This window comes from Panicum virgatum, chromosome 2K (assembly GCF_016808335.1).
Source record: "Panicum virgatum strain AP13 chromosome 2K, P.virgatum_v5, whole genome shotgun sequence".
NCBI classification, from domain to species: domain Eukaryota; kingdom Viridiplantae; phylum Streptophyta; class Magnoliopsida; order Poales; family Poaceae; genus Panicum; species Panicum virgatum.
This window is the reverse complement of record NC_053137.1, coordinates 5139038-5207776: the sequence shown is the minus strand read 5'-3', so window position 1 is coordinate 5207776 and position 68739 is coordinate 5139038. Positions and strand designations below refer to the sequence as shown.

The 68739-nt window shown below is 50.3% G+C and overlaps 4 protein-coding genes and 1 non-coding gene across 10 annotated transcripts in view; 3 read left to right on the top strand and 2 right to left on the bottom strand.

Annotated features, from left to right (window-relative positions):
- Positions 1 to 9886, top strand: part of LOC120662607 (ubiquitin C-terminal hydrolase 12-like) — a 13045-nt gene extending 3159 nt beyond the window's left edge. For both annotated transcript variants that reach the window (XM_039941721.1, XM_039941726.1), the window contains exons 9-32: positions 517 to 615; positions 2762 to 2871; positions 3054 to 3128; positions 3265 to 3343; positions 3423 to 3569; positions 3643 to 3723; positions 3828 to 3947; positions 4311 to 4433; positions 5056 to 5133; positions 5472 to 5560; positions 5656 to 5764; positions 5922 to 5990; positions 6077 to 6187; positions 6538 to 6593; positions 6679 to 6856; positions 6943 to 7044; positions 7117 to 7188; positions 7290 to 7355; positions 7507 to 7572; positions 7659 to 7742; positions 8606 to 8722; positions 9042 to 9116; positions 9203 to 9286; positions 9386 to 9886. In XM_039941721.1, coding sequence (XP_039797655.1) covers positions 517 to 615; positions 2762 to 2871; positions 3054 to 3128; positions 3265 to 3343; positions 3423 to 3569; positions 3643 to 3723; positions 3828 to 3947; positions 4311 to 4433; positions 5056 to 5133; positions 5472 to 5560; positions 5656 to 5764; positions 5922 to 5990; positions 6077 to 6187; positions 6538 to 6593; positions 6679 to 6856; positions 6943 to 7044; positions 7117 to 7188; positions 7290 to 7355; positions 7507 to 7572; positions 7659 to 7742; positions 8606 to 8722; positions 9042 to 9116; positions 9203 to 9286; positions 9386 to 9427 — 2232 coding nt within the window. In that variant the 3' untranslated portion in view covers positions 9428 to 9886. The remainder of the gene's footprint in view (positions 1 to 516; positions 616 to 2761; positions 2872 to 3053; positions 3129 to 3264; positions 3344 to 3422; positions 3570 to 3642; positions 3724 to 3827; positions 3948 to 4310; positions 4434 to 5055; positions 5134 to 5471; positions 5561 to 5655; positions 5765 to 5921; positions 5991 to 6076; positions 6188 to 6537; positions 6594 to 6678; positions 6857 to 6942; positions 7045 to 7116; positions 7189 to 7289; positions 7356 to 7506; positions 7573 to 7658; positions 7743 to 8605; positions 8723 to 9041; positions 9117 to 9202; positions 9287 to 9385) is intronic.
- Positions 9887 to 16364: 6478 nt separating this feature from the next.
- On the bottom strand, positions 16365 to 52028 carry LOC120662578 (valine--tRNA ligase, chloroplastic/mitochondrial 2-like). 4 transcript variants are annotated; one of them, XM_039941699.1, is made up of 27 exons: positions 51724 to 52027; positions 51556 to 51640; positions 50638 to 50764; positions 49752 to 49835; positions 49577 to 49671; positions 49087 to 49178; positions 48386 to 48439; positions 45668 to 45720; positions 45416 to 45483; positions 45082 to 45157; positions 44876 to 44959; positions 44082 to 44230; positions 29221 to 29338; positions 29014 to 29130; positions 28647 to 28867; positions 27957 to 28046; positions 27750 to 27861; positions 26987 to 27097; positions 19870 to 20007; positions 19725 to 19775; positions 19539 to 19651; positions 18223 to 18370; positions 18029 to 18133; positions 17835 to 17936; positions 17154 to 17226; positions 16902 to 17068; positions 16365 to 16819 (listed from the first exon to the last, which is right to left on the bottom strand). In XM_039941699.1, the coding sequence occupies exons 1-27, from the start codon at positions 51863 to 51865 to the stop codon at positions 16697 to 16699; spliced, it is 2898 nt and encodes a 965-aa protein (XP_039797633.1). In that variant the 5' UTR covers positions 51866 to 52027; the 3' UTR covers positions 16365 to 16696. The 4 variants fall into 4 exon arrangements, with proteins under 4 accessions (XP_039797633.1, XP_039797651.1, XP_039797643.1 ...); XM_039941717.1 differs by having other exon boundaries at positions 49752 to 49843; positions 51724 to 52025; XM_039941709.1 differs by having other exon boundaries at positions 49752 to 49821; positions 51724 to 51859.
- A 1216-nt stretch (positions 52029 to 53244) lies between these two features.
- TRNAG-UCC lies at positions 53245 to 53316 on the bottom strand. Its single transcript has one exon. It is a non-coding gene; the product is annotated as a tRNA-Gly (tRNA).
- A 186-nt stretch (positions 53317 to 53502) lies between these two features.
- LOC120662568 (D-lactate dehydrogenase [cytochrome], mitochondrial-like) lies at positions 53503 to 65865 on the top strand. Its single transcript, XM_039941692.1, has 18 exons — positions 53503 to 53814; positions 53918 to 54011; positions 54160 to 54260; positions 54737 to 54785; positions 55288 to 55380; positions 55730 to 55844; positions 61970 to 62030; positions 62210 to 62246; positions 62335 to 62396; positions 62559 to 62655; positions 62919 to 62993; positions 63274 to 63382; positions 63968 to 64077; positions 64291 to 64353; positions 64691 to 64770; positions 64998 to 65128; positions 65272 to 65315; positions 65480 to 65865. Exons 1-18 carry the CDS (start codon positions 53591 to 53593, stop codon positions 65597 to 65599), a joined length of 1665 nt encoding a protein of 554 aa, XP_039797626.1. The 5' UTR covers positions 53503 to 53590; the 3' UTR covers positions 65600 to 65865.
- A 1530-nt stretch (positions 65866 to 67395) lies between these two features.
- LOC120662553 (probable carboxylesterase 15) overlaps positions 67396 to 68739 on the top strand; it is a 1404-nt gene continuing 60 nt past the window's right edge. The window contains exons 1-2 of one of the 2 annotated variants that reach the window (XM_039941680.1): positions 67396 to 68442; positions 68557 to 68739. The exon at positions 68557 to 68739 is cut by the window's right edge and continues 60 nt beyond it. In XM_039941680.1, the coding sequence (XP_039797614.1) occupies positions 67475 to 68442; positions 68557 to 68614 (1026 nt within the window). In that variant the 5' untranslated portion in view covers positions 67396 to 67474 and the 3' untranslated portion in view covers positions 68615 to 68739. The other variant, XM_039941686.1, reaches the window with a different exon arrangement.

Below are 68739 nucleotides of genomic sequence, written 5' to 3'. Positions count from 1 at the left end.
TCATTAAGAGAGAGGGGGGGGGGGAGCTCTGTATAATGTTTCTAGCCAGTCATGACCTGACATATAACATATCTTGGGATTCGATTTCCATCACTTTCATTCACTTGTTTCTTGGTCTTGTTGGGTTGAGATGTTTATCACGTTAATTGATTTCTGTGACCCTCTTATGCACACTGGTTTCATAAGAATCCCTGAAATTCTCAGCATAAAAAAAACTTGACCAACCTAGGAGGAACTAGGTGGCATTGTAAATAAGAAGAATTAGACACCAGGTTCGAAGAGGACCTTAAACCTGGGTGGTTTCTATGTACGCCCACACCTCCCACTGAGCTAGGTGATCACTGCCTAAAGTAATCCGCCCTTATTTATTTATTTGTTTTTATAAGCTTAATCAAACTGAGTGGCATATACATTTAACTAACTGGTTCTGCGAATATCTGACAAGGCAACTAAAAAAGCCTGATTTATCATTTATTTGTATATGGGTTTTTAGAAGAAACTCTTCTCTTGTTTCAGGATGCAAAGAAAGGAGTTCTTTTCATTGACTTCCCTCCTGTTTTACAACTTCAGCTAAAACGTTTTGAATATGATTTCATGCGTGATACAATGGTGAAGGTTTGTATCAGTGCCTAATTAGTTTTTCTTATTTATCAATTTATTTGCTTTTCGGTATTTCAGAAGTTTAAAGCTTTTCAGTTGAACGTGATTATATATGGCAATATGTATTCTTAGCTTAAGCAGAATCTTGAAGCACCAAACATGAACTGAAAAACTTCATGTGTTTCCTTTTGTGCGTTCTATTCAGGCCTAATTTATGTGTTCTGATTTTTTTCGGACAGAGGACATTTTTTGGCGGTTTTTTATTATTAATATTGCTTCCAAGCTACATACTGGATGAAACTATTTCGAATTATTTTGGTAAAAAATAGGCTGCCATATACATGTAACAATGATATCTTCTACGGTGATCGATAAAAATTCTGCTAGTCAATTTTAGCTGTAAAAATGTGCCGATTAAATACTAATGAATGCATCAGGCTGTTACATTGTGATGACATTGACAAGTGATGCACTTCAAACTGAAGCTGCGATAATATAACTTATTCTAATGTCATTTCCCTTTTAAAAAATGGACTCTGAATTTATGTTCATGATATGTACTATTCAGAAAGTGCATTTTTCACATTTCAAATACATAAAAAACCCTTCTCTTAAAAGCAAGTTTGAGTAGGCTACAAATTAATACCCAGCAAGAGCCCCCCAAAAGGGAAACAACAACAACAACAACAACAACATAGCCTTTTTTTCCCAAGCAAGTTGGGGTAGGTTAGAGATGAAACCCGAAAGAAATAAGTTCAAGGTTCAGGCACATTGATAGCTAGTCTCCAAGCGCTCCTATCCAAAGCTATCTCTTTAGAGATATTCCAATCCTTAAGGTCTCTCTTAACCGACTCATCCCACGTCAGTTTAGGTCTACCTCTACCCCTCTTTACATTATCGACCCGCTCAAGAACCCCATTACGCACCGGCGCCTCAGGAGGCCTTTGTTGGACATGTCCAAACCATCTCAACCGATGCTGGGTAAGTTTCTCCTCAATTGGTGCCACCCCGACCCTATCCCGAATAACTTCGTTCCGGACTCTATCCCTCCTTGTGTGCCCGCAAAACCACCGCAACATCCGCATCTCTGCTACACTCAGTTGCTGGACATGTCGCCTTTTTGTAGGCCAACATTCAGCACCGTATAACATCGCCGGACGAATTGCTGTCTTATAGAATTTGCCTTTTAGCTTTTGTGGCACCCTCTTGTCACAAAGGATGCCAGAAGCTTGCCGCCATTTCAACCAGCCAGCTGAAATTCTATGCCTAACATCTTCATCAATGTCGCCATCCTTTTGTAGCACCGATCCTAAATACCGAAAAGTATCCTTCTGGACCACCACTTGCCCATCTAGACTAACGTCTCCCCCCTCATGCCTAGTCGCGTTGAAATCGCACATCATGTACTCGGTCTTGGTCCTACTAAGTCTGAACCCTTTCGACTCTAACGTGCGTCTCCACAGCTCTAACTTCCTATTAACCCCGGCCCTACTTTCGTCAACTAGCACCACATCATCAGCAAAGAGCATACACCAAGGGATCTCACCTTGTATATCCCTTGTGACCTCATCCATCACTAAAGCAAATAAATAAGGGCTCAATGCTGACCCCTGGTGTAGGCCTATGTTAATAGGAAAGTCAGTGGTGTTGCCATCACATGTCCGGACAAACGTCGTCGTATCCTTGTACATATCCTTAATGAGGGTAATGTACTTAGTTGGGACTTTGTGCTTCTCCAAGGCCCACCACATGACATTTCTCGGTACTTTGTCATATGCCCCCCAAAAGGGGAAAAAGATAGAAAATTTCTTGAAATCCATAGATGCAGAATATGGTAGGTCATGTAAGTTGAGGAAATATGCACTAACATATGATGATATGCACTCAGTGCCAAACAAGTTTATGATTGTATACTTTGTAATATCCTACGCTTATCACATGTGATTATACATATTCCTTTTTTTGTTCTTCGGCATGTGAACATATTACTTATCTTGTTTTTTTGTTTATATGTTCAAATGCATTAACAAAAATGTGTTTATATGCGCTGAAATTCCTAAAGGCTCTAACTTTATTGTGAGTTGTGACTGGGTGACATTTATCCGTTCATAATTTAATTTGTAGCCTTTTAAGGATGGTTACCATCTGTTGTGAATCACAGATTAACGATCGGTACGAGTTCCCACTTCAGTTGGATCTTGATAGAGATAATGGAAAATATTTATCACCTGATGCTGACAGGAATGTGCGGAATCTTTACACCCTTCACAGGTCAGGGAGATATCTTTATATCTTTCAAATGATTTTCTGTCTACTTGCATGCATTAATATTTCAAATCCAGTAGTTGGAAATGCTAGATTGTCTAGTTAAACTTAAAGGGTGTTTTCATGATGATGCATTTCTGTTATTATTTTTTATATCAATGCAGCTCATCAAAGTTATTCTCTTGCAGTGTTCTTGTCCATAGTGGTGGTGTTCATGGTGGACATTATTATGCTTTCATACGACCTACTCTTTCTGATCAATGGTAGGTCCACTTTCCGTTTTCTTACAAAGGAACATTCGGCTATGATCCTACTCTTATGATCGATCATCTTGCACATACTTCTTTGACGACTAGTTGTTTGTTCATTCTAAGTACTCACTGAGCTAAAATTTTCTAGGTTCAAGTTTGATGATGAGCGTGTAACAAAGGAAGATGCAAAGAAGGCACTGGAAGAACAATATGGCGGTGAGGAGGAGGTATGTTGCAATTTATGAGGTTACAATTCTTTTATTCAGCATCTTGGTAGACATTGAGCTGATCAATTTCGTTTTGCAGCTACCTCAGACAAATCCTGGCTTAAACAACACTCCTTTCAAGTTTACCAAATATTCAAATGCATATATGCTTGTGTACATCCGTGAAAGTGACAAGGACAAAATTATTTGTAATGTGGATGAGAAAGACATAGCAGAGCATCTTCGTGTAAGCCCTACCCTAAGATTTGAGTTTCAGGGTTTCTTCTTTTGTAGGCTCTAATACGTCCATCTGCTCTCAGATTAGATTGGAAAAAGACCGTGAAGAGAAGGAGCGCAGGAAAAAAGAGAAAGCTGAGGCACACCTCTATACCATCATCAAGGTGTTTTAGGCAACCTTCTTTGCATATGACATGATTTATCCAAGCCTCAGCATCTTTTTGTCTTTTCGGCTTAGTTATCTTACACAGATTCCTATTATATATAGGTTGCGAGGGATGATGACTTGAAAGCTCAGATAGGGAAAGACATATATTTTGATCTTGTTGATCATGATAAAGTTCCAAGCTTCCGTATCCAAAAGCAGATGACCTTTACTCAATTCAAGGTACTGACATGATCTGATGGTGTATCTTGGCATATTCCTATCAAAGGAGTCAATTTGCTGGTTGTTACTGAAGAACTCAAGTAGGCTACTAGTGATTCCACACGTTACTTTTAGACCAACTGAGGTCCATAGTTCAAGATTTAAGTAGTGCACAGAGGCTTGAAATGGTGCAATAATTGTTTGTTTTTGTTGTCCCCTTTTACAGCTTAAGTAATTATTTGATGGTTGGTTAAGGCCTATAGCTGATCTAATGAATCTATGTGTGATTCATGTGCACTGCTGCTAGAATGACCTATTCTTTTCCTTGCTTAAAATAAAATTTCATAGTTGATATACTGATAATGTTTATGAAATGCTTTACAGGAGGAGGTAGCGAAGGAATTTGGTATTCCTACACAGTTTCAACGATTTTGGCTGTGGGCCAAGCGGCAAAACCATACTTACCGGCCCAACCGGCCATTGTCTCCTCAAGACGAAGCGCACACTGTAAGATGATTTTATTACACATTTAATTGGACTAAAGGATGCCTAGGCATAGTTATTTCTTTAATTGTGCATATATATTGTGCTGCACTCTGTCAAGCAATTTGACTAACAGAATAGACTTGTAGATACATATCATCTCCAGTTCGTTACCCTGTTGTTTTTAGACCAGTTGTGTAATGTTTGGAAAAGTGCATAACCCATACTAATTTGGAACATGGATTATGCATATGTTTGTCTTCGTAGATGTATGCTTCTTTTGAATGTTAAGTTTCTGATTTTCTAAGTTTGATTACTGTTTAATAGATATCATGCTTTCAGCTCACTTGCGCTAATATCTTGTTGAGTCACTTATGGTTGAAAAACTTCACTTGACTAACGCTAATGTATCATCAGTCATTGAAATTTTATTTTTGTTCGACTGCCTAACACACATCAGTATATGTAGTGGGAGAGTTGTTTTCAGATATATTTTTACCACTCAGACTGTAACTTTGAGAATTCGCATTCAAATGAAGATACTTTTAATTCTTTTCTACCCATTGTAGAATCCTTATGTTTGAGTTGTATACTAGTTTTTCATGTACGTGAGCATGCCAGTTCTAAAGGAGAGCATTTTATATAGGTTGGGCAGTTGAAGGAACAGGTGAACAAGGCCCACAACGCTGAACTGAAATTGTTCTTGGAAGTTGAACTTGGACTGGTAATAGCTTCTTCGCTGTGAGCTTTTATTTATTCCTTGGGCAAGTTTGATCATAATGGAGTAGTGTTTCCTTGCTAGTCATAAGTTAGGCATGCCAAACTTGTTTCCAGCTTAGCCTCATCACACATAATAGGCAGACTTTTGGAAAGAGCAAGGATGAATGACACTAATTTTAGCCGTTTCACTGTTGGCAAGTTAAGCAGAGAGTAATGTGGCTCACTTAAGCATTGTTATATATGAACCAACCTGGCCTGCAATTTTAAGCTTTTATTTCAGCAACCTGTTCATATGGTCTAAAACTGATAAAATATGTTATCATTTTTTTGCGGGTGAAATAGGACCTTAAGCCTCTTCCTCTTCCAGAGAAGACAAGAGAAGATATATTTCTTTTCTTCAAACTCTATGACCCTGAAAAGGAAGAGCTGCGGTACTTTCCATACTTTCCAACTCAGTACTGTCTGTGTCATATACTACTTGATTTTTTGGTTGGATATTTACTCTTCTGCTGAATGGATTGTTCAGGTATGTTGGTAGGCTCTTTGTAAAGGCTTCAGGAAGACCACTGGACATTCTGCCAAAGTTAAGGATGTTAGCTGGGTTTTCACAAGATGATGATATTGAACTTTATGAGGTTAGTCTCTTAAGATAGCCTACACTGCTGATGTTTATGTAGTATGCACATCATTCTGGTTCATTATCTTACTGTTTATTTCCTGATGATATTTATGTAGTTTGCTTATATAACATTTCGTTATCTTATTATACCTTCTTTCTTTCATCAACATTAGGAAATTAAGTTTGAGCCCAATGTGATGTGTGAATACATTGATAACAGGCTTTTGTTTCGATCTTGTCAGGTAATGCCCAGTGCCAGTTTGTTTGTAACTTAATTTTGTACTTGTTCCTGATATGCTTTCTTACCTCGACTCTTTTGTGTTCACAGCTTGAAGATGGGGACATAATTTGTTTTCAAAAATCTCCAAAGCCAGATAGTGCTGACCGATATAGATTCCCTGATGTCCCATCCTTTTTGGTGTATATACGTAACCGACAGGTAATGTAGAGCGTCCCATGTGCTAGAATTATACTGAGTATCATGCTATTTGAGTCCCCAGCATTGTACATGAAAGATCTAAAAGAAAACGTTGCACTAAGGAATTTGATTTTTCTATTTTCTTTACACTAGGCAAGTTGTTGATTAATTGCACTACAGAAAAGAAAAGAACACTTTGCACAACATCACTGATTGTTATATATGGTCTCTCCTATGCTCTTCTTGCCATATTTGTATTCTGTTTTCTCTATTATCTGATCATGAGGATGCAAGTTGCATCTTGACATCATCATCATTCATTGTAGATTGTACTACCTTTTTCGTGTTATAAATTCTGCTGTAATATTTAGGTGGTCCACTTCCGTTCACTGGAGAAGCCCAAGGAGGATGATTTTTGTCTAGAGATGTAAGAATGTGGGATGTTGTGATTAGCAAACTGTGATATTCTGTATGCTACTAAATGTTTTTCTTTTCTTTTTTTGCATGTACAGGTCAAAGATTTTCACGTATGATGAAGTTGTGGAGAAAGTGGCTCAAAAACTTGGAGTGGATGACCCATCTAAAATTCGGCTTACATCACATAATTGTTATTCACAACAACCTAAGCCTCAACCAATAAAGTACAGAGGCGTTGAACGTCTACTGGACATGTTGATTCACTATAACCAGGTCACTGCACTGTTTTTTTATCTATGCTACAATTGACCTCTATGCAAGTAAACTGGGGAATGACATTGTTGATTTTCATGTATCAGACTTCTGATATTTTGTACTATGAGGTATTGGACATACCACTTCCAGAATTACAAGCGCTGAAGACATTGAAAGTTACTTATCATCATGCCACAAAAGATGAGGTTATTTTCCTGGACTCTTTAGTAAGGGCAGTTGCGTTGTATGTTTACTAGTCCTAAAGCAAATTTTATCAGGTGTCAGTTCACAGTATAAGATTGCCAAAGAACAGCACTGTTGGCGATGTGCTAAATGATATCAAATCAAAGGTATGTATTATTATCCCTTATTTTGTTGTCTGTATTCGCCACACTCTGGTTATGGGGTCCTTTTTATTGTTTGGTTGACGTTTTGTCCTGTATCCAATCAGGTTGAGTTGTCTCATCCTAATGCTGAGCTAAGATTACTTGAGGTCTTCTATCACAAGATATACAAGGTGCTACCCATGTTGGTTTAATAGCTTCTTACTTGCAATTAATTCTGTCACAGTATGCTTTATATGTGTACATTGCTAATTACACATGTATCAAATACTACCAAATTTCAGAGGTTATTACTGTTATTTATCTAACTTGGGATTCCTGCAGGTTTTTGCACCAAGTGAAAAAATAGAAAACATTAATGATCAGTACTGGACATTGCGTGCAGAGGAGGTATGTTCATGCTTCATAACTATATTGGTGTTGACTGGTTCATATTTCTCTCCTATTTATCTGGCTATTTTACCTTCTCTTTTTAGGTTCCAGAGGAGGAGAAAAACCTTGGTCCCTTTGACCGCTTGATTCATGTATATCATTTTACAAAAGATACTCAAAACCAAACGGTAATGATGGAAATTTGACTAAATATTCATCTAAATGCCGCGATCCAAACATTTTTTTTTTCATTGTGCGCTTCTAAAAAAATACATCTTAAGGTCCAGAATCTACGGTGCAATTCGTTTGGTTATAGCAAGTTACAAGTAGTACCGGGCATTCAAAGAAATGATTTTAGTCACGATGTTTTTATAAATTTGTAATCTGCTGTAAAGTTTGTCAGATTGTTCGTGTTATATTTAACAGATTCTGCCTTTTTATTCTTTGATAACATTATCTTTTTTTTTAAGATATTATTGTCAATTCTAGGAGAATTGGTGGGTGTCTGTACCCCTCCACAACCCATATTGAATTTGACTACCTGTTTCTTATTTAAAATGCCACCTTATTCTCCTAGTCCTAGGTTGGTCGAGCTTTTTTAATGGTCACTGCTCTTACTCTAATGCTTACTTTCTTTGTTTAAGATTAGTATTATTATTTGATATATTTTTTTATCTCATTCACATATCCCAGTTGCTGTTATGTATGCCTTGTTATGCTTATGTCTGATATTATAATGTAGGGGTACAAATTGGTGATCCTCAGGTGCACCTCCAACCCTCTTTAGTTCAAAATTTTGTACTACTCCAAAGTGGGATCCTATTTTGGAAAAGTAGTACAAAATTTTGAACTAAAGAGGGTTGGAGGTGCACCTAAGGGTCACCTCTTTGCACCCCTATTATAATGCTCATTCTCGTTTAAATTCCTGAAAATTTGTTTAGGATTTATGATATGGATGGGATGGATGGCAGTGCTGCTATTTAGTAATTGTAATAGCATGTTTGGTTGTATAGTTAAAAGATATGCTGAATATTTATCTTATTGTCAACAGCAAGTTCAGAACTTCGGAGAGCCATTTTTTATGGTTATTCGTGAGGACGAATCCCTATCTTCTATAAAGGAACGTATACAGAAAAAGCTTAAGGTTCCAGATGAGGATTTCTCAAAGGTAATGCCACTCTCACTGTCTAACTAGTGCCTAACATCCCCCCCCCCCTCTGAAAAGCTTCTTTTTAGTAATCATGAAAACATTCAGTAGAACCTCCTGCTACATTTCTAAGAAACAGTGCCAAGAATAGGGTAGTGTGTCTTGTGGCTTGCATTTATTAGTTCCTGGAAAAACCATCTGGTTCAGAGATGTTTAATTCATGAACAGTCAGACACTTCAAGTGCCAACTTGAATTTAACAGAGGTTTGATTGATTACAGTGTTTATTTACCTGTTATTCTGTTAACATTCTGTAGTAACCAATGTTCATTATTTGGTAGTGGAAATTTGCATACATTTCACTTGGCCGTCCAGACTATTTTGAAGATTCAGATATTGTGGCTACAAAATTTCAGGTATATTTGCTGAAGCAATTGTTGCCTGTAGCTTTTATTTATCTTTGCTAATATCTGAACTTTTTTCGCCTGACTTCCCTATCCAGAGAAACATGTATGGAGCTTGGGAGCAGTATCTTGGACTGGAACATCCAGACACAGCTCCTAGGAAGGCACACACGGTTAATCAGGTACTGTTAGCACATTGTTCCCAATGCTTCTCGTTGTGCTACTGACTTCATATCAATTTTCTTGGGGTCTGTAATGTTTATCATATGTTCATTTTGCAGAATCGGCATTCATTTGAGAGACCTGTAAAAATTTATAACTAGGCAAGTTAGGAATTTGAATGATGAGCCACTACCCAATACCAAGCAAGGGCTGAAATTTCTGGCTTGAAATAAAGTGTGCCATAGTCGGGGGCGTGTTGCTCAGGTTTTCAGAGCTGTTGAGCTAGTTTCAGAGGAGGCTTTTTCAGTATGATCGGGGCAGCATCTCCTCGTCTTTCCCCACTTTGCCCTGGATATATAAAGTTGTGCAGAGATGACCCCACCGAAACATTGTCTTTCAGTAGATAAGCTGGTATTTCCCGTTAGGTGACTTTATACAGTCGAATAGCCGACGTTTTTAGTCGATCACTTTGTTCAACAGTTGTTGGTACTAGGAGGCCTGGAGCTGTTAAGGGTACTAGTCCTGTATATTATTGACGCGGAGTGTAAAAGCCTCTGTCGTTGACAATCACACGATGTTTGTATTCTCAATGATATATTTCTGCGTCATTTTTGCACGTTTGTATTTGTATGTGCTTGTTGACGATTTGGGACAGCGACAGAGATTCCGGCTCCTTACACATGCCTGGTGTGATGGTGCCTTCGGTCCTGCTCTTCTCGGATGCTACCATGTGCATGCTGCTGGATCCGTCGGGTTAATTGGCGAGCACATGTAGGGCCCATAGAAAACTCGAGGACATGTGGCGAGTGGCGTATGGCAGAAACCGTCTTGAGGATGCTTTTGGCTTTGAAGTGAGGGGCAAAAAGCAGAGGAATGCAAAAGTTGATGCCAGCCTGCAAAGCTAAATTTTTAAGCATTTTACCAAGGCCGCTGTTACACGGCGCCGCGGTGCTATCTGAAGGTGTAAGCTCCGTACGTCATGAGTTTTTTTAAACCCCCAAGGTACATCCAAGGTTTTTCTTACCGATTAGTCGGTCCAAACCGCCGGCCACCGGTTTCGATAAACCGGACCGATTTGACTGGTTATCGGTAAAAACCAATCAAATTCAAATTCAAATTGGACTGTTCAAACGGTTTGGACCGGTTAGCCGGCCGGTTTGGAGTGGTAACCGGTCGGTTTTAGTGGTAACCGGCCAAGTTTAATTTTTTTTTCTTTTTTGGTTTAAATTCAAATGCCCGTAAAGTATACTAAATGAATGTTTGTATAACATGTTTTAGCCTAAATGAACCCTCCAACCCTCTTTTGTACTACTTTTAAATTAATACAATGTATAACATGTTTTATATTGTATTTGTATATTTTTGTATGCATATTTTTTTTGTTTAACTTCAAATGCTCGCAAAGTATACTAAATGAACAAATATTTGAAAAAAATTGTCACTATTAGATTCGTCGCAACTTGAAGTATTTTAGGAATTTTTCATTTTTTTTGAATTCAAATTTGGTCCGGTTTGAAACCGACCCAAACCGGAACCGGTAACCGCGGTTTCCGGACCGGTTCCGGTCGTTTTTTTAACCCTGGGCGCATCTCGATGTGGCCGTTTCAGAGTCGCGGGGGGGGGGGGGGGGGTGGGGGCGTCCTCAGCTCCAGCCGGTGGCCATGTTCGCCGGTGCTGCTCCCCTGTTTGCGCCGTCCTGGACTCCACCTGCTCAAGCCAGCCAGCCACCGACCTGGCTGGGAGGTGGGACCAGGCCGCGTGGCGCAGTCCTTCAGCACCATGGGGCTGACGCCGCCGGTCAGCACCGAGTGGATCGCCGACTCGGGTGCCTCCTTCCACACCACCCAGATGCCGGTATCCTCTCTTCTGTCCGACTCCCACATCCCTTTTGTCCTTCTTCCATCATGATTGGCGATGGGTCTTGTCTTCCTGTCACCGCCGTGGGTTCTGCTCCTGGTTCTTTCCATCTTCTCAATGTTCTTGTTGCTCCTCATATGATTCATAATCTTCTTTCCATTCGCTAGTTTACTGCTGACAATTCTTGTTCCATCGAATTTGACTTCTCTGATCTTACTGTGAAGGATTCGGCTTTCCGGCGTCCGCTCCTCCGATGTGACAGCTCGGGCCCCTTTACACCCTTCGTCTTCCTGCTTCCGCTGCTCCGCATTCGACTTCTTCTTCGTCTGCTGCCTTTGCCGCGACGCCGTCTTCCACCACCTGGCACCGCCGGCTTGGTCACCCCGGCGGCGACGTTTTGGCTCAGCTCAGTCGTAGTACCGATATTCCTTGTACTAGGGCTCCTGCTGAGCACCTCTATCACGCGTGCCAGTTAGGTCGTCATGTTAGACTTACTTTTTCTTCTTCTTCTTCGCATGCGACGTATGCCTTTGATCTTATTCACTGTGACCTGTGGATCTCTCCTGTACTCAGTTTTTTGGCTATAAATACTATCTGGTGGTGGTTGATGATTTCTCTCATTACTCTTGGACTTTTCCTTTGCGCGCCAAGTCTGAGACCTTTCCCACCCTCCTCCACTTCTTTGCCTGGGTGTCCACTCAGTTCGGCCTCACCATTAAGACCGTCTAGTGTGACAACGGGCGTGAGTTCGACAACTCCACCACCCGTTCTTTCTTCCTTGCTCGGGGTGTTCCGCTGCGTATGTCTTGTCCGTATATCTCTCCCCAGAACGGCAAGACTGAGCGGATGATTCGCACGACGAATGACGTCATGCGTACCCTTCTGATTCAGGCCTCTCTGCCTCCCCGCTTCTAGGCTGAGAGTCTCCACACCGCCACCTACTTGCTTAACCACCTTCCGTCCAATGCTTCCCCTTTTCCCACTCAACACCACGCTCTTTTCGGTACCCTTTGTCGCTACAACCACCTTCGGGTCTTCGGGTGTGCATGTTACCCTAACATCTCCGCCACTGCTTCTCACAAGCTGGCACCCCGCTCGACTCATTGTGTGTTTCTTGGTTACTCCCCTGACCAGAAGGGGTACCGCTGCTTTTACCTCACCTCTCGTCGGGTCCTCATCTCCCGACACGTTGTGTTTGACAAGTCGGATTTCTCCTACTCCACCTCCTCTACACCTTCCTCTGACCCCGAGTTGGAGTCACTGTTTTCGCCTGACCCGGTGGTTCAGCCACCTTTGTCTGTCTGTCATTTCAATGCAGGTTTTTCTGGTACACCGGCACCGCTTCCGGTGATTCCTGCTGCGCCACGCGCGGCCCTGGGACCTCCGGTCGTACCATGCGCGGCGCCGGTGTCTCCTGCTGCGTCACACGTGGTCCCGGTGCCTCCTACGGCGCCTGCGGGCTATGCCCAGCCGGTGCAGGTGTACCGGCGTCGTTCGGTGCCAGCACCGGCGCCAACCTGCGGCCTCCGACTCCGGCACCGGAGTCTCCACCGCCACCTACACCGGAGCCGGCGCCGCAGCCGCCTCTGCCGACTTGCTCTCGAGTAGAGCCGGCTGTGTACCACCCGCCAGTCATCCATCGGGACTCTTGCCATATTCATCCCATGGTGACTCGTGAAAGGATCGATAGACCAAGAGGGGGGGGGTGAATTGGGCCTTTTTCAATTTCTAAAACACAATAAAGCAACCTTAACCTATGCAATGTTAGTAAGGCACCAATTCACCAACCGGATAACTAAGCTACCTACACAAGCTATGAGAGATAAAACGAGAAGTAAAGCCTAGCAAGGTAGAGCTAAGTTATGATCTCTAAGTCAAGCACATGAATAAATTGCATGAAAGAAAATGTTTGAATAAAGAGAGTGGACAAGAGACGACCGGATTTTTTCCCGTTGTATCGATGTGTTGGCACACACCCCTAATCCACGTTGTGACACTCACAAAGAGTCTTGTCACCTCCCAAGTCACCGAGACGAGGGCGCTCACTAAGAGTCTCCGTTCACCATCCCGGCGTGGTGGAGATCAAGCCACGTACAATCTTCTTCTCCGGGCTCCCACAATCCTTGGCAAGCTCCGCGAGAAACACCTCGATCACCAAGATCGCCTAGGTGATGGCAATCACCAAGAGTAACAAGCTAGGGCCTTCACTTGAGCAAGAACCGATCACCAAGAACGGATGCACACAAGCTTCTCTCTACTCAAGTCCTTAATCTTGCTTCTTGATTGATTGGATGAACAAGTATGTGAAAGATGAAGCTCAAGGTGGCTCTTGACTATAGTATGAGTGTATGGATGTTGCCTGGTGCCAAGAGTGTGCAAAATGACCCATTGGAGGGGTATATATATGCAGCTCACACGAATAGAGCCGTTGGAGAAAAGCTGCCAGAAAACTGCGTAGCGCCGGTTAATCCGACGTACCTCCAATAGTCAGCGTCGGTTTAACCGATGAATGTAAACTGCCCATTCTGAAAACTAGCCGTTACAACTTGGGCAGATTAACCGACGTATCATCGGTTTAACCGGTGAGTGTAGTTGTCCACTGATCAACTGAAAAACCAAGTCTCTGGACAACTGCACCGATGTTAACTCAAACCTATCGTCGGTTTAACCGGTGAGTACAACTTCTGAAATCCTTGGAAAAACCATCTCACTGGTCAATTGCACCGACGTCTCAATTCAAACAGCGTTGGTTTAACCGGTGTATAGAACCTTGAAACACCCGGGAAAACCAACTCTGGACTAATGCACCGATGTTAAGTTCAAACACGTCGGTTTAACCGGTGTATTGACTTGTCCAGACTGCTGACTTCGTTTAACCGACGTATAGAAAAGGGAGAGCGTCGGTTAAATCGGTGTTAAAGACTTTTTCTGATTTTGCCTTTTCTGATTTGAGTCTTGAATGAAATCCAAATATTCTTGAGATATAAGTTGAAAACCACTTATTTGAACTTCTAGGATGAGTGACCATAGTGTGCATCCATTTTTGATTTATCATGTCCATGCTCAAGTTACTTGACCTTAACCCCTCTTAATAGTGCGACCTCTACAAAACTATAAAACATATACTAATCTAAGTGTCCTTCTCAACCTTGTGACCCTTAGTACTAGAAAGATCCTTAGTCTTGTAATAATCTTGAGTTGAATACCGAGATCACCTTTTTGAATAATGAAATTGAGGGGCCTCTTTTGACATATGACCAAATGAGCGATAATGATCTATTAAGCTGCACATACTCATTAGTCACAATAGTGGTTGTCATTAATCACCGAAACATACCTTGAGGGCCTAGATGCTTACAACTCGGCAGATGGCTTCTCAGCCCGCGACTCTCTCCGTCACCGAGGGAGAGCCGTGGATCTCTCCGGTACCCTCCTCTGTCCGCGACGCCTTGACAGATTCTCACTGGCGTCGCGCGATGGAAGAGGAGTACGTGGCTCTTCTTGCCAACCAAACGTGGGACCTCGTGCCGCGTCCGTCTGGTTGCAATGTGGTCACTGGCAAGTGGATCTGAACGCATAAGCGTCGGGATGATGGCACACTGGATCGCTATAAGGCTCGCTGGGTTCTCCGGGGTTTCACCCAGCGGCCTAGTGTGAACTACGATGAGACCTTCAGCCCAGTGGTGAAGCCTGCTACTGTGCGCACGGTCCTCTCGCTCGCTCTCTCTCGCTCTTGGTCTGTGCACCAGCTGGATGTGAAGAATGTGTTTCTCCATGGCACTCTGTTAGAGACAGTCTACTGCAGTCAGCCAGCGAGATTTGTGGACTCTAGTCGTCCGGACATGGTCTGCCGCCTCAACACTCTCTATGGTCTGAAGCAGGCTCCTCGGGCTTGGTATTCTCGGTTTGCCACGTTCTTGCTGACATTGGGGTTCACCGAGGCCAAGTTTGACACTTCTCTGTTCATCTACCGCCGTGGGGATGAGGCTGCCTACCTGCTACTTTATGTTGATGACATTGTGCTCACAGCCTCCAGTCAGCAGTTGCTTCAGCGCATCATCTCCTATCTGCAGCAGGAGTTTGCTATGAAGGATCTTGATCAGCTCCATCACTTCCTGGGTGTCACTGTTGAGCCTAGTCCGTCTGGCCTTCTCCTTCACTAGCGGCAGTATGCTCTTGATATTCTATAGCGGGCTGAGATGACTGATTGCAAGCCATGCTCCACTCCTGTCGACACTCCGGCGAAGCTGTCTGCTGATCTGGATGATACCGTGGCTGATCCTACTGCCTACCAGAGTCTTGCCGGTGCCTTGCAGTACCTCACTTTCACCAGGCCGGACCTCACATATGCCGTTCAGCAGGTTTGCCTTCATATGCATGATCCCCGAGAGTCACATCTTGCTGCGCTGAAGCGTCTACTCCACTACGTCCGTGGCACTGTTAACTTCGGCCTAGTTCTTCACCGCTCTCCCGCTGCTGAGCTGGTTGTCTACACCGATGCTTCAGTGCCAAGGCGGAGTACCGTGCTGTCGCTAACGGCGTGGCGGAGGCGTCCTGGCTACGACAGGTCTTGGCGGAGCTCCATAGTCTGCTCGCCAAGAGCACGCTCGTCTACTGCAACAACGTCAACGCCGTGTACCTCTCCACTAACCCCGTTCAGCATCAGCGGACGAAACATGTGGAGATCGACTTGCACTTCGTTTGTGACTGGGTCGCTATCGGTGATGTTCGGGTCCTCCATGTCCCGACCACCTCCCAGTTTGCTGACATCTTCACCAAGGATCTCCCCTCCTCGACTTTCTCGGAGTTTCGCTCCAGCCTCAACATAGCAGGTGGTTAATTGTGACTGCGGGGAGGTGTTTGATCTGTGTATTTTTTTTTGTCCAGTCTTGAACTCCTCTGCGCAGGTAGTTCAGACTGCACGCGGGGAGGGGGGTGTTGGTGTATGTGTGAGTGGCCCATATAGCCCAGGTGTTAAGACCCATGTACAACTACTATATACCCACCCTTTTAAAATTTGGAGGAATACACGCTACTCATTCTCCCCTACAGTCAAGCCCAAGCAAGCAAAAAAAAAATGCAGCAAGAATATTCAAAAAGGAGAAAAAAAATCGTATGCTGCAAGTTTTCTGGGGCAGAACACATGGGAATTGTTAAGTATTTCCGTGAGCTGCTGCTGGACCTAGTAGCTGCAGAATCCGGCCATGACTGCACTTGTTGGTAATATGTGAGATCCTTTAACCGCAACTACTACTCCTTCCATTCAGTTTTGATTCATATATTTTCATATGACACAATGACCAAGGGCATCACAAGTGTGCTTATCAATCTAATAAATGCAACAAACTTTTTTGTTGGTACTCCAATGGTTTAATTGGAAACTCCTTGTAACTAGTGTTATTTATTGCCACAACCCATGCCAATAGGAAATATAGCTATCATTTTTTAACATTTAAGTTTTTGAAATATAGTTATCAAAAGTGAATGGAGGGAGTATTAAACAACCAGTTTTTCCCCAGCCTCATCGATCAAAATAGCATTCCGGAAGCATCTGCTACTGTCAATTTCTGTATTTACGTTGAGACAGTTGATTGCAGAAATGCAAGCCGATTCTTAGTGAGAGAGATCTTCTCCTCAGCCTCGGACGCTTTTTCACGAACTCCACGAACAATATCTTCAGGAGCCTTTTCTACAAACTACAGCATGGAAGAAGTACATTAACATGCAAGGTGTTTTTTGAATAATATCAGTGAAACAAGCAGAAATGAGCAAACGTACACTTTGGGAGTTGAGGCGGGCCATGAGAGCATCATACTCTGACTGCATCTTAGAGAGGCGCTTGGACAGCCGCTTAACCTCCTCGGACACATCAACCATGTCAGCCAAAGGTAGATAGGCTTCCAGACCGTCATCAGCAACAATGTGAACAGACTGGTTTGCATCACCTGGTAAACGTGGATACAGATTGTTGTTGGAAAACTGCATAAAGAAGGGCTATGATTGAACTTAGAACAGGTACAAGGGGCATACCTGGTGCTGATTCAGTAAAATGCACATTCTGAACATCAAGCTTTGAAAGTAAAGCCAGGACCTGCTTCTCCTTCTGCAGGCATAAACATATATGTCATGGTGAAAAAAAGAAGGGGACGCTAGAAAGAATGGTAAAGTGTTTCCTCAACTGAAAAGCAAAGAGCTAAATTACAATCCTTGGCACTGCAGCAGCAGAGTTGACCCAGTTACTGTCTCGAAAGAACCTTTATGGTTGAGCCACTTCTCGTTCATCAAGTGGTTTTAATTATAAGAATAAGCAATTATACTAGTGAACTAACACTTTGGCTTCTCAAAGTTTGTTGAAGAAAATGCAATGATATGTTTAGCCAATGTTTGCTGTGACGAGGCATATCGCTACAACACATTTGTAAAAACCACGTGTGCAACAAAAAACAATAATTCAGAATGTTATCGTTTAATCATAAATTCCAATACCAGTTACAGCCTTGCAGGGTTTCCACAGTCAAGATGCAGGTAAGCTGTGAAAAGCGCAACAGCTTGCCTAAACTCAGAACTACACATTTTTATTTTTCTATAGCAACTTTGAGTTGAGTACGGAGATAGATTGAACAGCTAAGGCTCCTCTGCTATCAAAAAAATTATATATGTCTGCTTGGAACTGCTTGAAAAATTGCAAAATAAATAGACCTGCAAACTTACCGATACATATTCCAGGACATCTGCAGTAGCAACAACAGAAGCTGATATCCGTTTTGCTGGCTCAACAGTGTATTCTGCTCTAACATTTCTGATTCCTCTTATCTGTCATTACAATGTCAAATCAAATAAATAGTTACAATTTACTGTAGCATATCTTGGACTGATATTATAAAACTCGAAGTGTAAAATTTTACCAATGATTGCAGATTTTGAAACCTTTTGATGGACCTCAAATCCTTAGGAAGGTCAGTGGTAGGCCAGGGAGTAACCATAAGTGCTTGCTTTCTGTATGGAAATGCCTGAAATAAGAACAACGATATTCTATTGATGATACTGATGAGAGCTTCATAGATTTATTGAAGTAACACTTGACAGTTATGCTTCATACCTGCCATAATTCTTCAGTAACGAACGGCATGAAGGGATGCAGTAACTTCAGTATGTTTTCAAACACATACAGCAGAACACTTTGTGCTCTAGCAGCTGCTAACTTGTCAGCTGAGTGGTAGAGACGTGTTTTGCTTGCCTCAATATACCTGAACGAGAATTAATTGATGAATTCTAAGTATCAAAATGAACATTACTTCTCTTCGATACACCTGAACAAATTAATTGATGAATTCTTTGTATGAACAAATGAAGCCACTTCCATTTGTTATATTTGAAATCCAAGATTTATCAAAAAAACACAATAATTCAGTAATACTTCCTCCGTTCCAAAACATAAGAGATTTTAGTTTTGTCCCAAGTCAAACTTCTCTAGATAAAGGCACTATCGAGACATGTTTCTTGGTGGATTTAATAGAACTCAATTGATATTGTACATATCTATAAACTTGGTAAAACTAAAACCTCTTACATTTTGGAACGGAAGTAGTATGTACTTAGTACAATAGCATGGGAGATCTTATGTACTTCCATAGTTCCATGTTAATAGTCAAAAGCTAAAACTTCTGTCCAATCCTATAGAGCAGGGACATGACATTCATAAAGCACTGTGTCAAAAGGATTCTACATACACAAAAAAAGACTAAACAGACAGATGAATTATCCATAGGAAAAACAATTCCATAGACGGGCAGAGGCCTTTGCATCAAACCACATATAAGTTTAGTTCAAGGATTGCTATTAGCGAAGAAAGTCCTCAGCTCCTGGTTAATAGCTAGTAAAAATTGACCATTTGAATGTGAGACAAAAGTTAGTAACTTTTAGTTTTTTTTATCTCATTAGATTTACATCAAGCAACTCAGAGAAAAGTTAGTAAAATTAGTTTTGTTTCGATCTCATTAGACATGTTACGGCTCTCTATATTCCTACGAGTCTCACCATATTCAGATGAGACTCTTTATATTCCTATATGACTCTCTATAAAGACATGGCCATCTCTACAGATTATTACTTATCTTTCCAAATTCCCAAGGTTAGTAACAAGACTTGCATTTTTCTCGACAATAAGCAGGGATGGAACTAGAGAACTTAGTGAAGTACATGAGCATCAATGAGAACAATAGGAAGCTCTCCTCAATTTTACAGGGTGAAATAGGACATATTTAGCATTGCTGATATCTCTCCACCCTGCCCCCTATCCCCTCTGACCTCATCATTGTCAATGGGCTAATAACTACTCCATCATCAGGCTGAGGCATAAATGTCGAATGGTTCTAAAGTAAAGTTTGGACACGTTAGGGTTCTCCATTATCTTACCAATCAGCAAAATCCCCCCAAAAGAAATCATATATTTCTCTAGCAGCATCTCCAAAGAAAAACCTGTCATAGCTTGTGCTGACCCTATCAATTAGTCCATGTAGTCCTGTAACCTGGATTATAGTTTATTCTTTTCATCAACAAACTGCACAAAAGACAGATAATTTAACATAACACTGGACTTACCACCCAGCATTCTGGCAATGGCAGTTCCTGAAGTGATGCTTCTGTGTCATACTGGATAAGAGATGAAAAAAATATTAGCAACAGTTTAAAACATAGAATAAATTTAGTGAATGCATCATGTGCAACTTGAAGTTCAGTTAGGAACCTTATTTGCTAACAAAGCATCCCATGCCGAGACATCACTTCTATCAGGCAAATTCTGCAACAAAAATTTGCCTGCATTCCACAGCTTGTTTGTGAAAGCCTTATTTGATGTCAACCTTTCTGTAGAGAGATTGAGGTCCTGAAGCAAAAAAAGTGTTTTAACGACAGAGAAGCAAACAAATTTAACCACACAGTACATAATGTAGGAGGGAATAATTAGATGTATTCCTCCAAACCCTAGAAGGGTGGGATATATAGTTCCTATACATGGGCCTCTAGATAGATCTCTATACATGGGCTCAATATACACCAACACCCCCCCCCCACAGTCTGAACTACCGGCGCAGCGGTGTTCAAGACTGGACAACAAAAAAGCCAACACCCCCCGCAGTCTGAACTACCGTCGCAGCGGTGTTCAAGACTGGACAAAAAGAAAGTACAAAGGGCAAATACCCCTCCGCAGCCACAACTAGCCACTGGCTACGTTGAGGCTGGAGCGAAACTCCTAGAACGTCGAGGAGGGAAGACCCTTGGTGAAGATGTCGGCAAACTGGGAGGTGGTCGGGACATGGAGAACCCGAACATCGCCGACGGCGAACCTGTCGCGCACGAAGTGCAAGTCGATCCCCACATACTTCGTCCGCTGATGCTGGACGGGGTTAGTGGAGAGATACACGGCGCTGACGTTGTCGCAGTAGACGAGCGTGCTCTTGGCGAGCGGGCTGTATAGCTCCGCCAAGAGCTGTCAGAGCCAGGACGTCTCCGCCACGCCGTTAGCGACCGCACGGTACTCCGCCTCAGCACTAGAGCGGGAGACAACCGGCTGCCGCTTGGACGACCAGGAGACAAGGTTGCCGCCCAGGAAGACGGCATAGCCGGAAGTGGAGCGGCGAGTGTCCGGGCAGCCAGTCCAGTCAGCGGCGAGTGTCCGGGCAGCCAGTCCAGAGGTGGGAGAGCGGTGAAGAACCAAGCCGAAGCCAACAGTGCCACGGACATAGCGGAGGAGACGCTTCAGTGCATGTGAGACTCCCGGGGATCATGCATGTGAAGACAGACCTGCTGAACGGCATAGGTGAGATCCGGCCGGGTGAAGGTGAGGTACTGCAAGGCACCGGCAAGGCTCCGGTAGACAGTAGGATCAGCCACGGGATCACCCAGATCAGCAGACAGCTTCGCCCGAGTATCGACAGGAGTGGAGCATGGCTTGCAATCAGTCATCCCAGCCCGCTCCAGAATGTCGAGTGCATACTGCTGCTGGTTAAGGAACAGACCAGACGGATGAGTCTCAATAGTAACACACAAGAAGTGGTGGAGCTGACCAAGATCGTTTATAGCAAACTCCTGCTGCAGAGAGGAGATAATGCGCTCAAGCAGCTGCTGACTGGAAGCGGTGAGCACAATATCATCAACATAGAGCAGCAGGTAGGCAGTCTCATCCCCACGACGGTAGATGAACAGAGAAGTGTCAGCCTTGACCTCGGTGAATCCCAAAGTCAGCAAGAACGTGTCGAACCGAGAGTACCAAGCCCGAGGAGTCTGCTTCAGACCATAGAGGGACTTGTTGAGCCGGCAGACCATATCCAGACGACTCGAGTCCACAAATCCCGCTGGCTGACTGCAGTAGACTGTCTTTGACAGAGTGCTATGGAGAAAGGCATTCTTCACATCCAGCTGGTGCACATGCCAGGAGCGAGAGAGTGCGAGCGAGAGGACCGTGCACACAGTAGCAGGCTTCACCACTGGACTGAAGGTCTCATCATAGTCCACACCAGGCCGCTGGGTGAAACCCCGAAGAACCCAGCGAGCCTTGTAGCGCTCCAGTGTGCCATCAGCCCGACGCTTATGCGTCCAGATCTGTTAAAAACTATATAGAGGCCCAGACATAACGGAGCACAACGGATTAAGATATTGGGCCTAACTCAACCCAAAAGACTAGTCTGATAGGTGAGGATTGCTTGGTCTTATATGTTGTACTCCCCCTACATTAATTTCCAATGTGGGACTAAACCCAACAATATCGCCCGGTCACACATTGGGCCCAAATCTTCTATTAGAAGGCATCATCACGGGCCTTAAGTATTTTTTTAGATCCGAACGGATATGCCAATTTTTTTTAAACTCTCCAAATGTGGATCCGAACGAGCTCCCCCGTCACAAGAGTAATTTCATCTCCAATGTCACAAAGATGTGACTATTGAACGGAGATAACGGACTCACCCGTCAACGTGTGAAAGAGATTGTTAGCCCATGGACTCTGATACCACTTGTTAGAAACTATATGGAGGCCCAGACATAACGGAGCACAACGGATTAAGATAATGGGCCTAACTCAACCCAAAAGACTAGTCTGATAGGTGAGGATTGCTTGGTCTTATATGTTGTACTCCCCCTACATTAATTTCCAATGTGGGACTAAACCCAACAAGATCCACTTGCCAGTGACCACATTGCAACCAGACGGACGCGGCGCGAGATCCCACGTCTGGTTGGTAAGGAGAGCCGCGTACTCCTCTTCCATCGCGCGACGCCAGTGAGGATCCGCCAGGGCGTCGCGGACAGAGGAGGGTACCGGAGAGACCCGCGGCTCTCCCTCGGTGGCAGAGTCGCGGCCTGAGACGCTATCCGCCGAGTCACCATGGGATGAATATGTCGAAGATTCCGATGGATGACTGGCGGGTGGTACACCGCCGGCTCGGCTCGAGAGCGAGTCGGGGATGGCGGTGGCGGCGGCTCTGGTGTAGAGGACGACGCCGGTACACCTGCACCGGCTGAGCGTATCGCGCAGGTGCAGGGGAAAGCACCGGGGCCGCGTGTGGCGCAGCAGAAGACACCGGGTCCCGCGCAGCACGACCGGAGGTCCGGGGGCTGCGCATGGCGCGACCGCGGGCACCGGGGCTGCACTAAGCGCAGCAGGGATCATCGGAAGCGGTACCGGTGTACCAAGAAAACCTGCAGGGAAAGAACAGACAGGTAAAGATGGCTGAACCACTGGGTCAGTCGAAAACAGAGAGTCCAGCTCGGGGTCAGGAGGTGTGGAGGAGGTGGAGTAGGGGAAATCCGACTCGTCAAACACGACGTGTCGGGAGATCAGGACGCGGTGAGAAGTGAGGTCATCGGTACCCCTTGTGGTCAGTGGAGCAACCAAGAAACACACGAGTCGAGTGGGGCGCCAGCTTGTGAGAAGCAGTGGCGGAGATGTAAGGGTAAGATGCACACCCGAAGACCCGAAGGTGGTCGTAGCGACGAGGGGTACCGAAAAGAGCATGGTGTGGAGTGGGAGCAGGAGAAGCAGTGGACGGAATACAATTAAGCAAGTAGGTGGCGGTGTGGAGTCTCTCAGCCCAGAAGCACGGGGCAGAGAGGCCTGGATCAGAAGGGTGCGCACGACGTCGTTCGTCGTGCGAATCATCTGCTCAGCCTTGCCGTTCTGAGGAGAGGTATACGGACAAGACATACGCAGCTGAACACCCCGAGAGAGGAAGAAGGAACGGGAGGTAGAGTTATCGAACTCACGCCCGTTGTCACACTGGATGGCCTTAATGGTGAGGCCGAACGGAGTGGACACCTAGGCAAAGAAGTGGAGAGTGGGGAAGGTCTCAGACTTGGCGCGCAAAGGAAAAGTCCAAGAGTAATGAGAGAAATCATCAACCACCACCAGATAATATTTATAACCAAACATGCTGAGTACAGGAGATGTCCACAGGTCACAGTGAACACGATCAAAGGCATACGCAGCATGCGAAGAAGAAGAAAAAGAAAATCTGACATGACGACCTAACTGGCACGCATGACAAAGGTGCTCAGCAGGAGTCCTAGTACATGGAACATCGGTACTACGACTGAGCTGAGCCAAAACGTCGCGGCCGGGGTGACCAAGCCGGCGGTGTCAGGTGGTGGAAAACGGCATCACGGCAAAAGCAGCAGACGAAGAAGAAGTCGAAGGCGGAGCAGCGGAAGCAGGAAGACGAATGGTGTAAAGAGGCCCCGAGCTGTCACATCGGAGGAGCGGATACCGGGAAGCCGAATCCTTCACAGTAACACCGGAAGAGTCAAATTCGATGGAACATGAATTGTCAGCAGTAAACTGGCGAATGGAAAGAAGGTTGTGATCCATCTGAGGAGCAACAAAAACATTAGAAAGACAAAAAGAGCTAGGAGCAGAACCCACGGCGGTGACAGGAAGGCAAGACCCATCACCAACCATGATGGAAGAAGGACAAGAGGGGTGTGGGGGTCGGACAAAAGAGAGGATACCAGCATCTGGGGTGGTGTGGAAGGAGGCACCCAACTCGGCGATCCACTCGGTGCTGACCGGCGGCGTTAGTCCCATGGTGCTGAAGAACTGCGCCAGAGCGGCCTGGTCCTACCCCCCAGGCCAGGTCGGCTGCTGGCTAGGCTGAGCGGGCGGGGTGCAGGACAGCGCGAAGAGGGGAGCAGCACCGGTGAACATGGCCGCCGGCTGGAGCTGATGACGCCCCCCCCCCCCGACCCTGAAACGGCCACATTGAGATGCGCCCTGACCATGGGTTGCTGAAGGATGGCCAGGGCAGGGGCAGGAGCCGGAGCCGGAGTCGGCGCGCCCCGACGGCCTCCACCAGTACCGGTACCCCAGAAGCAGGGCCACCAATACCACCACCACCCCGTCCCCCCCCCCCCCCCGACGACGTCCACGCCCCCTCCCCCACCTCCGGTCTGCCCGGCGGGAGCAGCACCAAGGAGGGAGGTGGCAGGAGCGGCTGAGGAAGCCGGTGGAGCAGGAACGAGTGCGTTGGGGGTGGACGAAGACGATCCAGGCGCGAGACCCCTGGTGATCTCCTCGAGGGCGAGGTCGTCCCGGACCTGCAGGAAGGAGGGGAAGGGCCTCTGGCGGGTGATCCATGTCTTCAGGTGGTCATAGGTGCTGCTCAGGCCCCGCAGGACATTGAGCACCAAGACCCGATCGGACACCGGACACCCAAGGTCGTGAAGAGCATCAACCATGCTCTTCATCCGCCGGCAGAACTCACCAATGGAGAGGTCTCCCTGCTCGAAGGTGCGGAAGGTGGCGTCGAGCTGAAGAGCGCGGCCGAGGAACTGCCCCTCGAGCGCCATCCAGGCCTGTCGCGTGGTGCCGCTGTGGGTCCTGACGAGGTCAGGAAGATCTAGGGAGATAGGTCCCAAAGATCTAGGACATGGCAACGCTGTGGAGGCGCAGCCACACCACGTCCCGCGCCTCGATCGGTGTGTCGACGAGGACGTGGTCGTCGAGGGCTCGCACTCCCAAGCGAGCGCAGCCACGCGGACCCGTTCTTGAGCCGCCGAAGCCTTCGACTTGGCGGCGAGGAGGGCTGCGGCGAGAGCGGCGTCGGCGGCGAACGGCGCATCCGCGGGAGGCATCCCGAGTCCAGACCATGCGGGCGCGAGCGCGGCCGGCGCGGGAGGGCCTTCAGGAAGGGCGGCGTCGACGGCGGGCTGCTTGCCCGCTGCGACGGCGGTGCGGTGGGTGCCTGCAGCTCGGGCGCCGGTGGGCCCGCGCCCCCCCCCAGCGCCCGCAGCAGAGGTGGCGGGTGGGTTAGCCGGGGCCAGGCGGCCGGAGCAGAGACCGGGCCCGTGGCCCCCACGCCCACGGCCCTTGCGCCCCCCGCGCCCGCAGCAGCGGCGGCCGGAGCAGGCGGCGCGACCAGGGCGGGACCACCAGCGGGCGCAGGCTCGAGGACGGCCAAGGCGGTGGCGGGTCTAGGGCCCCACGCGGTGGATCTGGTGCCCGAAGCAAAGGAGATCCAGCCGGCGGCGGCGCCCGAAGCAGAGGAAGAGAGGGGAGGGGAGGAGGAGAGGGAAGGAAGGGGAGGAAGGGGCGGCTCCGGCGGCCGGCCATCTCGAAGGCGGCGGCGGCGGCTGAGGGTGGAGAGAGAAACCTAGGCTAATTGTCGGTACCCTGTAGCAGGGATACCCACTACTACTGCAGCAAGGCAGGACTCGCGTAGTCATCCGTAACTACGCGATAAAGGGCGGAGAAGCCGGGCCCCACGGGTCAGGCTCTTACCTCACCGGGCCAACGGACCCGGACCCGCTCCCCGCTCTAGGACAGGTTCGGTGACGCCACGTGTTCCTGAGGAGGGGAAGCTCCGAGCCAACAGTCGAGGCCTCAGACCCCACATAGGGGTCCGGGACCTCCCGCGTCCATCCGGATTTCCCACGCGCGTAGAACCAACATACCGCCGGGGGGGTCCGGAGCCGCCACGTGTCCCGCAGGCGCGGGCGTGCTGGAAGACTCGCCCACCCACCGCATTCAATGCGGGTGGTTGTGGCGTGCTCCGCCGCCGCGGCACGCGGGGCAGCCTTTGTCAGGCCTCACTGTAGACCGCATATTACCGAGGTACACAGTGCAGCCGCATGCGCCGCATCCGCACAGAGCCCGTCTGCCGCATTAAATGGATACGACGGCACGTCAATTTTCCATCATGCTGCCTACGCCGCAAGCTACACGGCCCGTTCAGCTACGCTGCAGGCGACGCCGCAAGCTACGACTGGCGCCGTTTCGACAAGACAGCGCATGGGTATGCTGGACGGAGGATTCCTAGGAGCAGGTAAGGAAATCCAGGAATGAGATCTCCTTTCGCCTGCAACGCCATAATGTATGAACAATACGTTATTTTATACTACATCGATTGGGCCCACCTGTCGGAGACCCAACGGCCATGTACGCGCCTCCTTTGAGATATAAAAGGGAGGCACTCGCTGCACAGAAAAAGGCTCTCAAGCTCTCTCAGATCCTCAGACTCTCGAGACAAAGGCAATACAACACACAGTGGACGTAGGGTATTACGCTCCAGCGGCCCGAACCACTCTAAACCTGCTGTGTTCATCGTGTTCTTCCAGCGAGATTGAACTAGTCCTAGCTAACCCCCGAGTACTCACCCTCTGGGCTTAGGCGGATGCATTACGCCACCCGACTGTGGGTTTCCACACCACGACACTAATGATACCATGTAGGAGGGAATAATTAGATGTATTACTCCAAACTCTAGAAGGGTGGGATATATAGTTCTTATACATGGATTTCTAGATGGGGCCTCTATACATGGGCTCAATATACACCAACACATAACAATTTTTTTAAAAAAAAAACTGTCACAAACCTGGCCTGCAGTGCCCAAAGATAGTGTAAATCTCAAAGCATCAGTCCCGTAATCTTTGATGGTATCTAGGGGGTCAATGACATTTCCCAATGTCTTCGACATTTTCCGTCCCTGAAAAGTAGCTTGTAATTTAGCATCCCAGATTAACATTCTATAGACTTAGGACCATATCACAGATTCACAATGGTCTACACAATTGGTCTAACTGGTGACAACACGATCATCAGGACAAATGAGATGTTGCTGCCACAGCATGTAACAGAATCTCTTTCAGGGCCTGAAATCTGGAGGGATGAAGATATAGCAAATGCCCAACTGCTAGGGAGCATCTACAGCTTTTTAGCAGACAAAAGATGAGGCCCACATCAAAGTGTATCCCTTGTACAGTTAGGTTTCAGTTCAAGGTAAAAAAATCTATTCTTCAACCAAGTTATGTTAGTCTTTTAGGGGGGTCTTATGTAAAAAAATCTATTCTTCAACCAAGTTATGTTAGTCTTTTAGGGGGGTCTTATGCAAGCCATGTTCACAAAAGTTGTACCCTTTTGATGGATCCTGAAAGGTAGCCATCATGTGGCAAACAGGCAATGGTAATCCTAGTACAACAATAATGATGTCAGTTACAACATACTTCCAAAAAATAGGTGTGCCTCTTTCATAATCTTACGGATAGTGAGATAACGTTGCAGTACAAGAAATGATTAGCTTGATTATTGGACCACAATACAAAAAACCATAAACAAATTATCATTGTACCTCATCTCACCTCAGAATCCCGGATAAGACCATGAAGATAGACATAAGAAAATGGCACTGATCCTGTAAACTCAATTCCCATCATGACCATTCGTGCAACCCAGAAGAACAAAATGTCATGGCTGTGAAGGAAAGTGCATCAATGCAAAGAACAGAAACTCAGCTGCAACACAAATATTACTCCACTGCAAGAAGAAAAGGTAAATTGAACTGTTACCCTGTCTCCAGAACAGTTGAAGGATAAAAATGCTTATAATCATCCTTGGAAAGATCAGGCCAACCAAGCGTGCTGAAAGGCCAGAGAGCACTGCACGACAATAACAGTAATTGAAGAAAAAAACAGACTATAGTACCTTTTATTTTGACAGGTAAAAAAAAAGGGTGACCCGTACTATGTTATTCATATTATAGTATACTAGAATAAAAAAAGAAGAAGCAGGGTGAACCACAAAAATACAAGCAAAGCAAAATATTAGTGAAAAAATGGCGAAACACACTATAGAAGCTGAACAGGAAAAAGAAAATCAAGCCAGGAAGGCACAGAGGATCTAAAATCTTTGGCTTTTAGTACTTTATGGATGAAGTATTTGTAAAAAAGGGCTAGGTGCAAGGGGTTTTTTCCCCCCCCTCTGATAAAGGCTAGGTGCAAGGTTGGTCAAAGCCTAGTCCTCAACCTACAAGGGGGAGCTAGGTGATGATAGGCCTAGGCACCAACCAACTTAGCAGCTATGCGGGTGATGATCCAATTAGTTCAAAATATGAAGTTCACAAAATCTTAACTGAAACTGATTCCCCCCCCCCCCCCCCCCCCCCCCCCCCCTCCTTAACTTTCCCAATAGAAGTAAGAATTCTTGCAGAACTGAACGCAGAAAAATAATTGGACCAAGTTCTGCATAGGAAGACATACCTTGAGAACCACGTATCAAGAACATCAGGATCTTGATATATTTCTACTGATTTTCCATATTTTTCCTGAGCTTTTGTTAGTGCCTCCTCTTCAGTTCTAGCAACAATATAGTCTTCTTCACATTTCTTTCCAACAATGTACCAAACTGGTATACGATGACCCCACCATAATTGTCTACTTATACACCAATCCTTTATGTTTGTTAGCCAATGATTATATATCTGTGACAGAAGCACACACAAACAAAAAAGAAAAGGAAAAGTCAATAGTTTCTGTAAAAATGTATTCAACAGCCCTGCTTTTGCCAGTTGATAACAGTAGAGCAGATAACTATCTCTCCAAAGGGTAGAAGTGAATTCATCAGTACCTTCTCAAATCTATCCGGAAGAATGGTTAATTGCCTGTTTTCAACAGCACGAAGGGCCTTCTCAGCCAATGGCTCCATTGTGACAAACCATTGCTTACTAATCAACGGCTCAATCACCTAGGATCAAACAGAAGTAGGTTCATCAAACCCTATGGAAGACATTGATAACAAAAGAAATAACATTATGAACAGGAAAAAAGATCACACTTCACCACCCCGTTGAGATCTAGGAACTCGAAGCGTATAAGGTTCTTTCTTTACTGCCAACTTAGTCTCAACAAGGTCAGACCATAACTTCTCTCGTGCCTCAAATCGGTCCATACCACTGAAAAGGAGAATAAAGGAAGTTAATACCAGAAACATGTTGCAAGAAAAGCCAGAGAAAGGATTTCTGCACAAATGTATCACTTCCTTCTACACATGCATTAGTTGGGCGGATCTAGGGGGTGGGCCCTGGCCCACCCTAAGATTTGGCCCAAATACTCTCATCCTCTAGTTTTTTTGCTGGGAATAAGCCTTGTACGATGGTCTTTGTGGTTGGCAGCAGCACATGGTCCTTGCATGGTCCAGCTGCAGCATGGTCTTTGTTTTTCAGCATCTAGGACAGTAGGCATCTCTAGGACAGTAGCATCTCTAGAGGACAGCATCTTAGACCACCTTTTAGACTAGCATCTTAGACTAGTGTACAGCATCTTTGGCTGCCTGCCCTGGCTGCCTATAAGTGTGTAACCTCCTCTCCCGTGGAGAGCATGGCTGTGTGTTTGTGAATGAGAAAAAACCCCAGAAAATTGCCCCATTCTCCACTGTCATCCTCTCAGCTCAATTAGAGTAAAAATTGAGCTTCTAACAATTGGTATCAGAGTCGTACTTTCCTGTAGGTTGGATATCTCTTGCTCCTCCCCTTCCCAAGCGCTTGTAGCAGCCCAGCCACCACCACCAGCAGCTAGCGCAGCAGCAGCACCGGCTGCTTCCCCCTTCCCTTCCTCTTCTCCACGCAGCAGCCCCTTGGAGGCGCGCCATGTCCGACGCACCGTCTCAGCGCTCAGTCGCCTCGAGCGCACGGCGTCAGCGAGACGCCGAGCTCGCCGCGGCAGAGGAACGCAGGCGAGCGACGGCTCAAGCCGCTGCAGCAGCGGCGAGGGCGGCTAGGCTGGCTGCAGCAGAGCTGGCAGCGGCCAGGGCGGAGGTGGAAGCAGAGGAGGCGGAAGATGCAGCGCGTGCGGCGGAGGTTGAAGTTGAGACCTTGCGCGGCAGCCTCAGCGGCTCGCCGGCTCCATCGCCGGCGACACCACCGCCGACAGGGACCTTGAGGAGTTGGCGAGGGAGAGGGCACGGGAGCGGACCGCGCGGTGGGCAGCAGCCCACCCCCACGGCGGCGGCGACCTGGTGGCCCGCGCGCCCGGCGGCGGCGGCGGCGCGCAGGCTGGCGGCCGCGCCCCTGGCGGCGGCGCGCAGGCCGACGGCCCGGCGCGCTGGGTGGCGGCGGCGCTCCTGGTTGGGGCGCGTGCGGCGGCGCCCCCGGCTACCACGGCCTCCAGGCGGTGGTCAGGTATGTCGGTCCCGGCGGTGGGTGGCCCACCCTCACCAAGACCAACTACGTCGAGTGGGCCGCGGTCATGGAGGTGAAGCTCCAGGTGCGGCATATGTGGGAGGCAGTACGGTACAGTGACGTCGACTACGATGAGGATCGACGGGCGCTGGATGCTCTTATCGCAGCAGCCCCGCCCGAGATGCAGTTCACGCTTTCCAAGAAGCGAACTGCCAAGGAGGCCTGGGACTCCATCGCTGCGGCACGTATCGGCAGCGACCGCGCCCGCAAGACCACTCTGCAGGCACTTCGCAAGGAGTGGAAGAACCTGGCCTTCAAGCCAGGTGAGGATGTTGATGACATCGCCCTCCGTCTCAACACTCTGCTGCAGAAGATGGTGCAGTTCGGCGACGACACCTACGACGAGGAAAGAGCTGTCGAGAAGCCCTTCCACTGCGTCCCCGAGAGGTACAGGCAGACCGCTCGCTCGATCGAGTCTGCTGGACCTCTCCACCATGACGATCGAGGAGGCGATAGGTCGCCTCAAGGTCGTCGACAGCGACGAGCCACAACCTCCCTCGGGAGGCATCTCCATCGGTGGGAAGCTCCACCTCACTCAGGAGCAGTGGGAGGCCCGGCGCGGTGACAGGAGGACGGGGGAGCCCTCTTCCTCGACTGGTGGCCGCAAGCGCGGCAAGCCGCGAAAGGGGCGCGGAGGTGCCCAAGCCGGGGCACGAGGGCGCGCCGAGGGTGGCGCCCGCGGAGATGCTCAGGGCGGCGCCGCCGATAGGCCCAAGGGTGGACAGCAAGTCCGCTCTGGCCCTGGCGAAGAACCCCGTTTTCCATGAACGGAGCAAGCACATCCGGGTGAGGTACCACTTCATCCGAGGCTGCTTGGAGGACGGGAGCATCAAGGCGAGCAACATCAACACCAAGGACCAACTTGCGGACCTGCTCACCAAGCCCCTTGGGAGGATCAAGTTCCTTGAGCTTTGCTCCAGAACCGGGATGGTCCAACCCTCCCACAAGACGACGCACAAGACTTAGGGGGAGAATGCTGGGAATAAGCCTTGTACGCTGGTCTTTGTGGTTGGCAGCAGCACATGGTCCTTGCATGGTCCAGCTGCAGCATGGTCTTTGTTTTTCAGCAATCTAGGACAGTAGGCATCTCTAGGACAGTAGCATCTCTAGAGGACAGCATCTTAGACCACCTTTTAGACTAGCATCTTAGACTAGTGTACAGCATCTTTGGCTACCTGCCCTGACTGCCTATAAGTGTGTAACCTCCTCTCTCGTGGAGAGCATGGCTGTGTGTTTGTGAATGAGAAAAAACCCCAGAAAATTGCCCCATTCTCCACTGTCATCCTCTCAGCTCAATGAGACTAAAAATTGAGCTTCTAACATTTTTCGTATATGTTCTTACTATTACTAATATGAAAAATAGCTAGTAATTATTTTTTTTATATACAACAATTGGTAGTTGAATTGAGAAGGTGAAATGTGAGAAATTACACTAAAATTGATTCATTCACTAAAATATTTTTTAAAAAAAATCTTCGATTGGACCACCCTAACAATAAACTCTAAAGTCACCACTGCCAGCTATTTACAACTTGTGTACAAGATCAAGGCCAGAAATAGGGTGCAATGTGCATCACTCTCTCTCAAACTTTCTAGAACACTTAAGCTCAGGAGGTTATGTTAAACAGGTCCTTATTTCGGTGCCATTAAATAAAAGGCATATTAAAAACACACCATGGCAGAGAATATATGTGTTTATGAGTAGCTAAAATTCGGAATATTCATAAATGACGCAACATGGAACAGAAAGAACAAGTTGTGCAGGGAAAAAAATGCAAATTAATAAACAGATCGCATAAGAGTTTGAAAAGAAAAATAAACTTGACCTGCGGGGGGGAAGACCGCCCCCACGACATTTTCTAAGAGAAGACCTCTCATGCACGCCAAGAAAATCCCCGAACCCCTGCCCCACCATTACACAGTGTTAGCAAGGCAATTAGGGTTATGAGTAGTTGGCCCATTGGGCCTTGGGTGGCCGGCGCCCAGCCTTCCTAGCTGGGGTCGCCCCCCCCCCCGGTTGGTAGACGGCGGCGGGATCCCCCTGATGGTGGTGTTTCTATAAACCATCTAGAGTATCCCGCCTATATATGTACACCCTGTGCACCTCTATCAATCAATCCATTCATTCCCCGCAATATACATTGCTTACATGGTATCAAGAGTTAGGGTTTCTTCCCTGCTCCTTCCGCTGCCATAGCGCGCCGATTCGGTTGCGCCCCAACCCTGTGCGCCGGTGATCTGCCGCCACATCCACCATGGTTGGGACCCCCCCTTCCTCCCCGCGCGTCGTAGACCCCGCCGCCGCCCAGAAGGAGCGCGAGGCCGCTCTAGCCAGGGCCGAGGCCGCGGAAAAGGAGGCCACCGCCGCCGCGCTGGAGCACGACGCCCTCGCCCGCGCGGCCAAGGAACGGGCCCTTGCCGCCAAGGGCGACCCCGGCAGCGATCGCGACGAGGAGGCGGACGCCCCCTCCGTCGACTCCGACGGGAACGCACTTCATCATGCCGTCCTGCCCATGAAGCCGTCGCTCTCGTCAATCTGCACGTTCAAGCCATCAGCGTACAGAACATCTGGAGCCTCGTCCATGTCCTCCTCGACATCAACGCTAGGAACTACACCCGGTGGCGCGATCAGATCCTCCTCGTCATCGGCAAGTACTCGCTGGAGAGCCACGTCCTCGCCGACCTTCCCGCACCCGACTTACAAGACTGGACACGCATGGACTGCGTTGTCAAGTCCTGGATCGCCGGCACGATCTCCACCGACCTCGCCGAGATGGTGATCGACCGCGTCGCCACCGCCCGTACCGTCTGGTGCGCCCTGGAGGACCAGTTTCTCGGCAATCGGGAGACCCGCGCCCTCCACCTCGACGTCCAGTTCCGCAATCTCGTCCAAGGTGATCTCTCCATCACGGACTTTTGCAGGCGCCTCAAGAGCATGGCGCAGCAGCTTGCGGATCTTGGGGAACCCGTCTCGGATCGCATGCTGACCCTCAATCTTCTCCGAGGGCTCAACGAGCGCTTCCGCGACGCTGGCCGCCACATTCGCCGCGGCCAACCCTTCCCCAAGTTCAAGAACGCCGTCGACGAGCTGATCCTGGAGGAGCTCACCATGGCGCAGCAAGCGCCAACTCCCCCCACGGCCCTCCTCGCCGCTGGGAAGGGCGCCCCATCCGAGGCGCCGCCGCCGTCCTCGTCAGGCACTCACCCCCAGGCCTCCCGCAACGGGGGCTCCAACTCCGGGGGCGGGAATTCCGGCGGGCGCTCAAGGACCGTCGCCGGCGGGGCGGCAAGCCTCGCTCCGGCGAGCAGTCGTCGTCCTCCGGCAGCTGGCCGTCCGGGGGCGGCAAGCCGGCCTCCGTGCCCAGCACAGGCGGTGCTGGTGCCGCCACCAGGCCGTCCTTCCTTCACCCGTGGGCCGGGGCCATTCAGATGTGGCCCGGCCCGTGGCCCTCGACGCCGCTCCCCGTCGCCCCGACACCGCCGCAGCAGCAGCAAGCGCTGCTGGTCCAGCAGGCCCAGGCGCAAGCCCTGCTGGCCCAGCAGGCGCAGGCCCACGCCCTCCAGACCGCCCAGGTGCAGGCTGCCCAGGCGCAGGCGGCGCAGGGCCAGATGGCCTACTTTCCTTGGTCGCCCGGCGTACAGGCTCCGACAGTCTCACCAGCCGGATGGGATCAGCAGTCGCTCGCCTCCGCCTTCAGCACCGTCTCCCTGAACCAGCCCCCCACCACTGACAGGTTCTTCGACTCAGGTGCTACCTCTCACATGACCTCCGATTCTTCCAATCTCACTCATAATTTAATCTCGCGGTATCCCTCATCCATTGTTGTCGGTAACGGTTCATTACTTCCGGTTACCTCTACTGGCACAGCCACCCTTCCAGGTCCCTTTTCACTTAATAATGTTCTAGTTTCACCTAGTCTTATTAAGAACCTGATTTCTGTGTGCCAGTTTACTTCTGACAATAATTGTTCTGTTGAATTTGACCCCGCTGGCTGTTTTGTGAAGGATCTGGAGTCTCGAAGAGTTCTCGTCAGGTGCAATAGTGCTGGCCCACTATACCCTCTGCGCCTCCCTCCCGCCGCCGCTTTCATTGTGGGCGCCCCATCGCCGTGGCACCGTTGTCTTGGTCACCCCGGTCATGAAGTCATGACCAAGTTATCTTCTGTCATACCTTCATGTAATAAAGAACTTAGCACATTTTTATGTCATGCGTGTCAGCTTGGTCGCCATGTTCGGTTACCGTTCACTTCATCCACTTCGCGTGCGACAAATCAATTCGACCTTATTCATTGTGACCTCTGGACATCACCAGTTTCTAGTGTCTCAGGTTACAAATATTATTTAGTCATTCTCGACGATTGCTCGCACTACTTGTGGACTTTCCCCTTGCGCCTAAAGTCTGACACGTTCAGTACCTTGGCTAACTTCTTTGCTCATGTGACCACACAGTACGGCGCCACCATCAAGGCAGTTCAGTGCGACAATGGCCGCGAGTTCGACAACTCCAGCGCCCGCACGTTCTTCCTAACCCATGGCGCCCATCTTCGGATGTCGTGCCCCTACACTTCCTCCCAGAATGGTAAAGCTGAGCGCATCATTCGTTCTACTAACGATATTATCCGCTCACTCTTGTTTCAAGCTAGCATGCCGCCATCTTACTGGGTTGAGGCTCTTGGCGTGGCCACGTATCTGCTCAACATCCTCCCGACCAAAGCCCTAGGGTTCGTTACACCGCACTTCGCCCTTCACGGGGTCCTGCCTACATACGACCACCTTCGGGTCTTTGGTTGTGCATGCTACCCGAACCTCGCTGCCACAGCCGCGCATAAGCTTGCACCGCGCTCCACACTCTGTCTTTCTCGGCTACTCTGCTCATCACAAGGGATACCGCTGCCTTGATCGCTCCACGAATTGGGTCATCATCTCTCGTCATGTGTCCTTTGACGAGGCCTCGTTTCCCTTTGCTGAGCCATCCCGACCTCTCAGCGAGGCAGACTTCGAGTTCCTGGATGATTTTACTACTAACGTGCCGGGCCCCATTGGACCGTCACCTCTTGTTTCCTCTACAAGATCTCCCCTCGGTGCCACCTTGTTGCCACACGCGGCCCGTGGCGCAGCCGCGTTGCCACACGCGGCCTCCGGTGTCCCCGCGCTGCCATGCGCGGCCCCCGGCGTCCTGACGGCATCACCAGCAGGCGCCCCGGCTCTCCCTCGACGGGCCGGGCCGCCTCCTGGCTTCCCACCCCGACCGGTGGGAACACCGGCGCCAGCTGCCGGCCCCAGCCATCCTCCTCCGTCGCCCGTTGCTCTGGCTGGCTCACCGCCGGCCCCTTCGCCGTCCAGTCAGCCCCGGACGGCCGCTCCGTCCCCCGGCCAACAGCCACAGCCTACTGGCCCGGCTGCTCTTCACCGACCACTCTCCGCCTTCCAGCACGTCTACGTTCGGCAACAGCAGCCCTCTGCTGGTCCTCCTCCCTTGCCCAAGGGAGCCGTGCCCGTTCCCCCCGTGGTGAACCAGCACGGCATGACCACCAGGGCGAAGTCCGGCTTCCGCCAACCGGCGCTCCACCACGCCGCTTCACTGTCGCCGATCCCGAAGACCTTCCGCAGCGCCCTCGCCGATCCCAATTGGCGGGCTGCTATGGAAGCCGAGCACGATGCTTTGCTGGCAAACAAGACTTGGGATCTTGTTCTCGCCCGCCTCGCGCCAACATCGTCACCGGCAAATGGATCTTCAAGCACAAGTTCCATGCTGATGGAACCCTGGAGCGGTACAGGGCGCGCTAGGTCCTCCGCGGCTTCACCCAGCGCCCAGGCGTGGACTTCGACGAGACCTTCAGTCCAGTGGTCAAGCCGGCCACAGTTCGCACCGTGCTCTCTCTGGCACTCTCTCGCGGCTGGCCTGTTCATCAACTGGACGTGAAGAACGCCTTCCTGCACGGGACTCTCTCTGAGACAGTTTACTGTGCTCAGCCTGCTGGCTTCGAGGATACGGCTCATCCTGACCACGTCTGCCGCCTGAACAAGTCCCTCTATGGGCTTAAACAGGCGCCTCGGGCCTGGTATAGTCGATTTGTTGCGTACCTGGTGTCCCTGGGATTCACGGAGGCCAAGTCAGACACATCCCTGTTCGTCTTCCGTCGCAGCGATCATATGATCTACCTGCTACTCTACGTCGATGACATTGTGCTCACGGCCTCTTCTGTCGGTGATGGATAAGTCTTTGTGCTGGATGGATAAGGCATAGAGTCCTTGCAAGGACCAGGGCATATATTCCTTTAGCATATTTCAGTTTGCTAGGACAGCATCTTGCTAGGACAGTCAGTTTGCTAGGACAGCATCTAGCTTTAGTTCTTTTGACTAGCATCTTAGCATCTTTTGCTGCAGCAAGCTTTGGCTGCCTGCCTTGGCTGCCTATAAGTATGTATCCCCAGCCCCTTGGGTTGGCATGGCTTTGAGTTTGTGAATATGAGAAAACCAGAAAATTGCCCCAAGTTCATTGTCATCCTCTCAGCTCAATGAGAGTTAGAATTGAGCTTCTAACATCTGGTATCAGAGCCGTACTTTCCTGTAGGTTGGATATCTCTTGCTCCTCCCCTTCCCAAGCCTCTGTAGCAGCCCAACCACCACCAGCAGCAGCTAGCGCAGCAGCAGTAGCAACTGCACCAGCAGCAGCAGCAGCACTAGCAACAGCAGCAGCAGCAGCTGCTCCAGCAACTGCAGCAGCAGCTACTGCACCAGCCGCTTCTTCCCCGTTCCCTTCCCCCTCTCCACGCAACAGCCCCTTGGAGGCGCGCCATGTCCGACGCACCGTCTCAGCGCTCGGTCGCCTCGAGCGCACGGCGCCAGCGAGACGCCGAGCTCGCCGCGGCAGAGGAGCGCAGGCGAGCGACGGCTCAAGCCGCTGCAGCAGCGGCAAGGGCGGCCAGGCTAGCTGCAGCGGAGCTGGCAGCGGCCAGGGCGGAGGTGGAAGCAGAGGAGGCGGAGGATGCGGCGCGTGCGGCGGAGGTCGAGGTTGAGACCTTGCGCGGCAGCCTCAGCGGCTCCATCGCCGGCGACGCCACCGCCGACGAGGACCTGAGGAGTTGGAGAGGGAGAGAGCGCGGGAGCGGGACCACGCGGTGGGCAGCAAGCCCACCCCGCGGCGATGGCCTGGACGGCGGCCGCCGCCCGGCGGCGGTCCAGGGGCCCGCGCGCTCCGGCGGTGGCCTGGACGGCGGCTGCGCTGGCAGTGCCGGCCCGGCGACGGTCCAATGCGGCCGCGCACCCGGCGGTGGAGGCCGCTCCCCTGGCGGCGGCGCGCAGGGCGGAGGCGGCGCCACTGGCGGCGGCGCGCAGGGCGGTGGCGGCGCTCCTGGTTGGGGTGTGCGCGGGCGGCGCCCCCGGCTACCACGGCCTCCAGGCGGTGGTCAGGGACGTCGGTCCCGGCGGGGGTGGCCCACCCCACCAAGACCAACTACGTCGAGGGGCCGCAGTCATGGAGGTGAAGCTCCAGGTGCGGCACATGTGGGAGGCAGTCCGGTACACGGCGACGTCGGCTACAATGAGGATCGACGGGCGCTAGATGCTCTCATCGCAGCAGCCCCGTCCGAGATGCAGTTCACGCTTTCCAAGAAGCGAACTGCCAAGGAGGCCTGGGACTCCATCGCGGCGGCACGTATCGGCAGCGACCGCGCCCGCAAGACCACTCTCCAGGCACTTCGCAAGGAGTGGGAGAACCTGGCCTTCAAGCCAGGTGAGGATGTTGATGACTTCGCCCTCCGTCTCAACACTCTGCTGCAGAAGGTGGTGCAGTTCGGCGACGACACCTACGACGAGGAGAGGGCCGTCGAGAAGCTCTTCCGCTGCGTCCCCGAGAGGTACAGACAGACCGCTCGCTCGATCGAGTCTCTGCTGGACCTCTCCACCATGACGATCGAGGAGGCGATAGGTCGCCTCAAGGTCGTCGACAGCGACGAGCCACAGCCTCCCTCGGGAGGCATCTCCATCGGTGGGAAGCTCCACCTCACTCAGGAGCAGTGGGAGGCTCGGCGCGGTGACAGGAGGAGGGGGGAGCCCTCTTCCTCGACAGGTGGCCGCAAGCGCGGCAAGCCGCGAAAGGGGCGCGGAGGTGCCCAAGCCGGGGCACGAGGGCGCGCCGAGGGTGGCGCCCGCGGAGATGCTCAGGGCGGCGCCGCTGACAGGCCCAAGGCGGCACGAGACGACGCCTGCCACAACTGTGGCAGGCCCGGCCACTGGGCCAGGGACTGCCCGCAGCGGAGGCGTGGGGGCCAAGCCCACGTCGCGGAGGCCCAGCCGGATGACGAGCCGGCTCTGTTCCTACTCCACGGGGACATGGAGCCGCACCCGACGGCACCGCCTGTCACCGCTCTACTCCACCTCGACGAGCCGCGTGCCCGAATTCTCCTCGGCAACGGCTCCGACGACGACAGGGTCGATGGCTGGTACCTCGACTCCGGCGCCACGCACCACATGACCGGGCGGCGGGAGTTCTTCTCCGACCTGGACGTCGACGTAGGTGGCTCCGTCAGGTTCGGGGACTCCTCCGCCGTGGAGATCAAGGGCGTGGGCTCCGTGATCTTCACCGCCAAGTCCGGAGAGCACCGGATGCTCACCGGAGTCTACTACATCCCGGCGCTGCGGAACTCCATCATCAGCCTTGGGCAGCTCGATGAGAGCGGCTCCCGTGTGGTGATCGACAGCGGGGTCCTCCGCATCTGGGACCACCGTCGCCAGCTTCTCGCCAGGGTGGTTCGAGGGAAGAACCGCCTCTACATCCTCCATGTCGGGGTGGCCCAGCCTCTTTGTCTTGCAGCTCGCAGGGACGACGAGGCATGGCAGTGGCACGAGCGCTTTGGGCACCTCCACTTTGAGGCCCTGAAGCGGCTCGGCGCCAAGGAGATGGTGCGAGGCCTCCCGTGCCTCGACCACGTGGAGCAGCTCTGCGACGTCTGCGTGCTGACGAAGCAGAGGCGGCACTCCTTCCCCCAGCAGGCGAGCTTTCGAGCCAAGGAGCGGCTCGAGCTCGTACACGGGGACTTGTGTGGCCCGGTGACACCGGTCACACCAGGAGGACGGCGCTACTTCCTGCTGCTCGTCGACGACCTCTCCCGCTTCATGTGGGTGATGATCCTCGGCAGCAAGGGAGAGGCTGCGGACGCCATCAGGCGTGCTCAGGCTGCTGCGGAGGCGGAGAGCGGCCGCAAGTTGCGCGTGCTGCGCACCGACAACGGCGGCGAGTTCACGGCGGCCGAGTTCGCGGCATACTGCGTGGATGAGGGCATCCAGCGCCACTACTCCGCGCCGTACAGCCCGCAGCAGAACGGCGTCGTCGAGCGGCGCAACCAGACGGTTGTGGGGATGGCCCGGGCCCTCCTCAAGCAGAGGGGGATGCCGGCTGTCTTCTGGGGAGAGGCGGTGGTGACGGCCGTCTACATCCTCAACCGCTCGCCCACCAAGGCACTCGACGGCATGACGCCGTATGAGGCTTGGCATGGGCGCAAGCCGGCGGTCTCCCACCTGCGGGTCTTCGGCTGCCTCGCGTTCGCCAAGGAGCTTGGCCATATCGGCAAGCTCGACGACAGGAGCACTCCGGGAGTGTTCATCGGCTACGCGGCGGGTTCGAAGGCCTACCGCATTCTCGACCCGGAGACACAGCGTGTGCGCACGGCGCGCGACGTTGTGTTCGACGAAGGGCGAGGATGGGCGTGGGACAAGGCGGTGGACGACGGCTCGGCTCCGACATGCGACGACTTCACCGTCGAGTACGTCCACTTCGAGGGAGCTGGGGGAGTAGGCAGCTCTTCTTCGCCGAGCGTGCCTACCCCGGTCCCCGAGCCTCCACCGACTCCGGCGCCCGCCACACCGGCGGCACCACGCCCTTCCGCTACGACTCCGGCTGCGCCGAGTTCCTCGGCTGCACCACCACAGCCGGCGACGCCGCGCACTCCAGTACCGATAGCTACTCCTCCGGGCCCGTCTACTTCGACACCTGCTCGTGCTGAGCACAGTCCGGTGGAGTTCGCTACTCCGCTCTCTCACGACGAGGAGCGCGTCGACGCGTACCATGACGGCGAGCCGTTGCGGTACCGTACGATGGAGGACCTTCTCGGTGACCAGCCGGTGCCGGGCCTGGTGCCTCACGACCTGGAGGCACAGTTGCACCTCGCGTGCGACGATGGCGAACCTCGGTCTTTCGCAGAGGCCGAGGGACACGCGGCCTGGCGTGCCGCGATGCAGTCGGAGATGGACGCGGTTGAGAAGAACCGCACTTGGGAGCTTGCTGATCTCCCTCGCGGTCACCGCGCGATCACCCTTAAGTGGGTGTTCAAGCTGAAGAGGGATGAGGCCGGCACCGTCGTCAAGCACAAGGCTCGCCTGGTGGCACGAGGTTTCGTGCAGCAGGAGGGAGTCGACTTCGACGATGCCTTCGCCCCCGTGGCACGGATGGAGTCCGTGCGACTCCTCCTTGCGCTAGCTGCCCAGGAGGGCTGGCGTGTCCATCACATGGACGTCAAGTCGGCGTTTCTCAACGGCGACTTGAAGGAGGAGGTCTACGTGCACCAGCCGCCGGGGTTTGCGATCCCCGGCAAGGAGGGTAAGGTGCTACGTCTGCGCAAGGCCCTCTATGGCTTGCGGCAGGCCCCGAGGGCGTGGAACGCCAAGCTGGACTCCACGCTCAAGGGGATGGGCTTCGAGCAAAGCCCGCACGAGGCGGCCATCTACCGGCGGGGCAAAGGAGGCAATGCCCTGCTGGTGGGTGTCTACGTCGACGACTTGGTGATCACCGGCACCAAGGATGCGGAGGTGGCAGTGTTCAAGGAGGAGATGAAGGCCACCTTCCAGATGAGCGACTTGGGGCCTCTCTCCTTCTACCTGGGGATCGAGGTGCACCAGGACGACTCCGGGATCACACTTCGACAGACCGCCTACGCCAAGCGCGTCGTCGAGCTCGCTGGGCTCACCGACTGCAACCCAGCCCTCACTCCGATGGAGGAGAGGCTGAAGCTGAGCCGTGACAGCACGGCGGAGGAGGTGGACGCTACTCAGTACCGGCGTCTTGTGGGGAGCCTCCGCTACCTCGCCCACACACGGCCGGACTTGGCGTTCTCCGTCGGCTACGTCAGTCGGTTCATGCAGCGACCGACGACGGAGCACCAGCAGGCCGTGAAGAGGATCATCCGCTATGTTGCGGGGACTCTCGACCACGGTCTCCACTACCCGAGGTGCCCTGGGGCGGCACACTTCGTCGGGTACAGCGACAGCGACCACGCCGGCGACATCGACACCAGCAAGAGTACGAGCGGGATCCTCTTCTTCCTTGGCGAGTGCCTCGTTAGCTGGCAGTCGGTCAAGCAGCAGGTGGTGGCCTTGTCCAGCTGCGAGGCCGAGTACATAGCGGCCTCCACTGCGTCGACTCAGGCACTCTGGCTCGCTCGACTGCTGGGTGATCTACTCGGCAGAGACATTGGAGCGGTGGAGCTCAGGGTGGACAGCAAGTCCGCCCTGGCCTTGGCGAAGAACCCCGTTTTCCATGAACGGAGCAAGCACATCCGGGTGAGGTACCACTTCATCCGAGGCTGCTTGGAGGACGGGAGCATCAAGGCAAGCTACATCAACACCAAGGACCAGCTTGCAGACCTGCTCACCAAGCCCCTTGGGAGGATCAAGTTCCTTGAGCTCTGCTCCAGGATCGGGATGGTCCAATCCTCCCACAAGACGACGCACAAGACTTAGGGGGAGAATGATGGATAAGTCTTTGTGCTGGATGGATAAGGCATAGAGTCCTTGCAAGGACCAGGGCATATATTCCTTTAGCATATTTCAGTTTGCTAGGACAGCATCTTGCTAGGACAGTCAGTTTGCTAGGACAGCATCTAGCTTTAGTTCTTTTGACTAGCATCTTAGCATCTTTTGCTGCAGCAAGCTTTGGCTGCCTGCCTTGGCTGCCTATAAGTATGTATCCCCAGCCCCTTGGGTTGGCATGGCTTTGAGTTTGTGAATATGAGAAAACCAGAAAATTGCCCCAAGTTCATTGTCATCCTCTCAGCTCAATGAGAGTTAGAATTGAGCTTCTAACAGTCGGACTCCTTCAGCGCACCATCACTTCGCTGCAGTCTGAGTTCGCTATGAAGGACCTCGGTGAGCTCCATCACTTTTTAGGGATGCATGTGCAGCGCCGTGGCACCGGCTTGTTCCTCTCTCAGCGCCAATATATGGTGGACCTTCTGGAGCGCGCAGGCATGGCTAAGTGCAAGCCATGTGCTACTCCTGTCGACATTAATCCGAAGCTGCCAGCAGATGGGCCGCCCGTCCAGAATCCTTCGGATTATCGCAGCCTCGCAGGAGCTCTTCAGTGGCTAACCTTCACCCGTCCGGATCTCGCATATGCTGTTCAGCAGGTCTGTCTCTTCATGCATGATCCTCGGGAGCCGCATCTTGCTGCCCTCAAGCGCATTCTGCGCTATGTCCGTGGCACGCTGCATATGGGTCTTCTGCTTCGGCCTTCTCGGAGTTCTGACTTGATGGTGTACTCTGACGCTGATTGGGCTGGCTGCCCCGACACCAGGCGCTCTACCTCCGGCTATGCGGTCTTCCTCGGCGACAACCTAGTCTCCTGGTTCTCCAAGCGGCAGAACACAGTCTCCCGTTCCAGTGCGGAGGCTAAGTACCGTGCCGTGGCCGAGGCCACTTGGTTGCGCCAACTTCTGCTGGAGCTTCATGCGCCTTCACACCGTGCCTCGCTGGTATATTGTGATAATATCAGCGTTGTCTACATGTCCTCCAACCCCGTCCAGCATCAGCGCACCAAGCACATCGAGATCGATCTTCACTTCGTGCGGGAGCGCGTTGCTCTTGGTGATGCCCGTGTCATGCACGTCCCGACGTCTGCACAGTACGCCGACATCTTCACCAAAGGGTTGCCTACTTCTCTCTTTCAGGAGTTCAGGTCAAGTCTGAACGTTCAAGGCTTCGACGATCAGACTGCGGGGGCGTGTTAGCAAGGCGATTAGAGTTATGAGTAGTTGGCCCATTGGGCCTTGGGTGGCCGGCGCCCAGCCTTCCTGGCTGGGGGCGCCCCCCCCCCCCCCCCCCCCCCCCCCCCCCCCCCGCGGTTGGTAGACGGCGGCGGGATCCTCCTGATGGTGGTGTTTCTATAAACCATCTAGGGTATCCCGTCTATATATGTACACCCTGTGCACCTCTATCAATCAATCCATTCATTCCCCGCAATATACATTGCTTGCACACGGGGGCGCCGTAACCCGTGTGAGAGCGGGCCGGGACCTATTTTCCATGTGCTTTGCCGTGTCGACAGGCGAGGGGATTCTTTTAACCCCAGCCTAAAATTCGCTCCCACCAGGAGTCGAACTCAGGACCTAAGGAGTGCTACTGAGGCCACCTAACCAGTCCGGCTAGGCACCCGTTCGCTACAGTTTGAAAAGAAGAAAATACATACCTGTACAATCCAGCAACATCATTTAGCGTACCATCTTTGTTCATAACATTGAGAATTGGTAGCCCAAGCTTTCGAGCAATATGATAATCATTATGATCATGTCCAGGGCTAATCTTCAGCACCCCAGTTCCAAATTCTGGATCAACATACTGTAAATCATAGAATCAATAGTTATCATTAACAGGAATCATGCAACTTGTCTAAGATAGAAAAGGGAAGTTCTAAATTCTAACGAAACCATTTGTCTCTTGTAGCCTGAGAAAGGCCACACTACCTCCCTTAAGCACTTCTTTCAAATATCTCTAAATCTAATTGAACGAATTTCTCAATCTAACATCAGACTCAAGCATCCAGAACTCAAATATAGATGAGGGATATATAAGCATGAACTATACAAAGCATGCAGATCAAGCAAAGACTTCATGTAGAGTTACAGACTACATCCAAGCTAGAGATGTAATGATCGGCATAAGTCGAAACTTAGCCCAACAGTTTAGTAGAAAACATCAGTAGCAGTTTTCTTGCTTAGAGCAAGTCCCATCCAATCCGGGTTCAAAGTGTGGCACCTTCTTAGAACAAAGACCTAGGGGAGTCGCCCCCGGGGTGCAGTTTTTAATTTTATTTTATTTTTTACTTCAAATGACAATAATGACATAGAATAAGAGAACACTACAGCCATGCTAATGAGTTGTTTTTGGCATTTTGTGTTGCTATGATTTCATTAACGTTGCAATGCCCTTTATGAAATTGCTAGGAACACATAGAATACTAAGATTATTCAGTTTCGTACTTACCCGGTCAGCAATAATCGGGACATGTCTCCCACATGTCAAGGGTACAATAGCCAATCTGCCGACATATTGGGCATAACGTTTATCCTGTATTGTCAATTGACGTATTAACAATAAGGATTTCTACAAACTAGCCGTTTGAGAAATAAATATTGACATGGTTACATCATAAGTTGTAACAAAAGACAGGAAAACTGGAGAACTCATACCTCTGGGTTAACAGCGACGGCAACATCACCAAATAAAGTTTCAGGCCTTGTGGTCGCAATAGTCAGAAAATCGTCCCTGCATCATAAGTATATGTATGAAACATCTGTAAGCAATTTTCATTGATATACAGATTCAGTTATGTTGCTTGATTTCTTGTATTTACAAGATGAAAGGTTAATTGTACATCATGCAATTCATTTTCCAGAAAATGTAAATTTAAATATAACATGAAGGAAACAAGAATCTGGTGACAAATGAGCTGAAAAATGAAATGTCCATTCACAATCAGATAATGAAATGTCTCAATGCAATATATGGTACAGTGGAAAGCACCTGGTACCGCCAGCAACACGGTACTTGATAAAGTACAAAAATCCAGGTTCTTCAGAGTATTCTACTTCCTGATTAGAATCTCATGTCAGAATCAAACCTTGAGTACCATGCAGAACCATCTGTGATGTGTTAAAGTTTTGCAGCATTTCTGTGTGCCATGATCAAACTTCCATTGATTGATTCTACACTAAATATCCGCAGTTATAGTATAGATGTTTAACTAATTGAAAAAAGGGGCAGATTTTCACATACTAAATCGGACACTGCAGTTTGCAGGTTAGGAGACCAGTTGACCAAATAAGATCCTGTGAATGACAAAATCATCAATCAATATTCATAGAAGTGTTTCAAGATAAAATTACTGCACCATGTTGGGAGCAAAGCATTAAGTTCTGTTAGCAAGGCAATTAGGGTTATGATTAGCAGGTCTTGTTGGGCCTTAGGTGGCCGGCGCCCAGCCTCCCTGGCTGGGAGCGCCGCCCCCTCCTGTGTTTGGTAGATGGCGGCAAGGTCCCTTGATGGTGGTGTTTCTATAAACCATCTAGGGTTCCCTGCCTATATATGTACACTCATTGTGCACCTCTATCAATCAATCCAATCATTCCCTGCAATCTACATTGCTTACATGGTATCACGAGTTAGGGTTTTCTCCCTGCTCCTTCCGCTGCCATAGCGCGCCGCTCCCTGGCTGCGCTGCGCGCCCCTCCCCCCCCCCCCCCCCCCGAGGGTCACCATGACCGGCACCCATCACCCTCTCCCAAACCTGGTTATTAGAAAACGTTCTTGTGAAATCGACGTTTAAACATTAAAACGTCCGTTTAAACGATAAAACGTCCATCGTTTCGTTAAAATCTACCCTCTATTCGTTTCGTTGTTTTATCGTTTTAATAACCCTGCTCCCAAGGCTCCGGCCGACGGTGCCACGGATGAGGAGCACGCCAAGGCCCTTCAGGCACAGCGCGAGGCTGCCCTCGCCAGGGCTGAAGCCGCAGAGGAGGAGGCCGCCGCGCTAGAGCGCGACACCCTCGCCCGGGTGGCCAAGGACTGGGCCATCGCCGCCGCGGGCGCCCCCGACGCCGACCGCCAGGAGGAGAAGGGGGAGGACGCTGCCTCCGACGGGAGCGCCCTTCATCACGCCGTCCTGGCCCATGAAGCTGCTGCACTCGTCAATCTGCACGCTCAGGCCATCAGCGTGCAGAACATCCGGAGCCTCGTCCACGTCCTCCTCGACATCAACGCCGGGAACTACACCCGGTGGCGCGATCAGATCCTCCTCGTCATCGGCTAGTACTCGCTGGAGAGTCACGTCCTCGTCAACCTTCCCGCGCCCGACGCCCCGTGCCTGGTACAGTCGATTTGCTGCATACCTCCTGCCCCTGGGATTCATGGAGGCCAAGTCAGACACCTCTCTGTTCGTCTTCCGTCGCGGCGATGATATGATCTACTTGCTGCTTGATGTCGTCGACATCGTGCTCACAGCCTCTTCTATCGGACTCCTTCAGCGTACCATCACTTCGCTGCAGTCTGAGTTCGCTATGAAGGATCTTGGTGAGCTCCATCACTTCCTGGGGATGCACGTGCAGCACCGTGGCACTGACCTGTTCCTCTCCCAGCGTCAGTATATGGTGGAACTCCTGGAGCGCGCAGGTATGGCTGTTGACATCAATCCGAAGTTACCAGCAGATGTGCCGCTCGTCCAGAGTCCTTCGGATTATCGCAGCCTTGCAGGAGCTCTTCAGTGGCTGACCTTCACCCGTCCGGATATCTCATATGCCATTCAGCAGGTCTGCCTCTTCATGCATGATCTTCGGGAGCCGCATCTTGCCGCCCTCAAGCACATTCTGCGCTATGTGCGTGGCACACTGCATATGGGTCTTCTTCTTCAGCCGTCGCGGAGCTCTGACTTGACGGTGTACTCCGACGCTGATTGGGCTGGATGCCCCGACACCAGGCGTTCCACCTCCGGCTATGCGGTCTTCCTCGGCGACAACCTGGTCTCTTGGTCTTCCAAGCGGCAGAACACAGTCTATCGTTCTAGTGCAGATGCTAAGTATCGTGCTGTGGCCAATGGTGTGGCCGAGGCCACCTGGCTACGCCAACTTCTGCTGGAGCTGCATGTGCCATCCCGCCGAGCCTCGCTGGTATATTGTGATAATATCAACGCCGTCTACATGTCCTCCAACCCCGTCCAGCATCAACGCACCAAGCACATCGAGATCGATCTCCACTTCATTCGGGAGCGTGTTGCTATTGGTGATGTCCGTGTCATGCATGTCCCGACGTCTGCCCAGTACGCCGACATTTTCACCAAGGGGTTACCTACTTCTTTGTTTCAAGAGTTCAGGTCCAGTCTAAACGTTCGAGGCTTCAACGATCAGACTGCGGGGGCGCGTTAGCAAGGCAATTAGGGTTATGATTAGCAGGCCTTGTTGGGCCTTGGGTGGCCGGTGCCCAGCCTCCCTGGCTGGGGGCGCTGCCCCCTCCTGTGTTTGGTAGATGGCGGCAGGGTCCCCTGATGGTGGTGTTTCTATAAACCATCTAGGGTTCCCTGCCTATATATGTACACCCATTGTGCACCTCTATCAATCAATCCAATCATTCCCTGCAATCTACATTGCTTACAAGTTCGTAGAAGGCATGGATCTGGGGAACTTCTTTTGTCTTTATCTATAAAGAAAAGCACATAGAAGAAGTTACTAATGCATCTTAGTCCTGCTTCATATGTGTATTTGTGTCCAGCTACTGCTAATCTACTCGAATAGAAAAGTTTCCAAACTTGATTAGTAGTTAATCTGCCAGCACTAAGCATGTTATGTAAACAAGACCAAGCAAACTATATAGTAGGATAGAAGAACATAAGGGGGGGATAGAAGTTGAAAAATGGCATGCTACAGGCAACACAAAGATCTGCACAAGATCGTACACATACACCCTCTTTTGCAGTAACATAACCATGATAAATCATTGTACCTTGGTATATAAGACCTTTATCATGAAGCCTAACGAACGCTTCGATAACCGCACCTGCAGAATAGAACCACCTATGCATCAATTGTATTCTCCTTGAGTTCTCCTTGAGGGGGTTACCAACACTGTAGTGTTCAAGTCATATTATGATGACAAAAGAGTCTATCAATACTTCTTTTGCAAAGCCTAGGTCAAAGGTCCTAAAAGTCGGTAATCAGTATTCATTTGGTCATCCACATAGTCATTATACAGCCTAACCAGCCTGACTAGCAGCCTAACTGGCAATCAAGTGGTAGCATGTAGGAGCATTTGTTGTATATGGTCTAGTAGACCTCCTTATAGAATACTGGGAAAAGTCTATATAAGTGTCCATAATCACACAAGGAAACTTCAGATATAGCCAAGAGAAGGTCAGAATAGTTTGTCCTCATTCATTAAAGTACACAGAAATGGCACGGTTACCCCATATCATCATCACGATCCTGACTACAGTGCAAGTTACACAACAACACAATGAATCCATCATGCAACCAGTTGCCTCATCAATATCATAATTTTAGGAGAAGATAGGCATCATACAAGGTATAGATGTGAAATCCTTTAAATCAGGAAACAAGCAAGTAGCTTTCAGCTAACTTAATGACACAATGATGCGGGGAAATACTAAATGTAAACAGCATCACCAGTAACACAGTAACACTTACGACTCAATTGTTCATCGAGAGTGAAACGTTCACGACTCCAATCACAAGAAGCGCCCAATCGCCTAATCTGATTAGTGATAGTGCCCCCATATCTGAAAGGGAAACAGTGATCATAGTGAGAACACATCGGTTTTGCAGACAATCCATCTTTACAAGGAGTTCATGAGTCCTCACAAGTGAAAATCCATCTGAAGCTAACCAAACAATCATAATAATGTGTGTCTCGAAAATAATCATAATAATTGGTATAAAACAACCAAAGTTGGTATTGTGTAAACTAAAACCAATCATGATATTCTTCGATCACAACTTCATGACAGTTGATTTCGCAGTTTATTAGTTTAGAAGTCTAATGAAGCACTAGATATCCTGATTAAGGCAAATGAAATGCAGTAAACAGTCAAAGTAATCAACAGAAAAGAATGCTTCAGAGTCCATAGTTTTAAGTTGCACAAGACAACAGTCGCAAATTGTAAAAAAAAGGACTGACTTCTCTTTCCACTCCCAAACTTTTTTGGTGAACTCCTCTCGTGTCAGATCTGTCCTTTTGACACCTTCAGCAGCCAGCATCTTTTCCACGACCAACTGAAACATAAATGCAAAAGGTTAAAAGGAGAAACCCACAATACTAGAGTTCTATCAAACGTGTGATAAGATGTACAGACCTGAGTTGCAATCCCGGCATGGTCAGTGCCAGGTATCCAGAGTGCAGGTCTCCCTTTCATTCGGAAATACCTAACCATTATATCCTGAGTCACTTAAAGAAATGGGGATTCTTTTAGTGATAAAAGGCGAAACAAAAAAAATGGAAGGAAGCAAGAGGCGTATCAGCTTGCATACAACATGATGCTACAAGAATGTTTTATACACAGATTATCTAGGATTCTAAAGTACATCAATGAACTTAAACAAGTTGACTGCTACAGTATGTTACATAAAGTTTCACGGCACTTGTAGAGGTTAGCTTTAGACAGACTTCATAAATCGCTAATGACCAGTATTCACTCTACTGTAGCATATGTAACTCGTTCATGTGCCCATTGAGAGAAATCAGTTGCTAGAGCAATTGTAAGATCACAATCTCTTCAAGAAAAAGATTCACTCAAAGGAGCATATCCATAATGCTCATCTTAATTACTCCATTCAAAATTTGCAAGGCTAGTTAGCTGCAGGCACGATAACTGAGGAGGGTCTGAATTATGAAATCAAGAGAAAGAAGGAAGGAAACGACCAAGCTAATCCTACTTAATCACTTTGTAAACATGAGAAAGAATAGTTAGTGAGCACACGCAGATGAGAGAGGAGGTAATAATGATTAATGAGGGCAAAGAAGGTAAAACATCAATAAATTCATATGCAAGCTTTATATCTTCAAAGAAGGTGCAGAGAACTATGTGTCATAATTAGAAATGGAGGGAGTATTTACAAAGGTGTGACAAAAATTCATAAACTAAGTCTGATAAAAGAACACAGTAAATGTACGATAAAATTGTGCAGTATGTAGTTAGTCAACAGAATAAGCACAATAGAAATGGAATTTAATCATCCAACCTCAAGGGTGACGAACATCGCATGGCCCATATGCAGTGATCCGGTAACATTTGGGGGTGGCATCGGGATGACAAATGGATCTCCTCCACGGTCAAAATTAGGCTTAAAGAATCCTTGAGATTGCCACCTAATAGATCATAATGTATAAGGAAGTTTGTTGAAGCACAGGAACTCATAGTTCACTCAAGCAGGACGAACAGACAACGCAAACGTCAACTAATAAATTGTGGAGCATTGTTCAAGTATATTTCTTGATTAGGACTATCATGATGGGTATAAAACAACTGTCAACTTTCATGATTTGTTAATTGTGTACTGTTCTATGTTCCCTAGTGGGGACAAAACTCTGTGTTTAACTTCCGATTTTTCTAATAAAAACTAGTTTATACTGCCATCAAAATTATATTGAATTATTTTTTCCTAGCTTGTTAACTGCCATCACTTGACTTACTGATAATAGCAGGGCAGCAGAAATAGGTTCAAGCATGCTATGCTCCCATGTAATCTATCAATGTACCAATACACAAATGGTAATTCACAGATATAAAGAAAAAAAATAATGCCACTCTGCGGAGAGCAAGGAACAACTGACAATGCACTGGCATGTCAGGACTTATATGAATTCCATTCCATCACAGTTCATTGCGACCACAATCAGAAATGGACAAGCGAGCACCCAAATCATCTGTGAAAACCACTATCAAAGCGATAAGAGTACGCATTGATCCACTTTCAAATTGAAGGATAACTGCTGAAAATCTATATAGTACACTAGTGCCGCATCAAAGGCTGTGCGCATGTGCCAAATTACAGACCGAAATCCGAATGAGCACCTATTATGACTTGATTAGAACGTCCTTAAACGAATCCAAAAACAAAACAGGCAAGCAAAAACTACTCATAGACACGCGAAATTACCACTTGTAAATCCGCTCCTCGTTGGTGAAGTCGAACGATTTCGCGACCTCCGGTGAGGTGAACGCATCCGCCTCGGAGGCAATCGCTGCAGCGGAACAGACCGGAACAGTTCAATCAGCCGACAAGCCATCCCAGCAGAATCAACGAGCTACACGCGACTGCGTCTACCTGCGCAGAACCTGCGAGCGGCGCGGCGCTGGCCCCCCGCCGGGCGGCGGCATGCGGCGGAGAGAAGCAGCGGGTTGAGGCGGCGGAGGCAGGCGGAGGAGGATGAGGAGAGGAGCGTCGAGGAAGGGCCCGCGAGCGCCATTGGTGGCGCGGCCGCGCGGCCTCGCTGGAGATAAACCCTAATGGAAAAGGGAGGGGATCGGATGCCGCTGGGATTGGGAGGGAGGGGTTTGGGTTTGGAATTGGAAGAGCAAGAGCAAGAGGATAACGCGCGACGGCGGGGAGGGACGGAGGGTGACGGGGCGCACGCGGCACGCGCACCTCTATGCGCTTGGCTTTGGCTTGGCTTGGCCGCTCGGAGCCTCGGACGGAGACGGAGGGTGGAAATGTAAAAACGAAAACATATTTTGGATCTTTTTTTCCTTGTTCATTCATTATTTCTTTGAATTGCAGCCTGTGTTTAAGGTGAAGGGCGCCATTTTTATTAAGACAAAGGGGCACGTTACAATATTTAAGCACAATGTGCTCGAAACATGGGAGGCGCACTCGCTAAACATACTCCGACGTGCGTGCTAACTTAATTTATGCGCTACTAAATTCTTGCAGTGACGGCGTCATGGCCAATGGCAGCATATATGCGCGCACAAAAATTATATTTCCTTACAAAATCATAATTTATATTACAACTCACTAATGTACTATTAGATAAGAATATAAACTGGTAAAATAAAGAGTGTAAAAATGGAAGCAAGCAGGGGCGGATCCAGGAATAAAATATAGGGGGCTGAAGCTTCTTCTTCCTCGAGCTCCTGAAGTCCTGAGCACTCCCTTCCTCCATTGATAACGCAAAAAATTCTTGAGGGGCTCAGGGGGGCTCCATGGTGTCCCAGGCGGTAGGGGGGCTAGAGCCCCCCTAGCCCCCCTTAGATCCGCCACTGGAAGCAAGGGAGATGAAGATCTTCCAACCTCAAACCTTATGTGCAACAATCTCCTATTAATACAAAGTTCAAGTTGGTTCTTGCCTGCCGTAGTTTTTCTTGAGAGAGAGAGAGATCTTCCAACCTTCCAAACATGTGGTTCGGGAAGGTTGGTCGCTATGGATAAGTTGATAGAAATACTGATATAGGGAGAAAAAAAAGTTGATTTGCTTTGTTTGTTGATAGTAACCATGCTAAATGTGCATCAATATCAAGTAGATTATACTAAACCCGATCATATAATATTTTCCTTTTGAAGCAAAAAGCATAAGACATTTTCAAAAGGACTCTTTGCACGAATAGGCAAAATACCGTTTTTAGTTTCTTTAGAACAGTTTTGGTCAATAAGGCAAAGTACTGTCACTATAACTATTTTTCTTTCTGCCCGGTGACAATTTGAGCATGGATGAGGAATAACAAGCAAAGAAGGTTCGGTCAATACACAAAAGTACTGTTTCTTACTTCTGCCCAGTGTTCAGTCTGACTATCTGAGAGTGAAAAGGAAAAACACATAATAATACAAAAAAATACAATACCAAAACTTTGCGTTTACCGGGAGTCGAACCCGGGTCTATTGCTTGGAAGGCAATTATCCTAACCGTTGGACTACAAACGCGCTGACAATGGCACTTCGAGATAACCCTTTATCTATACATTAACTTGGTCCTAATCTCCTCAGCCAAGAGCGCGGGTCACGGGCACGGCTCGTGATTCGTGGCACACTTAACAGAGCGCGGCGCCCGAGGCGAAGGCGTGGGCGACCCGTGCGCTGTGTCGGATGCTCTGGCTCACTCGCGGCCGGCTTCGCTCAACTGATCCCTCCGTGATCGACACAAACTCCACCTCCATCGCTCGCCTCTCGCGGCCTCACCAGTTTACCACCGCCAGCCATGGCTGCCTCCCTCCTCCGTCTCTCCCGCCCCCGCCGCGCGCTCCTCCCCCTGTCCTCGCTCAGCCTCCCGCTCTCCACCCAGCCGCAGCCCACGGCCCCCGCCCCGCCCCCCTCCTCCGCCTCCCGCGGCCTCCCCCGCTTCCTCTCCTTCCTCGCCGCCGCCGCCGCTGCCGCCGCCGGGGGAGCAACCGTCGCCCTCTGTGACCCCGGCGCCGACCACCGGTGCGCGCCCGCGCCCAGTCCCTTCCTCGACGCTTCCCTTCCCAGTGCCCAACCGGGCTGAGCTGACCACGCCTGATTGTCTCTCTGCTTGCTTTTGGTCCAGGGTCGGGGGCAAGGACAGCACGGAGCTGGTCGTGGAAGGGGAGCACCGCCGCGTGCCGCAGGAGTTCATCGACGAGCTCGCGTCCTTCCTCGGGGTGAGTCTGGTGATTCGGGTTGCCGTCGGTGCCTTGAGCTCGAGTACGGCGATGGCCATGATGCGCGCACGCCGAGTGTTCGATGTTTCTTCTGGCGGATGAGTGGACGGCTGCCTGAGAGTGTGGTTTTTTCCCTCCTTTTGGGCAGGAGAACCTGACGGTGGACTACGACGAGAGGAGCTTCCATGGCACGCCGCAGAACAGCTTCCACAAGGCAGCCAACGTGCCCGACGTCGTCGTGTTCCCGAGGTGATAATGCTTGCTAATACTCCAGTAACCATGCTTTGCTAAACCTCAGGGCTGGGTTAAGAGATGCTATTCAAGTTTTTTGCCTAAAATGGGTTGCGTAAAATTGATGGTGTTGGGATGTGCCAAAACCGTTTCATATTGTCACGGCCCACGGGCCAACTGGGTCGCGTGGGTTACTGTAGCGCACGGTTACTGTATGTAGCGCCGCGGCACTGCCTCTTAGTCCCAAACTAGAAACGGTGAGGGAGCCGAACCAGCTTAAATAGCCGGTCTCTGGGAAGCTAGTAACTCCGGTTCGAATCTTTTGCACGAAGCGAGGACGAAAGCGCAAGAGAGTTATTTAGCAGGTGTGTTTTACTCAATGTATAGAGTAAATCTTAGCCGTTCTCCCGGGCCGGGTCGTTACACATATCTGAAGCGTTCATTCCCTGAATGGTCCTTTTTCTAGTAATGACGATGTGACGCCTTCGTTGCAGCACGCAAGATGAGGTACAGAAGATTGTGGTGGCCTGTAACAAGTACAAGGTACGCTATCCTTCTCGTTGGTGCAAATAAATAGGATCGACACAACAGCTTTGGAGACTTGCCTGTCCGGGGCAATTGCTGTGGTAGATTACATTTTACTGTGTTTTGACAGTAGATTATTCACTAAGCGTTGATAATCTTTTGAACTAGTCATTTTTCCATTTCAAATATGTGTTTTCTGTGATGCTCTAAGTGCTCACTAATCACATGCTATATGTGCATAACTGAACTTCATCAAGTTATCCATGCTGGAATTGGTTTATCTTTTGTTATATCATGCAACACTACCCCAGTTTACAGAAATGGCTTTTTCGTAGGACATGCAAAAGTTATGCTTCCATTTCTTAATAAAGAAAGTAATGTTCATGTATTCTACAATTGAGGTTCTGCAGCTTCATTATTGGCTTTCTTGCTACAGTAAGTTAGGGTTAAGAAGCAGACTTTTTGCATTTCTTCTAAAGTTTGATTTGATCTAATTTATGTTCTTTTTACTTGTGTTCAGATTCCAATTGTACCATATGGTGGGGCTACCTCGATTGAGGGTCACACATTGGCACCACATGGTGGTGTTTGCATCGACATGACCTTGATGAAGGTAAACATTAAACAAAAAAGGGCGTACCCAGTGCCGTAGGCTTCCCGCACTGTGCGGGGTCTGGGGAAGGATTGTCTTTAAGCCCCAAGCCTTACCCACACAAATGTGCAGAGGCTGGGGCTCGAATCCGGGACCTTCCGGTTACAGACGGTAGGCTCTACCGTTGCACCAGGCCCGCCCTTCATATAGCTACAAGCCTACAACTAAGTGTTAATGATGTTATGTAAACGAACTGTTTGTGAATGAGTTAGATAAAAAGCTCTAGGATATTGGGGCCTCCACAATCTACTGTGTTTCCTTTCTTCTAATGTGGTTGTGTGGTTCATCATTGCATTATTTTTTTTAACAGAAAATCAAATCCCTCCACGTTGAGGATATGGATGTAGTTGTTGAACCTGGAGTTGGATGGATAGAGCTGAATGAGTACCTGAAGCCATATGGCCTCTTTTTCCCTCTTGATCCAGGAATGTCCTTGTTCCTTGTTCATATAACCTTATATAAAATTCTCGTTAATTTGTTCAGGGAACCCTGTTATGAACCAATCAATGTGGAATTGCATCCAGTTTAACTTAATAGCAGTTGATAAGGCATAGTTCTCTATTGATTTGTGTAAATTTCAATGCATCATCATGATACTCGGCTGGTAATTAGTACCTGTCTTTTGAAGTCTTGATTGAAGTATTTGTAGAATATAGCCATATTTAGTAACTGTTGGTGTATATGTGAGCCCATGTATAGAGGCACATATATATGATCTATATACCCCACCCTTCTAGGGTTTGGAGGAATACATCCATTATTTCCCTAATACATGGTATCATTAGCCTAGGGTTTCCTCTCTCCCTCTCCTCCCTCCCCTCCCAGCCGCCGCCGCCGCCGGTAGCCATGGCCGGCCGCCGGCCGCCGGCACCTCCCCCCTCTCCTCCTTTCCTCCCCTCTCTTCCTTTCCCGGCGGCAGCTCCTCTGCTGCGTGGATCCCGGCCGGCGCCAACCAATGGGTCCCGGCCGCCGGCTCCGGCTCTGCTCTGGGCGCCCCCCCCCTCTGCTCTGGGAGGCCCGCGGCCGCCCTACGCCGCCGTCGCGCTGGCTGCAGCCGTCGACGCGGGCCCTCCCGGCGCGGGCGGCCCGCCTCCTCCTCCTCCTCCCGGCCCCGATCCCGCCCTGCAGCCGCCGCCACTGCGGGCGCGGGGGGCGCGGGCGCAGGGGGCGCGGGGGGAGCCGCCGCCGCCGCTGCCCAGCGTGCCCCTCCTGCCGCCGCCGCCGCTGCCCAGCGTGCCCCTGTTGCCGCCGCCGCCGCCACTGCTGGCGCGGGCGCAGGGGGTGCGGGCGCAGGTGGCGCGGGCGGTGCTACCGGCCCCCTGCAGCCGCCGGCCGGTGATGCGGCCGCCGCTGCCACTGCGGCCCACCGCGCCGCGATCGCTGCGGCCAAGCAGGCCGCCGCCGCCACGCCCGATCCCGCGTGGTCGGGCCTCGGGATGGCCCCTGCGGATGCGCCGCTCGCCGCCGCCGCCTTCCGTGGGCAGCAGGCCGACGCCGCTCTCGCCGCGGCCCTCCTCGCCGGCAAGTCGGAGGCTTCGGCGGCGCAGGAGCGGGTCCGCGTGGCGGCCCTCGCTTGGGAGCACGAGCGTGCCACGGCCGATGCCCTCGCTCTTCGGGTCGCCAAGGCGGAGCACCACATCCATGTCTCCTCCGGCCAGCAGCCCGTCGTCCCCGAGCACGGCGCCTCTTCCTCTCACCAGGCCGCGCCCGCTGGATCTGGACCCCGGCACGACCCGACCGACCCCATGGTCGCCCAGCTCCACCTCCAAGCCTCCGGCGTCCAGAACATCAGGGCCCTGGTCACCGTCCTCCTCGACCCCACGTCCTCCTCTTACGGACGCTGGCGGGACCAGGTTCTGCTCGCCCTCCGCCGCTACGCCCTCGATGACCACGTCCTCCTCGACACGCCGATCGAGGCGCAGGATGTGGTGTGGCTGCGCTTCGACAGCGTCGCCATGTCCTGGATCTTTGAGACCATCTCCCTAGATCTTCAGAACCTCGTCAGGACCCACAGCGGCACCGCGCGACAGGCCTGGGTGGCGCTCGAGGGGCAGTTCCTCAGCAACGCCAAGTTCCGCGCCCTCCAGCTCGACGTCACCTTCCGCACCTTCGCGCAGGGGGACCTCTCCGTGGGTGAGTTCTGCCGGCGGATGAAGGGCATGGCCGATGCCCTTCACGACCTCGGGTGTCCAGTGTCCAATCGGGTCCTGGTGCTCAATGTCCTGCGGGGCCTGAGCAGCACCTATGACCACCTGAAGACCTGGATCACCTGCCAGAGGCCCTTCCCCTCCTTCCTGCGGGTCCGGGACGACCTCGCCCTCGAGGAGATCACCAGGGGTCTCGCTCCCGGATCGTCCTCGTCCACCCCCACCGCGCCCGTCACTGCTCCGCCGGCCTCCTCCGCCGCTCCTGCCACCTCCCTCCTTGGTGCTGCTCCCGCCGGGCAGACCGGAGGTGGGGGGAGGGGGCGTAGACGTCGTCGGCGGGGAGGGACGGGGTGGTGGCGGCACTGGTGGCCCTGCTTCTGCGGGTTTCGGTGCCGGTGGGGGCTGTCGGGGCGCGCCGACTCCGGCTCCCGCTCCCACTCCTGCCCCTGCCCCTGGAGGTACGCCATGGCCATCCTTCAGCAACCCATGGTCAAGGCGCATCTCGATGTGGCCGTTCCAGGGTCCAGGAGGGGGGCCTCGTCCTCAGCTCCAGCCGGAGGCCATGTTCACCGGTGTTGCTCCCTTCTCCGCGCCGTCCTGGACCCCGCCCGCTCAGCCCAGCTAGCAGCCGACCTGGCCTGGGGGTGGGACCAGACCGCTCTGGCGCAGTCCTTCAGCACCATGGGACTGACGCCGCCGGTCAGCACTGAGTGGATCGCCGACTCCGGTGCCTCCTTCCACACCACCCCTGATGCCGGTATCCTCTCTTCTGTCCGACCCTCTTACCCCTCTTGTCCTTCTTCCATCATGGTTGGTGATGGGTCTTGCCTTCCCGTCACCGCCGTAGATTCTGCTCCTGGTTCTTTTCGCCTTCCTAATGTCCTTGTTGCTCCTCAGATGGTTCACAACCTTCTTTCCATTTGCCAGTTTACTGCCGATAACTCTTGTTCCATCGAATTTGACTCTTCTGGTCTTACTGTGAAGGATTCGGCTTCCCGGCGTCCGCTCCTCCGATGTGACAGCCCGGGGCCCCTTTACACTCTTCGGCTTCCTGCTTCCGCTGCTCCGCCTTCGACTTCTTCTCTGTTTGCCGCTTTTGCCGTGACGCCTTCTTCCACCACCTGGCACCGCCGGCTTGGACACCCCGGCCGCGACGATTTGGCTCAGCTCAGTCGTAGTACCTATGTTCCATGTACTAGAACTCCTGCTGAGCACCTCTGTTATGCGTGCCAGTTAGGTCGTCATGTTAGACTTCCTTTTTCTTCTTCTTCTTCGCATGCTGCGCATGCTTTTGATCTTGTTCACTGTGACCTGTGGACATCTCCTGTACTCAGCATGTCTAGCTATAAATATTATCTTGTCGTGGTGGATGATTTCTCTCATTACTCTTGGACTTTTCTTTTGCGCGCCAAGTCTGAGACCTTCCCCACCCTCCTCCACTTCTTTGCCTGGGTGTCTACTCAGTTCGGCCTCACCATTAAGGCCGTCCAGTGTGACAACGGGCGTGAGTTCGATAACACCACCTCCCGTTCCTTCTTCCTCTCTCGGGGTGTTCAGCTGCGCATGTCTTGTCCGTATACCACTCCTCAGAACGGCAAGGCTGAGCGGATGATTCGCACGACGAACGACGTCGTGTGTACCCTTCTGATCCAGGCCTCTCTGCACCCGCGCTTCTGGGCTGAGAGCCTCCACACCGCCACCTACTTGCTCAACCGTCTTCCGTCCACTCATTTTCCTTCTCCCACTCCACACCACGCTCTGTTCGGTACCCCTCCTCGCTACGACCACCTTCAGGTATTCGGGTGTGCGTGTTACCCTAACACCTCCGCCACCGCTTCTCATAAGCTGGCGCCCCGCTCGACTCATTGTGTGTTATTTGGGTACTCCACTGACCACAAGGGGTACCGATGCTTTGACCTCACCTCTCGCCGTGTCTTGATCTCCCGACACGTCGTCTTTGACGAGTCGGATTTTCCGTACTCCACCTCCTCCACAACTTCTTCTGACCCCGAGTTGGATTCACTGTTTGCGACTGACCCGGTGGTTCAGCCACCGTTACCTGTCTGTCCTTTCCCTGCAGGTTTTCTCGGTACACCGGCACCGCTTCCGGTGATTCCTGCTGCGCCACGCGCGGCCCCGGTGCCTTCCCCTGCACCTGTGCAGGTGTACCGGCGTCGTTCGGCGCCGACACCGGCGCCTCCTCCGGCTCCGGAGGCTCCTGCGACGCCTACACCGGAGCCGTCGCCGCCGCCGCCTCCACCGGCTCCCTCATGAGCCGAGCCGGCGGTGTACCACCCGCCAGTCATCCATTGGGATCCTCGGCATATCCATCCCATGGTGACTCGGCGGATGGCGTCTCAGGCCGCGACTCTTTCCGCCACCGAGGGAGAGCCGCGGGTCTCTCTGGTACCCTCCTCTGTCCGCGACGCCTTATCGGATCCTCACTGGCGTCGCGCGATGGAAGAGGAGTACGCGGCTCTTCTCGCCAACCAGACGTGGGACCTCGTGCCGCGTCCGTCTGGTTGCAATGTGATGACTGGCAAGTGGATCTGGACGCATAAGCGTCGGGCTGACGGCACACTGGAGCGCTACAAAGCTCGCTGGGTTCTCCGGGGGTTCACCCAGCGGCCTGGTGTGTACTATGATGAGACCTTCAGTCCAGTGGTGAAGCCTGCTACTGTGCGCATGGTCCTCTCGCTTGCACTCTCTCGCTCTTGGCTTGTGCACCAGTTGGATGTGAAGAATGCCTTTCTTCACGGCACTCTGTCAGAGACAGTCTACTGCTCTCAGCCAGCGGGATTTGTAGACTCCAGTCGTCCGGACATGGTCTGCCGACTCAACAAGTCTCTATAGTCTGAAGCAGGCTCCGTGGGCTTGGTATTCTCGGTTCGCCACGTTCTTACTGACATTGGGGTTCACCGAGGCCAAGTCTGACACGTCTCTCTTTATCTACCGCCGTGGGGATGAGACTGCCTATCTACTGCTCTATGTCGATGACATTGTGCTCACAGTCTCCAGTCAGCAGTTGCTTCAGAGTGTCATCTCCTCTCTGCAGCAGGAGTTTGCTATGAAGGATTTTGGTCAGCTCCACCACTTCTTGAGCGTCACTGTTGAGCCTCGCCCGTCTAGTCTTCTCCTTCACCAGCGGCAGTACGCACTTGATATTCTGGAGCGGGCTGGGATAACTGATTGCAAGCCCTGCTCCACTCCTGTTGACACTTAGGCGAAGCTGTCTGCTGATCTGGGTGATCCGGTGGCTGATCCTACTGCCTATCGGAGTCTGGCCGGCGCTTTGCAGTACCTCACCTTCATCAGGCCGGACCTCACCTACGTTGTTCAGCAGGTCTGTCTCCATATGCATGATCCCCGGGAGTCACATCTTGCTGCGCTGAAGCGTCTCCTCCGCTACGTCCCTGGCACTGTGGACCTCAGCCTGGTTCTTCACCACTCGTCCTCTGCTAAGCTGGTTGTCTACACCGACGCTGACTGGGCTGGTTGTCCGGACACTCGCCGCTCCACTTCCGGCTACGCCGTCTTCCTGGGCGGCAATCTGGTCTCCTGGTCGTCCAAGCGGCAGCCGGTTGTCTCCCGCTCCAGTGTCGAGGCGGAGTACCGTGCTGTCGCTAACGGCGTAGCGGAGGCGTCCTGACTACGACAGCTCTTGGCGGAGCTCCACAGCCCACTCGCCAAGAGTACGCTCGTCTACTGTGACAACGTCAGCGCCGTGTATCTCTCCACCAACTCCGTCCAGCATCAGCGGACGAAGCATGTGGAGATCGACCTGCACTTCATGCGCAACAGGGTCGCCATCGGCGATGTTCGGATACTCCATGTCCCGACTACCTCCCAGTTTGCCGACATCTTCACCAAAAGACTACCCTCCTCGACCTTCTCAGAGTTTCGCTCCAGCCTCAACGTAGCAAGTGGCTAGTTGTGGCTGCGGGGGGTATTTGCCCTTTGTACTCTCTTTATACTCTCTTCTTGTCCAGTGTTGAACACCGCTGCGCCGGTTGTTCAGACTGCGGGGGGTGTTGGCTTTCTTGTTGTCCAGTCTTGAACACTGCTGCGCCGGTAGTTCAGACTGCGGGGGATGTTGGTGTATATGTGAGCCCATGTATAGAGGCCCATCTAGAGGCCCATGTATAGGATCTATATACCCCACCCTTCTAGGGTTTGGAGGAATACATCCATTATTTCCCTAATACAGCAACTCCATTTTTACTTTGTTGCTTCTATGACTTCATATATATATGTTTAATTCCAAATATCATTCTCCGGGAATATCATCAAAGCATATCATATCTAGAAGTAAAACCATGTTAAGTTCTTCATGCTTATGAAACCCAAACACTCGTGTGATTTAAGCTTGGTGTTTTAGCTGAAAAAAGTAATTTGATCTTCAGGGCCTGGGGCCACAATTGGAGGGATGTGTGCTACTCGCTGTTCTGGTTCATTAGCTGTGAGGTAATTACTCATTTATTCCTTATATTTTTCAGGTTACATTCAAGGTTCTGTAGTACAACCATAAACCCTCATTACACGAACATGCAACCATAAGAGCGATACGTCAATGCATATATTTGTTTGCTAGCTTTGTATTATAACTTTTAAATGGCTTTTATGGCTTTCTTCCTAGTTTGTAGGTATGGAACAATGCGGGATAATGTGATTAATCTTCAGGTAGTTTTCCCTTATTCCTATATCATAAAAAAAATTACATTGTATTGGTTAGGCATACAAAAAGTAAATTCTTATTGGTATTATGCAGGCTGTTTTACCAAATGGTGATGTTATCAAGACAGGTTCCCGGGCTCGAAAGAGTGCAGCTGGGTATGGAAGACACTCTCCTTATTGTCAGAATAACCCCCTTATTGTTTTGTTTTAGGAGTGAATTATATTTTCACTGCTTGGTTTATCTGTGTTACATATGTATGCCATTTTCCTGCTATCGGTTTTCACAACTTTCTTTACCTCTGCCTTGTTGAATGTCAGGTATGATCTTGCTCGTTTGATAATTGGAAGCGAAGGAACTTTGGGTGTAATTACAGAAGTGACTTTACGGCTTCAAAAGCTTCCATCTCATTCTGTGGTGAGTGATTTTAGAAACTCAATATTTTGCTACCATCATGAACTTGTTTGTATAGGCTTGAATCTCAACATAGTGCGGTGTGTACAAACCTTTAATGTATGATATTGTTTGCTTAGGAAAATTTTCTATTCTTTCTAAAGAAAGACGACTTCATGATATGAATTCACTAGTTTTGTGCTGATTTTTTTCCTCTGCACTATGCATCTCTTTTGTTTTCATTTTAGCTATGGAGGCCCTCAGCCTACATGTTTCTGCTATTTCAGGTTGCAATGTGCAATTTTAAAACAATTAAGGATGCTGCTGATGTTGCTATTGCAACAATGCTTTCTGGGATACAGGTTTGTCTTTTCCCTGCTGATTTTCTTTCTTTGCAGTGACCATGATATTCAGGTGTGAAACATTTGATGTCCTGTGTTTCGTATGAAGTGAATGTGCAGAATTTGGCCCCTATTTTGCTGCATGTAGCTGAATATTATGTTCTTTGATATATTTCTTAAGCTTTTAAGTCAACTTTGAAATAAAAATGTTTTTGTGGAACTTTTATCTATGTGTATCAGTGGCAGTCTGCAATGCTCTTGCAGTTTGCCAATATTTATGTTTTCTTTTCTACACGACTAGGTTTCAAGAGTGGAATTGTTGGATGAGGTTCAGATAAGGGCAATAAACATGGCAAATGGTAAAAACTTGCCTGAAGTGCCGACCTTGATGTTTGAATTCATAGGAACAGGTAATGCAACTTACTATATGATCAGCTGTTCAGCATTATGCATCTATGGACTATGGTGGCATTGCTTATTCCCCTGAATTGAATTTATTTGAATAAGCTGCTGTATGAATGGAGTCAGATGAACAAGAAGTTCGCATGTAGCCATGGCATTTGTCCATCTTTTATATGCAATCACCAACTGTCTATATGCACACATCTCTTAAGTATTCTTTAAAAAATTCACTTCGGTACATGCTACTGTCTAGGGAACTTTCAGAACTTTATATTTAATAGAAAACCGTGCTACTGTCAGGAAAACTTTCAGAACACTATATTTGATAGAAAATTGGAGAGATATCAGCCAAGATTATGAAGGATGTATGTATACCAAAACCACTTGATTTCAAACACACGTCCAGTTTTGCTATATGACACCTCTTGTGATCTGCAGTATAATAATATAATTTCTTTGGTTCTGGTAAGTGCTAATTTGAAACTCTTTTGAACTCATAAAAGTTGTTAAACTTCAGCCGTTGTTCCAGTATGTGATCAATTACTGATTACTTCCTTTTCTTTGTTCACATCTCCCCCCTTGCAAATATCCAGAAGCATATGCACTTGAACAAACTCTCTTGGTTCAAAAAATTGCTAGCGAACACCGTGGATCAGATTTTGTTTTTGTTGAGGAGCCGGATGCTAAAGCAGAATTATGGAAGGTCAGTAGAGCTTTTAATCTGAAGAGGCAGTACATTTTCCACTATCCAATATATTGATTTTTCCTTTTGGTTCTATATGATCTTGCACGCATGTTCACATGTTTCATACAGAATTAATTTGCTTCGACTTGTATATAATATTAGCATCACATATTGCAAATGATCTATGGTATTGGAGTATGTTTGTAACAATACTCAGCCCTTCAAGTGCAGATCAGGAAGGAGGCACTTTGGGCTGGTTTCGCTATGAAACCTGATTATGAAGCTATGATAACGGTTTGTTTTCTTACTACATGTTAATACATATATACGTCATTGTAGTAGCCAGGAGCCACATCTAGTGTTATGTATTGTGTGCTTTAATGCTTGCTTCTCAGTTGTCAGTCTCAACAGGACACTCAGTTATCGGATGATAATATTTCTTAGCGTGCCCTTGTTTGAATAAATGAAGCCTTTGTTTTTTCTTGCTAGAAATTTGTTAGATTCAATTTCCTGGTGTAGCTTGTCCAAAAGGTTATTGTTATCATGGCAATCATAACAGAACACGTTGTCAGTTAATATTGCATGATCTGTAACAATTCTCCTAATGCCACCGTATCTGTTTCTTGTGCAGGATGTTTGTGTTCCTTTGTCCAGACTTGCTGAATGTATATCTACATCAAAGTGGCTACTTGATGCGTCTCCATTGACTTGGTATGAAGTTCCTCTTGTTCAAATGTGCTAGTCTCAATTTCTCAGTGGCACTAATACTACGCATGTAATGCAAGAAACGGCCACCTCTTTCACGATCATAAATATAGGAAAGAGAGGCTGTTTGACAATATGCGGGACAGCATTGTCTTAGAGTAGCTTCAGTGAATTCTGAATTTTTATTGGTTGTGAAGAGTGAAGACATTTACTCTGACTATTTATGTTTCCAGTCTGGTTATTGCTCATGCTGGTGATGGAAACTTCCACACAATTATCCTGTTTGATCCAAGTAAAGAAGACCAACGGAAGGAAGCAGAGAGACTAAACCATTTCATGGTCCATACAGCTCTGTCAATGGAAGGTACGAATAGTCTACCTTTTGTCTACTGAGTTTGCTTGCTCTCACATATAACTGTCTTGAACCACATAGCTGCCTTTCTGTTTTTATATCCTTTTTTGCAGTCACTATTGGTCGAAAATATTAACGTGTCTGGTGTCAAACAGGTACATGCACAGGAGAGCATGGTGTTGGCACAGGGAAAATGAAGGCAAGTATCAGTCACTTGTTTCCTCTACAGATGCAAAAGCTTGCTGACGTTACCTCTCCCTCCCTCTCCCCGAAGTGATGGCATAAAAAGTTGAAAACTGCTGAACACCAATAGATGCCATATCATCGCCTCATTATTGATGGACACTTTTGTTCCTTTTGCAGTACCTGGAGAAGGAGTTGGGCATCGAGTCACTCCGGACCATGAAAAGGATAAAGGCCGCGCTGGATCCCAACAACATCATGAACCCGGGGAAGCTGATCCCACCTCACGTCTGCATATGACTGACGCTCTAAGCCGCCACCTGACTGGAGGGGCTCTTCAAGAGTGTGCTTGGTTGGTTCGGGCCTGGTTCCTGGACTTCTCTACCAAATGTCATACGCGTCGGGTGGAAATACACGTCGGCAGCACGCCAAAATTGTACGGGTACAAGACCCAAAAGCCCCCATGAGGGTCTAATAATGGAGCTGAGACATTCCTCTCCCGATTACATCTCAATATGAAAGACTCATCTTGAAAGAGTAAAATACAATGCCGATCCTTAAACTTAGCTCGGGTTGTTCCTGGTCCTTAAACTTTCAAAATGTACACACAACGCTGATGATGTGACGGCGATGCCAACGTCTGAGCTAGGCGCCTATCAACAGTACATCCAGAGTGAGGCCGCGGTGCTGGATCGAAGCGAGGAACCTATTACCTATCAATGGTACACCTAGCAGAATGAGACGGCGATGTTAGATTCGGAGGTCCTTCCGTTGGCCAATGGCCATCTTGCGGTGGCGAGACGGCAGGGCTTTGTACGCACCCTGTGGCCGGCCCGGGTGCCGGCCGTGTCGGCACCATGGAATACAAAACCGCTCGATAATCGTGATTATCGGTGAAATTTATCGTTACCGATGCTAGCGGAAAACATAAACCGACTGGAATTTCGGTGGATTTCAATGGAAAATTCAAAATTTTTAAAAAATTCATAAAAAGTAGAGAACTTATTTTTATAAAAAACTAGACCTTCTCTTGATTTTAGAGTGTTGCCACATGTTGAAAGCAATAATTGTTTGCTTAGGGAAAAAATATTTTTCGTGCGATTAAGGCCGATAATCGATATATATGCGGCGATTATCGATGATGCTGCAGCTGGGAGCGAGGGAGCTGTGATCGTGGCGTCGATAATCGAGGTAAATCGTTGATTATCGATTTTGTATCGGATGATTTTCAGTTCAGGTCAGCTTCTTTTGTATTTCTACTCACCGATTTGGCCAAATATACTACATTGGTATACAATATTCCTTGAATTGTTGGTTGTATCACAGATCTAAAATCTAGGCTACAGTTTTAGATATTAGTCCCGGAGAAAAATTTATTGTTGTACAATATGCTATGTTAAATAGGAAAACAAGGTGCATGCCTTTACTTTATATTGTATGCCTAAATGGTACAAATTAAGAGTGAGTATCATTTATTCGTAGTATAATTTTGACACAGACATGGTTCGATTTCCCTCTTGCAGGTGAATGTCTGATAATCAGGACTTAGTTTGGGAACATGGAGAGAAGATTGGCATTGGCTTCAAGTGCAAAATTGTGCATATATGTGTAATTTATCTAATATAATACAATATATAACCTAAAAAATTAAATGCTATCAAACCTTTATATTTTTTCCACTGCCAAAACATATTTTCAGTAGGCGAAGCGATAAATCGTTCGGTTTGCATCGATTATCGATGATAAATTATCGATTTTCGTTTTTTTGAATTTGGGTCCCTTCACCGATCGGTTTTGGCGATTTTTCACCGATTTTCAACCGATTAACGTTATCGGAGCTCACTGATAAATGCTGTATCGCCGGTAATGTAATGCTTGTATCGCCGGTAATGTAATGCTTGGTCGGCACGCACCCACCTCGCCGGACGGCCGCGCCACGTCCTCACCCCGTGTCTCTTCCGGCGATCACGCGGCTGCCCAAGCGACACCATCTCAAACGACAAAACGGGCCCCCACCACTTGCGCCCGCCGCGCACTTCCCGCGCGCACGTCGCCCTCACCGAACCGCTCGCCCGCTCTATTTCATCACCTGATCGAATCGACCTCACAGCTCAGCTCACACTCGTCACCCGCATCGCGCCGCTCGAGCTCGCGTCATCAGCTAGCTAGCTAGCCATGGCGTCCTCCGAGGCCGCTGCGCCGCCCGCGCGGCGCGTGGTGGACGAGTGCCGGGGCGTGCTGTTCGTGTACAACGACGGCACCGTGGAGCGGCGCGCGGCGCCGGGGTTCGCGACGCCCGTGCGCGACGACGGGTCCGTGGAGTGGAAGGACGCGGCGTTCGACGCGGCGCGCGGGCTGGGGCTCCGGCTCTACCGGCCCCGGGACTGGGAGCGGCGGGGGCGGCTGCCGGTCTTCTTCTACTACCACGGCGGCGGCTTCTGCATCGGCTCCCGCGCCTGGCCCAACTGCCAGAATTACTGCCTCCGCCTCGCCGCGGACCTCGGCGCGCTCGTCGTGGCCCCGGACTACCGCCTCGCGCCGGAGCACCGCCTCCCCGCCGCCATCGACGACGGCGCGGCGGCGGTCCTGTGGCTCGCGGTGCAGGCGCGGGGCGGCGGCGACCCGTGGATCGCCGAGTCCGCGGACCTCGCCCGCGTGTTCGTCTCGGGCGACTCCGCCGGCGGCACCATCGCGCACCACCTCGCCGTGCGGTTCGGCTCCCCGGCCGGGCGCGCGGAGCTCGCGCCCGCCGCCGTCCGCGGCTACGTCCAGCTCATGCCCTTCTTCGGCGGCGCCGAGCGCACGCGGTCGGAGGCCGAGTGCCCCGACGACGCGTTCCTCAACCGGCCCCTCAACGACCGGTACTGGCGCCTGTCGCTGCCGGAGGGCGCCACGGCGGACCACCCCGTCGCGAACCCGTTCGGGCCCGGCGCGCCGCCGCTGGAGGCCGTGGAGATGGCGCCGACGGTGGTCGTCGTCGGGGGCCGCGACATCCTCCACGACCGCGCCGTGGACTACGCGGCGAGGCTCAAGGCCATGGGCAAGCCCGTGGAGGTGCGGGACTTCGAGGGGCAGCAGCACGGCTTCTTCACCATCGACCCCTGGTCCGACGCCTCCGGCGAGCTCATGCGCGTCATCAAGCGGTTCGTCGACTCGGACGGCCGGTTCGACGACTGAACCGGCGGCGCATCATTATGATTGGGTCATCTATTTCCCGGGTTTATAATACAATAATTTAATTTGTATTTTCATATTAGGGGAGCTGAATCTTCGAGAATCGTGGTGGAAAATTCACGCAAAAACAACATATTTTGATCGGAGTCGAGCTCTACCGTCAATCTAGAGAGACAAAAATGGTTGTCTGCTAGCTTGCATTTGTAGCATGCATCTGGTGAATGTTAGTGGTGGTTCGGGAGTCAAAATCAATGTGGTTTGGGCAC

Bases quoted from the DNA above. Each gene is read 5' to 3' on its own strand.
- LOC120662568 (XM_039941692.1), top strand. From the start codon at position 53,591: ATGGCTGCCTCCCTCCTCCGTCTCTCCCGCCCCCGCCGCGCGCTCCTC. The intron at 54,261-54,736 runs GTGATAATGCTT...CCTTCGTTGCAG, and splicing joins GACGTCGTCGTGTTCCCGAG to CACGCAAGATGAGGTACAGA. The intron at 55,381-55,729 runs GTAAACATTAAA...TTTTTTTAACAG, and splicing joins TCGACATGACCTTGATGAAG to AAAATCAAATCCCTCCACGT.
- LOC120662578 (XM_039941699.1), bottom strand. From the start codon at position 51,865: ATGGCGCTCGCGGGCCCTTCCTCGACGCTCCTCTCCTCATCCTCCTCC. The intron at 44,960-45,081 runs GTATGAGTTCTC...TTGACAATACAG, and splicing joins CCGTCGCTGTTAACCCAGAG to GATAAACGTTATGCCCAATA. The intron at 18,134-18,222 runs GTATGAAGCATA...TTCTTATTTCAG, and splicing joins TTACTGAAGAATTATGGCAG to GCATTTCCATACAGAAAGCA.